Raw genomic sequence first — 72,089 nt, forward strand, 5'->3', positions numbered from 1 at the left:
GACTCTCCATCAATAAACCTGCCCATACTGCTATGCAACAATTAACACTGCCGGAAAACAAACGCGAAGTGGAACCGATTCACAAAGAATGCTTGCTTGAGGACGAAGAGTGAAATGGGCATTACAGTTGTCGGCAACAAGTAGCGTGAGTGAATGGAAGAAAGTTGTTTCAAAAAAGAAAACAAAAACACGCAGTACGTATGTCGACATTTGCATTGTCTGGCTGGTATTTTGAGTTCAGTAAAGTTACGAAGATAGGTGTGGGGTAAGAAATCAAATGAAATGCAACTAATCCGCAATGAGCCACCAGAGACACAGATCGCTTTACCAAAATACTCAGAACATTCCCGTGCACAAAATTTTGTCGGTAGAGTTCGAACCCATATCATTGTGCTTGAAGTACTCAATAATCTGTTTGTTAAGTTTATTTAATCAGTTTTGTGAAATCTATGATTACTTACATGCAATCAATATGCAGTTAAAGTACGTATACGATACGAATTCCCAATATATCAAGAAAATTATCATCAACAGAAGTGTCTCAGTTCATTAATATCTATTTTAATTTTTCTAAACATAGATATTTCCGAAGTTTTGATATATCGCTGCCGTCTGTACCCATAAATGTAACATGACAGCCAGCCATGAATAATAAACAGTAGTCTGTGAACACATCACACGTGACTGTGTATGGTTTCTCAAGATAGTGACATTGAAGTTCATTGTCCCGACAGTTGTTTTTGATTAAACTGAAGCATTTTACGGAGAGAAGATGCACGTGTACAAATGTGTCCAAAACTTCAGGACGCAAATAATCTTCACATCCTGTGTCATTGCCAAGTAACGTAGCTCGATGAAACTTGGACCATACGTAGAAACAACTGCTACAGTATACTACAGAAGGTAACTGAAAGAAATACACAGTCATACGAACAAAAATGAGACGTTTATCCAAATCCAATAATTACACTGACGCCACTGCGATTTATAATGGATCGCTGGACATTACAAAAGGCGTGACATAGTGTGATCACTACGGACGGCAATGCATGCCCTACAAAGTGCGCCCATTTTGTGGTCCAGCTGTTATGATGTGGGGAGACATAACGTTGCATTGGCGTACCGACTTTTAAATCGTCGAACAGGATATACTCACCTGTAGAAGTTGTTGTGACATTGAACTTCATCCTCATGTGCGTCTTTTCAGAGATGTATTCGGCTCTGACTTCGTTTTCACAGATGACAATACGCGACCGCATTGGACTGAACTCTTGTAACAAGGTGATTTTCGGTTGGTCTGCCCGTTCCCCCGACTGATATTCCATCGAGCATATGAGAGATGCGTTGAGAGGACGTATTGCAGTCCGTTCTCATGCACCAACGACGATCTGCAAGTTGTCAACTGCGCTGCTAGAGGAATGGAACGCCGTAATACAGTAACTCCTTATCAGTCCTGTAGCCAGCATCGAAGCTCATTGAAGGGTCCGTGGGATCACACACCCTATTAAGAACCATATCCTTCCTTTTGTAATGTCCAGGGGACGACCAGAAATCGCGTTGACTTCAGGGTAATTACGGTCTCTGAATAAAAGTTGCTTGGCAGTAACACATCTTGCGAAAACTGCTTTCATCCGTAAGATTTGCACACCAGTGTATTACTCATTCAAGTCCGCATACTACCTGAGATATTCTGCATCAAAATATTCGTTTTAAGATCTTGTATCGTCTCTGAAGTTCTAATTTTTAACATCTGGGATACTCTACACGAATATGATTAATAAGTCATCAGAAGAACCAAGATGGAACAATAAGAATGTAAGGAGGGGAAAGAAGTGGTAGGATTAAAAGTAATGTAAAGGAAGGATGTAATCTTTCTCCCTATGATTCATCCTGGATACCGGCCAAGGAATAAATTCGGAGTGGAAGTATATCAGTGACAAATGGTTCAAATGGTGCATGGGGGCTTTATTAAATTAAAAAAAATGCAAATATTTTTAGTAGCTGTAAGTCCGATTACGCAAGTCTCGTAAACGGCTGGCCCTGACTAGTTTTAGTACGCAATCTGACTGCTTAGAATGACAACAAAGAATGTAAGAAAATTTCTGTTAGCACAATTAATTAATTAAGTCCCCAGGAACTATAAAACCTACGAAACCAACAAGGCACAAGTGTAGCTGTTCTGTATGTGGTAGTATGACTCAACGCACATCTGGCACGGTTCTTCTTCAACAAGACAAGAATTTTTAAATACCAATTATACTGACGTGATAAAAGAAAATTAGAAATACTATAATTGCGCAAGAAAACCAGAATTACACTCTAATACAAGAACACACGTCAGATGCTTTGTTGACTGAACCTGTAATGACACATTATTCAGGTCACTGAAAGAATAAAAGAAAATACCTCCATATATATTGACGAAATGCACTCTGACCATTACAATATCTCCATTAGAACAACATCTGCTATCTCTCCCATCAAACCACTGCATAAAACATGGAACAACACTCTCCACTACCACATCTCGCTCTGACTTCACGACAAGCAGAGTCCACCACAACTTCTCGGCGAGAACTGCTTGCCGCTACGTCTCAATAATCACTGCCAGTGAAGGCGGCGGAACAATACTCTCTGGCGCGATCTTTGGCGCTGTGGCTCAGTGTAGCCACCTTTCAATGGCTCTGAGCACTATGGGACTTAACTTCTGAGGTCATCAGTCCCCTAGAACTTAGAACTACTTAAACCTAACTAACCTAAGGACATCACACACATCCATGCCCGAGGCAGGATTCGAACCTGCCACCGTAGCGGTCGCGCGGTTCCAGACTGAAGCGCCTAGAACCGCTCGGCCACTCCGGCCAGCATATCAGTGACAAGATTCATCGATGACATTCCTATCTTCAGTGGAAGTGAACAAGATAAGACTTGTATGGAATGAATAATCTAATGAGAGCAGAATCCATGCATATTATAAACAACGATGTATATATGTATGCACACTGGTAAGACCACGGCCCACCGCGACGTTGGATGCCGCCTGATGGCGCCAAGGGCAGGTGACTCGATAACAAAAGTATGTAAGCGGAGCAGACCCGGGCGTGGGATCACCTTAGCGAAGATATGGGCTGCAAATGAGGATATCCATGGAGATAAGCAACTTTGAAAAAGGGCAGATTATTATTACGCAGGACCTGTGAACGAGTATCTCAAAAACGGCGAAGCTGGTAGAATGTTCACGTGCTACTGTCGTGAGCATCACAGGGAGGACATACGACAGGAAATTATCATTAGCCTCTATGTGGTTAGACGTCCACGACTCTTCACAGAACGTGGGGTTCACAGGCTTGTCTCTCTGTGAAGTAGGATAGATGGTGATCTGTGGCATGTCTGCCGAAAGAGCACAACGCCGGCTGCATGCACAAGTGTTTCGGGGCACACCGTCATCGTACATTGTTAAACATGGAGCTCCGCAGCAGACCACCGCTAAGTGTTCACATGTTGACCAAACGACATTGTCAATGACAATTGCATTGGAAACGGGACCATCTGGATTCGACCGTCGATCAATGGAAACGTGTCGACTCTTCAGGCGAAGCACATTTTTGCTACGCCAGGTCGACGGTCGTCTCCACAAACGCCGTCATGAGGTAAACGGCCACGGATGCAGACTGGTGGGAGCAGTATTATGCTATGGCAGACATTCTCCTGAGCTTGCATGGGACCTGTGGTAGTAACCGAGGACTCGCAGACAGCTATGAACCACCTGCATCCGTGCTTCTCCTCTTCCCCGACGGCGATGTCATCTTTCAGCAGAATAATAGTCCATATCTCGGAGCCAGAGGAGACCCGCCACGTTAGCCGAGAGCGATAATGCGCTGCTTCGTGGACTCCGGTAGGCGCGCCGGCCCCGGATCGAATCCGCCCGGCAGATTAACGACGACAGTCGGTGCACTGGCCAGCCTGGATGTGGTTTTTAGGCGGTTTTCCACATCCCTCTAGGTGAATACTGGGCTGGTCCCCATGTCCCGCCTCAGTTACATGGCTCGCAGACACCTGAACATTTTCGCATTATTCCATGGATTACACTAGTCGCAGACAGTTGGGGTACACTAATTCCATCCCGGGGGGTACTCGGTGGTGGCAGGAAGGGCATCCGGCCACCCCTTAATCTAACGTTGCCAAACCCGATTAACCATGCCCACCCTGCGTCCCTGCGGGAATCAGGCACAAGTGAAAGAAGGAAAGAAGAAGAATCTCAGAGCCAGAAGTGTGCTACAGTTGTTTGAGGAGCATCATAGGAACTCACGATGATGTCTCAGTGACCAAATTCGCCTGATGTATATCCTATGGAACCCATCTAGGTCTCTAACGGGCGCCATCACCGCGTACGCAAATCGCCAGTCTGTTATTTACGCGAATTACATGACCTGTGAGTAGTCATCTAATGCCCCATACCTGTACAAACCTACCAACAAACTGTCGGATCCCTGATACGCAGAACCAGTTATATATTTCGCTCCAAAGGCGGACAAACTATTAAGTATGTGGTCATTATGTTTCCTCTCAGCAATGGATGTATGTAGGTATCTATTTATGTTCCAAATCTCCTCCTAAAACACTGGTCTGATATCAGCCAAACCATGGTACACATCAAACTGCCTGGAAATCAATGCTGTGGGGGTACCACCCACCGCTTTATCAAAGGGGCAGTGATGGAGGAAACCAGTGTACCCCACGACTTGCTAATACTCATACTTTAGTCATCCAGTACTTAAGAATGAGAGCAATAAGAGACTTGCAGCAGACTTTACACATAATTTCAAACTTTTACCAGACTTTTTATTGCTGATGCCACCAACAAAATGATGAAAAAAATTTATCACTTAGCACATTTTAGTTGTTCATATAGTGCCGCATGAAGCCAGACGCTTTAATTTATTTGCTTCTTTATCACTAACTGTATTCACGACACATTTTGCTGACAGTATTCACATACATCACTGAATGTACAAAAAAAATTATGTCACTGTACAATATATACTTTACTAGATACGAAGTAATAAACACTGAGATGCATGAAAAACTGTTGCATGATGCAAGACATTTAAATTTAATATTTCTTTACTACTATCTTCATTCATGACACATTTCGCAGATATAAGCCAGATATACCACTGGATGTACCAGTAAAATTACATCATTGTACAGCACACAGTTCAGGAGATACAAATCATAAACATTGAGCTGCATGAAAATCAAACTGCAGGGCGAAATTCGCTAGAGAACTGATGAAATATGTGTACAAATACGCAAAAAATATGTCAAATATTTGTGAAATATATGTGGTGTCACCGCCAGACACCACACTTGCTAGGTGGTAGCTTTTAAATCGGCCGCAGTCCGCTAGTATACGACGGACCCGCGTGTCGCCACGGTCAGTAATTGCAGACCGAGCGCCACCACACGGCAGGTCTAGAGAGACGTACTAGCACTCGCCCCAGTTGTACAGCCGACGTTGCTAGCCATGGTTCACTGAGAATTACGCTCTCATTTGCCGAGACGATAGTTAGCATAGCTACATTTGCTACGACATAGCAAGGCGCCATTACCAGTATAGATATTGAGATTCTATTAATGTATCATCAAGAGCGATGTTCTACAAATGTGGATTAAAGTTAAGTATTCCAGAAGCTACGTACTTTTCTTTATAGCATTCATTACGTATCCTGTTTCAGACCTCACGCCAGCCTGCGTGAGTTTAAGCGCATGCCTTTCGGCTTCCACTCATTGTGTCTAGGCTGTCTTGTCTAGACACAACATATTTGGCGACGAGGATCAAAAAGGATCTTGTTCTTTCTACTTGCTTTGCTCTCATTTACTTGTGTCATGGCTTCGCCACATTCTCCAGATGTACTGTCCGAATTTTATCGCTTGCAGAATCAACAGACGCAGGCCTTATTGGATGCCCTTGGACAGCTCGTCCAGGGTCCATGTGCAATGCAAAACGATGCGGCCGCCGCCGCTTCATTGCTACCGCAGCCACAACACGCAGTTGCACCACCTTTCCGTAATTTTCATGCGAAAGTGGAAAGCTGGACGGAGTGGTCACGCCAATTTGGATTCCATCTCGCCGCCTACAGAATTCAAGGTAACGAGCGGCAGCCTCACTTATTATCGTGTGTCGGCGTCCAGACGTACAGAGTGATAGTGAAATTGTTTCCCTGACGCGACGTAGCAACTCTGTCCTACGAAGATATTTTGTCTGCTTTAGATGCCTATTTCAAAGAATCAGTTAATGTGGTTGCAAAAAGGTATACATTCTTTTGTACAAAACGTGCGGCCGGTCAGACTAATCGGGAGTGGGTTGCAACTTTGCAAGGCCTTACTAGGGATTGTGCTTTTGAGTGTGAATGTGGACTCCCTTATTCAGATACTATGGTGCGTGATGCAATTGCGCAGAACGTTTCTGATGTTCGCATAAGGGAACAGATTTTGAAACTAGTCAATCCCTCCCTTCAACAAGTGATAGACATATTGGATCGGCAAGACACACTTGACTTTGCTCAGGAATCATTTGAAACTTCGCCAGCCGTGTGTCACGTTAACCGGCCCGCCGGGCGAGCTGCATGGAACAGTAAACAGCCCTCGCGCACATCCGCGCAGCCATGTGTGCCGCGCAAGCACGCAAATGCAGTGAAATCATGCCCGCGGTGTGCTACTAGACATTCGCGTGAGAATTGCTCGTCACGCCAAGCTATTTGCTTTTTCTGTAATAAAAAAGGACATGTTCAAAGTGTTTGCCAGAAAAAGCTTAGATCGGACACTCACAATCATTCCAGGCCCTTTGCTTCGCGCCGGAATCGAACCAAGAATACTTGGGCTCGTGAAACTTCGCCCATGGAAATTCATGTAGTTAATGCCACTCCATCCAGTGCTTCTCTCTCTAACAGTGACTGTGTTCGTCCCACGAAAAGTGTGCGTCAAAGTCGACGGAAATCACGTCAAGTCGCAAGTGATTCTGTACCAGTGTCAGTTCACGTTGCACGAGACAGTCGCTCTTGTCGTCAGCAGGACAATAAACTTTTTGTAGACTTGGAAATTAATGGCAACGTGATACCATTCCAGCTCGATACCGGAGCTGCAGTTTCATTGCTCAATACAGACATGTACAAACAACTGGGCTCACCTCCGTTGTGTGCCGCACATGTTAAGTTACATAGTTATTCCAGACAGCATATCCCTGTGTTAGGACAGTGCAGCCTTCTCGCAACATACAAGGGACAAACAAAACTTGTGTCATTTTACGTTCTTCATTCTTCTTCTGCGGTGAACTTGTTTGGTTTGGATTTATTTCAGTTGTTTAACTTGTCTATAGTCAATCAGGTCCTATCAGTGAACCAGACTTGCCTTCAGCCAGTGTTTCTCGTCTATGTGAAGATTTTGCAGACATTTTTTCACCGGGCCTCGGTTGCGCTAAGAACTATAAAGCACATTTGGAACTGAAAGTAAACGCGCACCAAAATTTTTCAGAGCGCACAATGTTCCCCACGCATTGCATGCTGAGGTCGCAAGAACATTAAAGGATTTAGAATCACAAGGTGTAATTGAACATGTGCAGGCTTCTCTCTGGGCCTCACCTTTAGTAATTTTGAAAAACCTTCCGGAAAATTGAGACTTTGTGTGGACTTCAAGGCAACAGTGAATCCACAACTGGTGACTGCAACTTTTCCTTTACCCCGCCCGGAAGATCTTTTTGACAAACTGTGCCCAGGTAAATATTTTTCGAAGTTGGACCTAGCAGATGCGTACTTGCAAATACCGGTGGACGAAGAATCCCAGCGCGTATTGGTGGTTAACACGCATCTTGGGTTGTATCGATTCCAAAGACTGTCATTCGGGTGTGCATCCGCCCCTGCATTGTTTCAGCAATATTTACAAACTGTTTGTGCGTCGGTCCCTACTGCAGCAAACTATCTGGACGATATTGTGATCTCCGGAAAGACAGAAGACGAACATGTAGACAATCTCCGAACATTATTTCAGGTCTTGAGACAAAATGGTCTTCGCTTGCGGAAGGACAAATGTGTGTTTTTTGCTCGTGATTTGCCATATCTGGGGCATGTACGCAATGCCCAAGGCATACATCCCAGTCCAGAGCACCTTCGTGCCATACAAGACTTGCCTTCACCGCAGAATTTGAAGCAGCTACAGAGTGTGCTGGGTAAAATAAATTATTACCATCGCTATATCCCCCATGCCTCTTCCATTTCAGCTCCGCTTCATCGCTTACGCCGTATAGGTGTTCCGTTCGTCTGGACGACTTAATGCGAACGCGCCTCTCGCCAGTTGAAATCGGCGTTGCTTTCTAATACTTGCCTTACGCCTTTCGATCCCCAGAAACCCCTTTTGTTGATGGTCGATGCATCGGATTTCGGGATCGGTGCTGTGCTTGCGCACAACGATGGCTCGCATGATCGCCCTATTGCCTTTGCGTCCAAATTGCTCTCGTCAGCGCAAAGAAATTATTCACAGATAGAGAAAGAAGCTTTGGCTCTGGTATTTGGTGTTACCAAGTTTCATGACTACTAGTATGGTCGTCACTTTACCATCATCACAGACCATAAACCCTTGACATCGCTTTTTCATCCGAACAAACCTGTACCTCCACGTACAGCGCAGAAATTCATTCGCTGGTCTCTTTTCCTCTCGCAGTACCGCTACGATATCTTGTATCGGTCCACTGCTAAGCACGGAAACGCCGATGCATTGTCCCGTTTGCTTGTTGCTGAGGATAGAGCATTCGATTCTTCCGAACTTGCTTGCATGTTCATTGATTCGGAAGCCGATGACGTGGTCGAATCGTTTCCGATTGATTTTCGTCGTGTAGCTACAGCCACAGCTGCTGACCCTGTCCTTGCTACCGTTTGCGTTTTGTTGCTACGCAATGGCCCTTGTCACAGTCACGGATCGAGGATCCGTTGGTTCACAGATTTTTTGCTCACAAGGAGAGACTTTTTGTACGATGTGGTGTTTTGCTGTTGCGTTCTGATAATGCTCAGTCCAGGGTCGTGGTCCCACGTTCGTTACAGTCCTCTGTCTTACAGCTTCTCCACCAAGGACATTGGGGTATAGTGAGAACGAAACAACTTGCTCGTCAGCACTGTACTTGGTTCGGAATCGATGCTGCGATAACGACTATGTGCTCTTCTTGCATGGCGTGTGCCAAACAACAATCCGCACCACCGCGGAATTTCTTTGCATGGCCAAAAGCCACTTCCCCTTGGCAATGCTTACACATCGATTTTGCTGGTCCATTCTGGAATGCTGGATGGTTGGTTGTGGTCGATTCATTCAGTAATTTTCCTTCTGTTGTCAGGATGTCTTCCACGACATCTTCTGCCACAATCCAAGTGTTATCCGCTATCTTTTGCATTGAAGGCCTTCCACAGACTATTGTTTCCGACAATGGCCCACAATTCATGTCCGCCGAATTTCAGTCATTCTGCAAGGCCAATGGTATCCAACATCTGACATCCGCGCCGTTTTCGCCTCGCTCAAACGGTGCCGCTGAACGTTTGGTCCGGACTTTCAAGTCGCAGATGTTGAAGTTGAAAGAGTTGCATTCTCGGGAGGACGCGTTATTGCTCTTCTTGTCTTCGTATCTCTCTCAGCCCCGCGATGGTCGCTCGCCGGCTGAGTTGTTGCACGGTCGTCCTCATCGAACCTTGATATCTTTGCTGCATCCGCCGCATCAGGTTCCTGTGCAGCGGCAGCCACCTGCTTTTGCTCCAGGCGACGTTGTATTCTATCGCCACTATCGAGGTTCACGGCGTTGGCTCGAAGGGCGCATTCTTCGCTGCCTCGGCCACGCGATGTATCTGGTTTTGGGGGCCTCTGGTGAGGTGCGTCGGCATCTCAATCAGCTGCGCCTCTGTCGTCGCCTGGGTTCTGCCGCTCCCCGTCTGCTTTCAGCGACGGTGCTGTCCGGTCAGCGCCCTGGGGACCCATCTACTGGCTCGCCTCATCCCCAGGTGTTACCGACGCTGCCTTCCATTTTCCCCCATGGCGACGCGCCACCGCCGCCGCCACCTGTGCTCCCGCCGGCGACGCCCGCTGTGGACGCGTCGCTGCAACCGCCGGGCGCCTCCCTGGGTCACGCGCCGCCGACCGCTTCCCGTGACCAGCTGTTCTCCGGCATGGAACTCTTGCCCGCTTCGGACCATCTGTCGTCTTCGCCAGTCGGGTGCTCCGACTCGATGGAGGTCGACCCTTCGGCCCCTCCTGACTCTCTACGGGCGCATACACCGCATGTTGGCGTGCACCCTGGTCTAGGTTTTCAGGCGTTTCCTAGCTACCCTCGGACCGAATGGCCGGGTGCGGGTGGCACAGCCTCGCCTGTTGTTAGGCTCCCCACCTCATCGCATACGCCAACATGGGGTCCTCCCTGCGGAAGCCTTGTAACACCACCGTTCGCCGATTTGCGGGGGAGGGATGTGGTGTCACTGCCAGACACCACACTTGCTAGGTGGTAGCTTTTAAATCGGCCGCGGTCCGCTAGTATACGACGGACCCGCGTGTCGCCATTGTCAGTAATTGCAGACCGAGCGCCACCACACGGCAGGTCTAGAGAGACGTACTAGCACTCGCCCCAGTTGTACAGCCGACGTTGCTAGCCATGGATCACTGAGAATTACGCTCTCATTTGCCGAGACGATAGTTAGCATAGCCTTCAGCTACATTTGCTACGACATAGCAAGGCGCCATTACCAGTATAGATATTGAGATTCTATTAATGTATCATCAAGAGCGATGTTCTACAAATGTGGATTAAAGTTAAGTATTCCAGAAGCTACGTACTTTTCTTTATAGCATTCATTACGTATCCTCTTTCAGACCTCACGCCAGCCTGCGTGAGTTTAAGCGCGTGCCTTTCGGCTTCCACTCATTGTGTCTAGGCTGTCTTGTCTAGACACAACAATATATATGACATGGGCAAACACAAGCAAAGTCTTGGATAAATGCTTAACCATATTTGGTACCTATATTAGTTATAATCTGGAAAGAAATGCCTCAGAGGTAAGAATCAGCAGCCTCGTATTAGGGTGAGCGTGATAGAGTGAGAGAGGAGGATGAAGGAGAATAGGGGTAGACAGGAGGACCTAGATACAGATAGGATGCAAGAAGGAGATGGACAGATAAAGGGGAGGGTGGATGGACAGAGAGAGGGAAGAGGAGGAGATGGACAGAGACCTCGGAGAGGAAGAGATAGGTAGGGAAAATGAGGGGGGGCGGGGAGGAAATGGACTAGTACAACGTTGGAATAAATACTTATCAGCGAAATGCTGGGTACACTGGTAGTGTAACGTATAACTCCCTGGCAGCAGCTTTGTGTTAATGCTGGTTGTGTTTTGTATGCTACAGTACCATTTCCAGGTAGCTGGGGAAGTGGACTTTGTTCAGCACTAAGGTGATGGATAGGTTCTTCCCTAATCCTCTTAAATGGGTAGTGCTTCGGACATACGAAGTCGGCTCAAGGCCGAGTGATTTTCCTGTGAAGGTCGATGTTCCACGTGCCCTTAGCTCCAGGATTTCACCCAGATGATGTCCCGCCCATTCACCACCAGCCACCAGTTCCGCCCACTGGAAGTCACATAAAAATTGTTAGCGTCATAGATATGTCAGTCGAAGACACTTCCTCCAACTATACAACTGTGTGTGTGTGTGTGTGTGTGTGTGTGTGTGTGTGTGTGTGTGTGTTTGTGTGTTTCTGTGGTTAGACTGTTATTAAATTCAGTAAAAAGTAAGAAATTGAAGTATATCAATACGATATGAATGTTTATTGTTACACAATTATAAATATGTTTCGCGAATTGAGACAACCAGCAATACAAAACAAAAAATTAATGTGACCTTATTTAACGTCAATAACGACAAATTTCCATTACGTAGCTCACTTATTATAATATGTTCTTTTAGGGAAACGGCAGAGCCAACATAAAGTGGGAAAACAATGCTCTTGGATGTGTTATGTTAGTAATAAGCCAAGGATGCAGACGATTTACTCGACTGTCTAAAACCAACATTATACACAAACAAATCGAATTCGTTTTGCTTATCTATCTACAATTAGCTTATGAAAATTAAAGAGTGTAAGAATGACAAAGTAGAACTGTCTAACGAAAACAAGGTATTTGTATATATGAGTTACTTCGTTACTATTTGCGGGTGTAATGGGTGAATTTTAAGTTGTAAATTCTTCCCATGTCTTCCCTGCACGTTATAAATGAGATTAATTTAGGGACTATAAAGAACTGTGGCTGTTGCTGTGTGATAAGTTAGTGTCCCATGTGCTGCTGCAAACATCTCAGGAAAATGGTCTCTTGCAATTTTTTGTGGCGTCTGTTGTCAACCAAGAGTTGTATGTAATTTTGTGAGTGTCATTGAAACCAGTTCCTTTTTTTCCCCTTTTCTTTGATAATGGTGAGGTGTATGTTCGTCTGAGTGCGGCCTTGCAGGAAATAAATGCTGTTGTATTTGATGGCTGTATTATTTCAAGCTATGCTAGTTCTTTTTCCATTCTTAAAACCCTTCAGCAGAACTACACAGTGAATAAAACATAAAAACAGCTTGGATCAATCCAGCAAGCATGCTAGTAATTTGACTGTCTTTCAGAAGTACAACCAAATTGGTGCTTGTTTCACATGTACTGTCTGATTTATGAGCTTAGGTTTCTACTACACTGTGGTTCCACTTTTTCTAAGTTCAAATTATTCTTTCAGGGTACGTTTTTCGGTTTTACCTGTGGGTGACTTTTCTCACACTGAAATCTGCTTCTTCATAAGATATTCACCTAAAAACTGAGTACTTTCAACTAAGGAAATCTGTGCTAAGATTTTTTCACCTACGTTTGCTGTAGAGGTAGCAGGGATAGCTGAGGCCAATTCAGCAGGTGCTTAGTAAGGTGTCTTGTAATTTTGTAGAAAAAGTTACCACCTAGCAAGATAGTAATTTGACATTCACTGCGAGAAGTATTAAAATTCTTCTCTGCCCTTCATAACTCTTAAGTGTATTGTAATTTTACAATTATGACCTGAAATCCATTTTTTACTAATTGAAAAAACTACTGAACTGTACATGTGTAGTTCACTGCAGTGTAACTAAAGAAAGATTTTCCTTTCTTTATTGTTTGTTGTATTATGTTAGCAAATGCCACTGTGTATTCTGTCGTTGGATATTCCACAACTTAAATATTAAATTAGTTTCAGTGACAAAGTGCCGATGGCGAGGTGTTAGGGGGATTTACGTGTGGTATAATTTTAAATTTCTCAAACATCTATGAACATTTCCATTCTTATGGACATATCATTTATGCAACTGAAAGTGAAGAATTAACACGAAAATAAAATCTGAAATATATTAATTTTTGTATAGACAGGCCTTAATATAGTCAACATACAATAAGGATTTAATGATGCATTATGTGTTCATTTTCCATTTAAAAAATTAAAAGTTAGCGTTAGTGTAAAATAAGGCAATTACCTCATACTGCTGGTACTGCTGTGGCCTCGTGGCAGCCAGTGTGTTAAATGTTAGATGTAAATTTTAATGTCACAGACATAACATTTCCACTTAACTTACAGTTAAGGATCGGAATGATGCACTTAAAAATGTTAAAATAATTGTACAGTGCAACGCTTATGAATAAATGAAGAACATAAAGATAACAGATTTAGTGGGAAACATTTAATTTCAGTAAAGAAAAAAGTAGGCTTCCTGAAGTTTCTACCGAGTGAGGTCACACAGTGCTTAGCACACTAGACTCGCGTTCAAATGCGCGTCCAGCCAGCCTGATTTGGGTTTTGCTTCAGGCAAATGCCGGGATGGTTCCTACAGAAGGGCATGACTGACTTCCTTCTGCATCCTTCCCTAATTGGATGGGACTGATGACTTCACTGTTTGGTCCCTTACCCCAAATCAATCAAACAACCAACCAGCCCAAGTTTCTGGGATAAGCTCTTGCCAGCTTTACTTGTAGCACCATTTCCTGGCCATACAGGTTCATTGCCATCTCAGTCAAGCAATTCAACTGAATTTTTTCACATTGATTCCTGGCAGTTTGTCAAATAAATTTGTGCAAATGTTCTCATTCAGATTCTAGTTTAATAATAACCCATTGTTCATTAAATGATGAAAATTTTTCACGACAGCAACAGGTAATGAAAGAATTTGAGTGTTTCTTCTTGAACACTCTGGTTTGCATTAAGTATGAACTGGAAGTGTATACCATTTCCAGACAATATTCTTATTTAAACTGTATATTTTGCGATGGTGTAGAGAGTGTGCATTTGAGTGTTGTAAGAGATCTGGTATTATCCAATGCATCTGTCTGTACCTGGCCAACACAGCTGGGATTTTGTACATGGTGCAAAAGCTGTGAGTTTGTCCAGCTATCACGTAGTAGCACTCGCCCTAGTTGTACAGCCGACGTTGCTAGCCATGGTTCACTGAGAATTACGCTCTCATTTGCCGAGACGATAGTTAGCATAGCCTTCAGCTCCATTTGCTACGACCTAGCAAGGCGCCATTGCCAGTATAGAGATTCTATTAATGTATCATCAAGAGCAATGTTCTACAAATGTGGATTAAAGTTAAGTATTCCAGAAGCTATGTACTTTTCTTTATAGCATTCATTACGTATCCTGTTTCAGACCTCATGCCAGTCTGCGTGACTTTAAGTGCATGCCTTTCGGCTTCCACTCATTGTGTCTAGGCTGTCGTGTCTAGACACAACAATATATATGACATGGGCACACACAAGCAAACCCTTGGATAAATGCTTAACCATATTTGGTACATATATTAGTTATAATCTGGAAAGAAATGCCTCAGAGGTAAGAATCAGCAGCCTCGTATTAGGGTGAGCGTGATAGAGTGAGAGAGGAGGATGAAGGAGAAGAGGGGTAGACAGGAGGACCTAGACACAGATAGGATGCAAGAAGGAGATGGACAGATAGAGGGGAGGGTGGATGGACACAGAGAGGGAAGAGGAGGAGATGGACAGAGACCTCGGAGAGGAAGAGATAGGTAGGGAAAATGAGGGGGGGGGGGAGGAGATGGACTAGTACAACGTTGGCATAAATACTTATCAGCGAAATGCTGGGTACACTGGTAGTGTAACGTATAACTCCCTGGCAGCAGCTTTGTGTTAATGCTGGTTGTGTTTTGTATGCTACAGTACCATATCCAGGTAGCTGGGGAAGTGGACTTTGTTCAGCACTAAGGTGATGGATAGGTTCTTCCCTAATCCTCTTAAATGGGTAGTGCTTCGGACATACGAAGTCGGCTCAAGGCCGAGTGATTTTCCTGTGAAGGTCGATGTTCCACGTGCCCTTAGCTCCAGGATTTCACCCAGATGATGTCCCGCCCATTCACCACCAGCCGCCAGTTCCGCCCACTGGAAGTCACATAAAAATTGTTAGCGTCATAGATATGTCAGTCGAAGACACTTCCTCCAACTATACAACTGAGTGTGTGTGTGTGTGTGAGTGTGTTTCCGTGGTTAGACTGTTATTAAATTCAGTAAAAAGTAAGAAATTGAAGTATATCAATACGATATGAATGTTTATTGTTACACAATTATAAATATGTTTCGCGAATTGAGACAACCAGCAATACAAAACAAAAAATTAATGTGACCTTATTTAACGTCAATAACGACAAATTTCCATTACGTAGCTCACTTATTATAATATGTTCTTTTAGGGAAACGGCAGAGCCAACATAAAGTGGGAAAACAATGCTCTTGGATGTGTTATGTTAGTAATAAGCCAAGGATGCAGACGATTTACTCGACTGTCTAAAACCAACATTATACACAAACAAATCGAATTCGTTTTGCTTATCTATCTACAATTAACTTATGAAAATTAAAGAGTGTAAGAATGACAAAGTAGAACTGTCTAACGAAAACAAGGTATTTGTATATATGAGTTACTTCGTTACTATTTGCGGGTGTAATGGGTGAATTTTAAGTTGTAAATTCTTTCCATGTCTTCCCTGCACGTTATAAATGAGATTAATTTAGGGACTATAAAGAACTGTGGCTGTTGCTGTGTGATAAGTTAGTGTCCCATGTGCTGTTGCAAACATCTCAGGAAAATGGTCTCTTGCAATTTTTTGTGGCGTCTGTTGTCAACCAAGAATTGTATGTAATTTTGTGAGTGTCATTGAAACCAGTTCCTTTTTTTCGCCTTTTCTTTGATAATGGTGAGGTGTATGTTCGTCTGAGTGCGGCCTTGCAGGAAATAAATGCTGTTGTATTTGATGGCTGTATTATTTCAAGCTATGCTAGTTCTTTTTCCATTCTTAAAACCCTTCAGCAGAACTACACAGTGAATAAAACATAAAAACAGCTTGGATCAATCCAGCAAGCATGCTAGTAATTTGACTGTCTTTCAGAAGTACAACCAAAACTGATGTTTGTTTCACATGTACTGTCTGATTTATGAGCTTAGGTTTCTACTACGCTGTGGTTCCACTTTTTCTAAGTTCAAATTATTCTTTCAGGGTACGTTTTTCGGTTTTACCTTTGGTTGACTTTTCTCACACTGAAATCTGCTTCTTCATAAGATATTCACCTAAAAACTGAGAACTTTCAACTAAGGAAATCTGTGCTAAGATTTTTTCACCTACGTTTGCTGTAGAGGTAGCAGGGATAGCTGTGGCCAATTCAGCAGGTGCTTAGTAAGGTGTCTTGTAATTTTATAGAAAAATTTACCACCTAGCAAGATAGTAATTTGACTCACTGCGAGAAGTATTAAAATTCTTCTCTGCCCTTCATAACTCTTAAGTGTATTGTAATTTTACAATTATGACCTGAAATCCATTTTTTACTAATTGAAAAAACTACTGAACTGTACATGTGTAGTTCACTGCAGTGTAACTAAAGAAAGATTTTCCTTTCTTTATTGTTTGTTGTATTATGTTAGCAAATGCCACTGTGTATTCTGTCGTTGGATATTCCACAACTTAAATATTAAATTAGTTTCAGTGACAAAGTGCCGATGGCGAGGTGTTAGGGGGATTTACGTGTGGTATAATTTTAAATTTCTCAAACATCTATGAACATTTCCATTCTTATGGACATAACATTTATGCAACTGAAAGTGAAGAATTAACACGAAAATAAAATCTGAAATATATTAATTTTTGTATAGACAGGCCTTAATATAGTCAACATACAATAAGGATTTAATGATGCATTATGTGTTCATTTTCCATTTAAAAAATTAAAAGTTAGCGTTAGTGTAAAATAAGGCAATTACCTCATACTGCTGGTACTGCTGTGGCCTCGTGGCAGCCAGTGTGTTAAATGTTAGATGTAAATTTTAATGTCACAGACATAACATTTCCACTTAACTTACAGTTGAGGATCGGAATGATGCACTTAAAAATGTTAAAATAATTGTACAGTGCAACGCTTATGAATAAATGAAGAACATAAAGGTAACAGATTTAGTGGGAAACATTTAATTTCAGTAAAGAAAAAAGTAGGCTTCCTGAAGTTTCTACCGAGTGAGGTCACACAGTGCTTAGCACACTAGACTCGCGTTCAAATGCGCGTCCAGCCAGCCTGATTTGGGTTTTGCTTCAGGCAAATGCCGGGATGGTTCCTACAGAAGGGCATGACTGACTTCCTTCTGCATCCTTCCCTAATTGGATGGGACTGATGACTTCATTGTTTGGTCCCTTACCCCAAATCAATCAAACAACCAACCAGCCCAAGTTTCTGGGATAAGCTCTTGCCAGCTTTACTTGTAGCACCATTTCCTGGCCATACAGGTTCATTGCCATCTCAGTCAAGCAATTCAACTGAATTTTTTCACATTGATTCCTGGCAGTTTGTCAAATAAATTTGTGCAAATGTTCTCATTCAGATTCTAGTTTAATAATAACCCATTGTTCATTAAATGATGAAAATTTTTCACGACAGCAACAGGTAATGAAAGAATTTGAGTGTTTCTTCTTGAACACTCTGGTTTGCATTAAGTATGAACTGGAAGTGTATACCATTTCCAGACAATATTCTTATTTAAACTGTATATTTTGCGATGGTGTAGAGAGTGTGCATTTGAGTGTTGTAAGAGATCTGGTATTACTCCAATGCATCTGTCTGTACCTGGCCAACACAGCTGGGATTTTGTACATGGTGCAAAAGCTGTGAGTTTGTCCAGCTATCACGTAGTAGCACTCGCCCTAGTTGTACAGCCGACGTTGCTAGCCATGGTTCACTGAGAATTACGCTCTCATTTGCCGAGACGATAGTTAGCATAGCCTTCAGCTCCATTTGCTACGACCTAGCAAGGCGCCATTGCCAGTATAGAGATTCTATTAATGTATCATCAAGAGCAATGTTCTACAAATGTGGATTAAAGTTAAGTATTCCAGAAGCTATGTACTTTTCTTTATAGCATTCATTACGTATCCTGTTTCAGACCTCATGCCAGTCTGCGTGACTTTAAGTGCATGCCTTTCGGCTTCCACTCATTGTGTCTAGGCTGTCGTGTCTAGACACAACAATATATATGACATGGGCACACACAAGCAAACCCTTGGATAAATGCTTAACCATATTTGGTACATATATTAGTTATAATCTGGAAAGAAATGCCTCAGAGGTAAGAATCAGCAGCCTCGTATTAGGGTGAGCATGATAGAGTGAGAGAGGAGGATGAAGGAGAAGAGGGGTAGACAGGAGGACCTAGACACAGATAGGATGCAAGAAGGAGATGGACAGATAGAGGGGAGGGTGGATGGACACAGAGAGGGAAGAGGAGGAGATGGACAGAGACCTCGGAGAGGAAGAGATAGGTAGGGAAAATGAGGGGGGGGGGGGAGGAGATGGACTAGTACAACGTTGGCATAAATACTTATCAGCGAAATGCTGGGTACACTGGTAGTGTAACGTATAACTCCCTGGCAGCAGCTTTGTGTTAATGCTGGTTGTGTTTTGTATGCTACAGTACCATATCCAGGTAGCTGGGGAAGTGGACTTTGTTCAGCACTAAGGTGATGGATAGGTTCTTCCCTAATCCTCTTAAATGGGTAGTGCTTCGGACATACGAAGTCGGCTCAAGGCCGAGTGATTTTCCTGTGAAGGTCGATGTTCCACGTGCCCTTAGCTCCAGGATTTCACCCAGATGATGTCCCGCCCATTCACCACCAGCCGCCAGTTCCGCCCACTGGAAGTCACATAAAAATTGTTAGCGTCATAGATATGTCAGTCGAAGACACTTCCTCCAACTATGCAACTGAGTGTGTGTGTGTGTGTGAGTGTGTTTCCGTGGTTAGACTGTTATTAAATTCAGTAAAAAGTAAGAAATTGAAGTATATCAATACGATATGAATGTTTATTGTTACACAATTATAAATATGTTTCGCGAATTGAGACAACCAGCAATACAAAACAAAAAATTAATGTGACCTTATTTAACGTCAATAACGACAAATTTCCATTACGTAGCTCACTTATTATAATATGTTCTTTTAGGGAAACGGCAGAGCCAACATAAAGTGGGAAAACAATGCTCTTGGATGTGTTATGTTAGTAATAAGCCAAGGATGCAGACGATTTACTCGACTGTCTAAAACCAACATTATACACAAACAAATCGAATTCGTTTTGCTTATCTATCTACAATTAACTTATGAAAATTAAAGAGTGTAAGAATGACAAAGTAGAACTGTCTAACGAAAACAAGGTATTTGTATATATGAGTTACTTCGTTACTATTTGCGGGTGTAATGGGTGAATTTTAAGTTGTAAATTCTTTCCATGTCTTCCCTGCACGTTATAAATGAGATTAATTTAGGGACTATAAAGAACTGTGGCTGTTGCTGTGTGATAAGTTAGTGTCCCATGTGCTGTTGCAAACATCTCAGGAAAATGGTCTCTTGCAATTTTTTGTGGCGTCTGTTGTCAACCAAGAATTGTATGTAATTTTGTGAGTGTCATTGAAACCAGTTCCTTTTTTTCGCCTTTTCTTTGATAATGGTGAGGTGTATGTTCGTCTGAGTGCGGCCTTGCAGGAAATAAATGCTGTTGTATTTGATGGCTGTATTATTTCAAGCTATGCTAGTTCTTTTTCCATTCTTAAAACCCTTCAGCAGAACTACACAGTGAATAAAACATAAAAACAGCTTGGATCAATCCAGCAAGCATGCTAGTAATTTGACTGTCTTTCAGAAGTACAACCAAAACTGATGTTTGTTTCACATGTACTGTCTGATTTATGAGCTTAGGTTTCTACTACGCTGTGGTTCCACTTTTTCTAAGTTCAAATTATTCTTTCAGGGTACGTTTTTCGGTTTTACCTTTGGTTGACTTTTCTCACACTGAAATCTGCTTCTTCATAAGATATTCACCTAAAAACTGAGAACTTTCAACTAAGGAAATCTGTGCTAAGATTTTTTCACCTACGTTTGCTGTAGAGGTAGCAGGGATAGCTGAGGCCAATTCAGCAGGTGCTTAGTAAGGTGTCTTGTAATTTTATAGAAAAATTTACCACCTAGCAAGATAGTAATTTGACTCACTGCGAGAAGTATTAAAATTCTTCTCTGCCCTTCATAACTCTTAAGTGTATTGTAATTTTACAATTATGACCTGAAATCCATTTTTTACTAATTGAAAAAACTACTGAACTGTACATGTGTAGTTCACTGCAGTGTAACTAAAGAAAGATTTTCCTTTCTTTATTGTTTGTTGTATTATGTTAGCAAATGCCACTGTGTATTCTGTCGTTGGATATTCCACAACTTAAATATTAAATTAGTTTCAGTGACAAAGTGCCGATGGCGAGGTGTTAGGGGGATTTACGTGTGGTATAATTTTAAATTTCTCAAACATCTATGAACATTTCCATTCTTATGGACATAACATTTATGCAACTGAAAGTGAAGAATTAACACGAAAATAAAATCTGAAATATATTAATTTTTGTATAGACAGGCCTTAATATAGTCAACATACAATAAGGATTTAATGATGCATTATGTGTTCATTTTCCATTTAAAAAATTAAAAGTTAGCGTTAGTGTAAAATAAGGCAATTACCTCATACTGCTGGTACTGCTGTGGCCTCGTGGCAGCCAGTGTGTTAAATGTTAGATGTAAATTTTAATGTCACAGACATAACATTTCCACTTAACTTACAGTTGAGGATCGGAATGATGCACTTAAAAATGTTAAAATAATTGTACAGTGCAACGCTTATGAATAAATGAAGAACATAAAGGTAACAGATTTAGTGGGAAACATTTAATTTCAGTAAAGAAAAAAGTAGGCTTCCTGAAGTTTCTACCGAGTGAGGTCACACAGTGCTTAGCACACTAGACTCGCGTTCAAATGCGCGTCCAGCCAGCCTGATTTGGGTTTTGCTTCAGGCAAATGCCGGGATGGTTCCTACAGAAGGGCATGACTGACTTCCTTCTGCATCCTTCCCTAATTGGATGGGACTGATGACTTCACTGTTTGGTCCCTTACCCCAAATCAATCAAACAACCAACCAGCCCAAGTTTCTGGGATAAGCTTTTGCCAGCTTTACTTGTAGCACCATTTCCTGGCCATACAGGTGCATTGCCATCTCAGTCAAGCAATTCAACTGAATTTTTTCACATTGATTCCTGGCAGTTTGTCAAATAAATTTGTGCAAATGTTCTCATTCAGATTCTAGTTTAATAATAGCCCATTGTTCATTAAATGATGAAAATTTTTCACGACAGCAACAGGTAATGAAAGAATTTGAGTGTTTCTTCTTGAACACTCTGGTATGCATTAAGTATGAACTGGAAGTGTATACCATTTCCAGAAAATATTCTTATTTAAACTGTATATTTTGCGATGGTGTAGAGAGTGTGCATTTGAGTGTTGTAAGAGATCTGGTATTACTCCAATGCATCTGTCTGTACCTGGCCAACACAGCTGGGATTTTGTACATGGTGCAAAAGCTGTGAGTTTGTCCAGCTATCACACACTGTTGAACATCATGCTTTGGTTCCATCAGAGAATATTTCCACAACTTTAAGATTTTCTTCCTTACGTATTTTCTCTGATTAAAAGCATGAACACCTAGTTTCTCATCTTGCAGATAATCACATACTAGGAACTAGGGTAATGAAACTGGACTGGTAGCTTTGTAAGCCACTGCTGTGTAAATAGTGATTTTCTCATTACTTCACTGTGATTTCCTCATCTCATCCTGATGAACAATAAAAATCTCACTGAAATTAATCTGGGGGAATTGTGATGATTCCTTCACAATTCACTGAATGGAGCATACACATTGATGGGTTTTCACCAGCACACTGGTGGACAAACAGAATCAGGGTCTGCTGTACCTGTCAGCAGTCACTGTATGATATATAAAATTATCGGATTATATGAATTAAATGAACTATTGTATTCTTTTGTTTATAAAATGTAAAGAGGTGTTTCCAAATATTGTATGAAATGTTTTGAAAATCACTAAATAATTTACCAAAACAATGAAATAGCAAAGTAACATTTTGCACCAACGTAAAGTACCAAAAGTCATGATTTTTATTCCCTTTGAGTAAATCTTCTTCAGTCCATTTTCAGCAAAAGTATAAATTGTCTCTCATTATGGTTCAAAATATTGCACAGTTTCAGAAATTTTACATTATGACTTCTGAATTGATGTGCAGGTAGACAAAATCTATTGTATTTCTAAATTCTGCTTTTTGATCTGACTTTTCACGGAATTGCATCTGTAAATTAACACGTAAAGCACATGAATGGGTTGCTATATCAATTATTTATTTAAGAATTGATGAATAGACAGTTATTGATTGTACTGATAAAAATGAAAGTGAAAGACACCACACACTCTTACATGTTATTCTATTAAAGGAAACCAAGGGATAACAAACTGAATTTAACAGAGGTTCCATTGCACCCTTGGCCATCTTGATTGTTGACTGGTATCTGGTCTAGAGTACAGGGAGGAAAGAGTGAGTAGAAACTGCAGAAAGTGAGGCAGTGTATGAAGCCCAGCAAATTTATTTTTCTGTAACAGAAGTCCCAGTGCTGTGCAGTGATTAGAATCATAATAACAATCTTTTTTTTTTAGATTTGTTAATTTGTTTCCAAATTTTGCAGACTTGTTACTTTATGCAGAGATGTCATATACATCTTAAGATTTTTAGTTTTTCATCTCTAACGATGATCATTGACTGTGTAATTAGGCTGTTTCTATGTTGGCAGCGCTGTGTAGCGCTTTGCATAGGATCTCTGACTGCGCTTCATTTGTAAGAGACTCTGTGGCTGCTTGGACTCGTTGTTAGAAGTTAATCGCCATTGGTGTTGGGCAGTTGGAAGTTAGCCGCCAGCAGTGATGGAAGTACAATCGGGCAGTTGGAGGTGAACAGCCAGCAGTGATGGATGTTAAATGTGAGAAGTTAGCATTGATGGAGGGTGGAGGACTGAAGTGTTAGCGTAGGCTAATGATCTGGAAGTATCTGACTTGGAAACTGAAAATTATTCATGATTATATATCTTTGTACTGGTTGTCACATTATTAAGGTAAAAAATACATTATTTGGTTCGCAACAAAATCTTTCCTTTGCTAACCACATGCCTATTAGTAGCTACTGGCTTTAGTAGTTAGAATCTTTTATTTAGCTGGCAGTGCTGATGCTCACTGTATTGCAGTAGTTCGCCTAATTAAGATTTTTGTCAGGTAAGAGCTTAATGAAATGTTTAGGTTATTGTTGTGATATCTTTTTAGTCAGGGTCAGACTTTTGAATTAATTATTTGAAGTCAGTGTGTAATTTTTTTGAGCAGTCAGATCACGTTGTACCAGAATATTGTGGGTCAGTGTTGACATGATAAGAAAAAGTAAAGTGGAAGTAGGTTCAGTACGTTCAGTTTTACTCAGCCATTTCAGAATCAAATATCATAGAGGTTTCATCTTCTCAGTCATTCAGCAATTTAAGCACGGATACACATATTTGAATAAAGAAGTTTCAAATACAGAAATGTGAACGAGATCAGATGTTTCAATTGAAACTGTTTGTCTTTTGTGTTGTATGAGTGTTTATCATATTCCTCACAGAATTGACCAACTATCCACTTCCGACCCACATGAACTAGAATATTCCTCTGGAAGTTAATTGAGTTGTGTGAACATTTGCTTTGATGGAAGCTACCACTTTTGGAACAACTGCTGACTTTCAAGGTATTAATGATTTATTGGAAGGTGCTGTAGAGTGATATACGAGTAAATCCACAAGTGGACACATAAGAGAGGAATACACTCTTCCTCTGATTTGTACATTGCAACTGGGAGTTAACAATGTCTTCTACAGACTGATAACTTTACAGGGTGGCTACTAATTTATGACATTACCTCGTTTTAAACGTGTGTGAGATCAAATGTGTGTTGAAAGTTTATTGTGACACAATAAAAACACCATCCTGGAATTTGAATATGAGTGGGAAATCTATGTGAACCACATATTGTAATTTGTCATGACTACATGTTTCACAATTTATCCGAATGTTATTGTAGCTAACAGACACAAACATTACAAGTACTGCCACTTCCCTTCAAAGGGTTTCTTCATGATGTTCCAAGTGCCAAAAAAGTGTAGCTAATTAGTGCAAAGTAAAAGGTTTGTATGCTGCAGCACATATTACAGTATTTGCTGTCAGTAAACGTTTTGAGAATAGCTGAATGTTTGGTAATCCAGATTGCATTAACTGCCACCTAGGCCATATAGACAGGCTCTTGTGTAGCACTTCCATTCCTTCATATGTAATGAGATCACTCTGGGGATAAATATTTGGAAGGTAAATGTTTAAGTCTTTATAGCAGTATACTTCTGGTTCAAGATTACAGACATCTCATAATTCATGAGTACGCTATGAACAAAAGCTTTCACATCAATTTCATTTATTTTTCTATGACTACACCTTGTGTTATGCCAATCATATAAAATTGACTGACAAAAGGAAATGGTTATAAAATATTTGTTGCCCAGAATAACAGTACTAACCCAAATAATGGTGTCTTAGCGATTCATGTTTTTTATACAGAACAAAATCACAAAGCTATTACAGTAGAACCCCTCTAATCCGACCCTGGATGGTCCGTCACTCCGGTTAGTCTGACCATGCTCAGGTTCGCGAGACTGCGCCTACTTGTCACTGACTGGACACCTGTCGGGCCATTATTGTGGCGTCTATCGCTGTGCATATTGTTATACTGTACGTTATTGTGCAGTTTTATCCTTTGTTGGGAATAAAAAATATCGTTGTTTGCTTTATTCTGTGTTCTCAACAGTACTTATTACTGTAGATTCATTGTGTGTACAATTGTCTGTTTTTCAACATGTCTGGATTCAAACGTAAACACGTAACTCTTTCACTAAATGAAAAATTAGCAGTGCCACAAAGACTGGACGAAGGAGAGTCGCTCCAAAAAATTGCAAAGGAACTGAATGTAGGTGTTACAACAATTGGATTGGAGGAAAAATCGGAAAGACATTGAATCCTATACAATTACGACTGATTGTGAAAACACTCTGAAGAATCGCAAAACATTAAAAAAGCCTAAACTTGAACTGCTTGATAACGCATTGTGGATGTGGTTTTGTCAAGAAAGAAGGAAAGGAACTCCAATATCTGGGCCAATTCTCAAAGAAAAAGCGATAGTTTTGCACAAAAAACTGGAAGCCGAAAGTAAACTTGCTGCCAGTGAAGGCTGGATTGATCGTTGGAAAACTCGTCATGGTGTCCGATTTGTATGTATTTCCGGTGAAAAACTATCTGCCGATGCCGCAGCTGCTAAGGAGTTTTCTGTTAAGTTTCACGAAATTGTAGAAGAAATGAACTGTTACCCTGCCAAGCATATAACATCGACGAGGCAGGGCTGAACTTTAAAATGTTGCCAACAAAAGCGCTCGCAGCTTAAAATGAATCCGTGGTAGGAACGAAATTTACAAAAGATAGAATAACAGTCATTCCTTGTATCAACGCAGATGGTACCCACTAGCTCCCCTTGTTCGTCATTGGCAAATCTAAGAAGCCAAGGGCATTCAAAAATATAAACTTATCTTCCTTGCCGGTTTATTACTGCAATCAAAAATCTGCTTGGATGGACTGCAACCTTTTTAAATCCTGGTTTTTCGACGAGTTTGTGCCATCGGTCGAAAAAGACTTGAAGCAAAAAAATCTGCCTGTTCGTGCTCTACTGCTGTAGGATAACGCACCATCACATCCATCTGAGGAAGATTTGGTGAAAGGGGACATAAAAGCTCTCTTTCTGTCTCCTAATGTGACCTCACTCATCCAACCAATGGTTCAGGGCGTTATCGAATGGTTAAAAAGGCGATATCGCAGAAAGTATATCAGCTCACTCTTGGAAAATTCTGAAGGAGGCCGTAACTTATTTGAGGCGATGAAATTCCTGAACATCAAAGATGCTATCTACACAATCGCTGCAGCACAGGATGAACTGAAACCTGACACATTACGGAAATTGTGGCGTAAACTTTGGCCACAAGTTATGACTGAAAATGAGCACACCGAAGATGAGAAAAACAGCAACGCACTGGAAATCGTTAAAGATCTACAAATCTGGAGCCGAACGTCCCTGCCAATGAAGTTGAAGAGTGGATCAACGAAAGTGACAAAGACTGTGACACTTTTGAAAAGCTCAATGACGACCAGATTGTTGCCGCTGTTAGCCAGGAAACTGTGAATGAGGACTCGGACGGCGAAGAAGAACCCCTCACCCGGATTTCACACAACGATGCAAAAAACGGTTTTGACATCGCCCTTCAATACATCGAGCAGAATCCAACTTCAACTCCAATGGACGTTTTGTGGATAAAAAATGGAGGGACACTACAGCTAAATCTAGAATAACATCTGACTTTTTTTCTAAGTACTTTATTTTCGTAAAAAAATGCATACAGTATAATCATTTCTTAGTTTATACATACAGTAGTTTATTTCCTTGTAAAAAATTTCTTTTTATATGCAGTGCTATAAATATTTTTTAGTTTACAGTATATATCGTTTGTACATTATTAAGTACACTACGGTATTGTAATCTGTTTGTCGTTTTTCTTTTAAAACCAATACATATTACATTGTGTGTAGACGTCTTTTAGTCAATACATTGTTTAACACTAAGTAAAAAACATCTTTTTATATTACTGTAGACGTCTTTTAATTCTTAAATCGTTTAATTTTTTGTACTAAATGTCTTTTTATATTTTTTGCAATAAATATGACATTTTTCGGGTAATCCGACCTTTTTTTCGTTCCGACCAAGGTCCCGGTCCCGAAGGTGACGGATAAGAGGGGTTCTACTACATTATTACAGAATTAATGATATGCATCCAAGAGATCTTTCACACATGGCAACATGTCTACATCTGTGTAATTTTAAGATGTACAGTGTAAGTTTTATGTGAGAATTCATAACATTACAGTTCAATGTGAATAGCTTACCAAGGGAATAACAAAACAATAGTAAAGTGTTGACAGATTCACCATATAACGAAACAAGGTTGGCTACTTTTATTTCACCAAAACAAAATTAAATTGAAGTTTCATTGGCTCCACCTCAAATATCCAGCACAGTGACTAATTTGCAAATATGTGAAATGAGCAAGGTAATAAATAAAACGAATTCTGTAATAACATACTTTTACTGACTCAGCAAAATTCCTGTAACTACTTAACACATCAGAATAAAACAGATGTGGGAACAATTTGTAGGTGACATATAATTGGATACCTGTCAGTTGGCTTCGGTAGTGTGATATGCTCAAGAGTTATGATGAAGTTTAATGGTTACCAATGATTCCACTCTGTTTACTCTGTTACAGATGATTGTAAGAAATTCAGTGCCTACTACAATGAAACAAACTCTGAATACTTCCAAGGGATAAAAGAGTGTGTCCCAGCTTCATTTAAAATTTAAATCTTTCTCGAATGTTTTGAAATAAATTAAAACCCCAATTAAATAATTACTGCTGTTTCAGTGAGTCAAATAACATTATTGGCTCACTTTCCAAAAATATAGTGAGACTGGTGAGGTTTAAACAATGAATCGAATAGTAGCACATACATTTCTCCTTTCTACTTAAAAAATTGTCTTCCCTAGCGAATTCTACGTCTTCTGATTTCACACATAATTCATGTATGGACGGGAAAGAATCCATGCAGCACTTTTTAGAACAAGATTCAAATCCACACACAGTACACTTCAACCTTTCCTGTTGCACTTTCCCATGAATGTTTTGTTGGTGGTGCTGTCAACTACCTCAGGTAAAATCGTTGCGGCGTAAGTAGCACTGGTCGGTAGACGAACGTTCGTTATTTGTAACAGCAGGTGTCGGTTCGCTGTGGAAATATGCCGCTTCAGAGGCTTGCGGTAGTTGCAACGTAGGAACTAAAGCAGTAAAACAGTGTTACACGACGAAACAAAGACAGTAAAAGTTACAAAGAAAACGCTGGAAAACGCAAATACTGCTGCAATGTACAAGTAGAAGAGATAAAACACTGCTAAAATGTTCATGGAAAAGCGTTGAAAGACACAAATACTGCCAAGACACACATACTGCAAAGCAGTAAAACACTGCTCACTACCGTAACGTGCAAACAAACGCAATAAACCATGTGGGTCAACTAAAAAATGCGATAAAGGCCAGAGACTATGCACTCTATGGGAAGACCCCAAGAACGGATTTGGGTGCCCTTAGAGTCTGTGGAGGGGATGTATAGGCGGGACTTTTTCCGGTCCTTGTTCCTTGCTGTGGAGGAGGATGAATAGGCGGGATCTGTTCCGGGTGAAATAATGCCGCTAACGATTCCTCGGTGTCCTTCAGCGTCCGCTGCAGGGAAACTTCTAACAGTCCTGGCAGGAGGCGACAGCTTCCGTAATCGCTAGAAGCGGGAGCAGGAAAAGAACGATGAAAGTGCCTACATCTGCTCCTCATTGATTGACTCGAAAGCCTCAACGTTAAACAATTCCTTGTAGCGCTTTGGAGCTCGCGAAAAGGCGTCAGCACTGATGAAGTGTGTAAGTCGTGTATCATCCGCGGTGCAATTGGTGTTCCCGCAGTGTACGAATTCCGAAATCGAGAGAAGGTGATCCATCGTCATCAACCGAGAGATTTCTGACGTTAAGGAAAACTGAGGGATTCCGAAAATGCGTTTCCATGAGCGGGCGTCGATTTTGGGTTGAACGATTCCTTTTCCTAGGCGGCTGTTGCTGCTTAGCGAATGAGCAGACACTCAATAGCCAGAGACCCAAATTAGATCGTAGAGCAAGCTAGCTGGACGATGATGTTTAGTGAACGAGATGCGCTTTGTGAGATTTTCGTTGAATCCTGTAAATCATATTCGATTCCATGGAAATTTGAGTTTGGTGTTTTTGTATGACTATTTCTCCATTGACGATGAACTGGTTTCCCTGTTTTCTTATTGTGGAGACTGTCGATGGAAGTGTTTAACAACCTCGTGAATATTTTAGTCTAGTGGCCGAACTCTGAATCTTTCTGAAAATAGTTGAGGCGCTCATGGCTTCAATTATTGAATTCAGTGAATGGAGAAATTTTGTCTCACGGTTCGAGGCGAAGCTGGAGATTTTTAATAGGACTGACTTTATACGTCTGTCTATAAGTCCATCTTTACACAAGATGTTTGAGGGACTTCTGTTGTTCAGTATAAAACGTGAAATTAGAAACACCTTCAGCGGTCTACATTTGGAATATAATTTATTTATGCGACTCTCTTCCTGTCCCCTGACCGATGTGAAATTGAATTCCTGCTACACGTCGGTCAGAGGTCCTGAAGAAGGTTTAGTGAAACGCTGAAACTGGTCTCATAAAAAAATTACATTCAAAATGTAAACGGGTAAAGGTGTTTTTTATTTATACCTTTGATTCCATATGTGTGGCAGTGCGAAGAATCGATACGGTGGCCACCAATTAAAGCTGCCTTTAGTGTATGGATTCTGACAACAGCTGCGACTAGGATACAGCGCAACGCAATGGAGACTCCTGAAGTACGAAAGAAAGGATCGTTTCAAGAACGAGGACTAGAAGTAAACCAAAGAAAGAGGACAGTAATGAGCAATATGAGAAATAAGAGTAGCCATAAACTCTACACCAAAATTGAGGCCCACCTAATCAATGAAGTGAACGAATTCTGCTATCTTGGAAATAAAATAATGCATGGTGAACTAAGAAAGGAAGACAAAAGAAACAGTATAATACAGACAAAGAAGGCACTGCTCGCTAATAAATCTGCCCATATCGAATTTAGGATTGATTTGAGGAAGAAATTTTTGACACTGTACTCCTCAAGCACATCGCTATGCATGCGACAGCACGTGTACCTAATATGCTCCAAAGCCCTTCGCATAAAAACGAGAGTTCCATTGGTGATAAATACGTAGGTGCAAGTGTTGGATAGTCCTAGAGCTAGGGACCATTTCTCCACCGAACAGAAGTATCGTCTTAGGGTCACTATTCTACAGTACAGGGTCAAAATATGATTATTACACACTTCCTCCTGATTATGCAAATGGAACGAATCGGATGGTTTCTTTTGCATTTGATGTGGTACGGTGAGCCTAATGACAGTTACGGAGGCACCGTTAGTTCATGGCAATTTCTCGGAAAATCGCACAAATAGCGCTGTTTTTACTATATTTTCGCCGTCACCAGCGGACGAAAACTCAACTGGGGATCCCAAGATACCTATGCACAGCAAATGGCCCCAATGTTTGCGATATGTTCCTAAGACCGCGATTTCCAATAAACCTTGACAATTTTTTGATATCTTTATCCATTTCCGAGACACGGTGGTTCAAAATCATCCTCCCTGTACACGTACAATACACACGTAAAATCCGGTGCGAGGCGATAATGTAGTTATGAAGTGACGTAACACGGAACAGTGCATGGGGGCTTAATTATATTTTAGTGCAAATAATTTTACTGTCTGTCCGGTTACGCAGTCTCGTAACCGTTTGGCCCTGACTGGTATTTGTACGCAATCTGACTGCATAGAATAACAACAAAAATGAAAGAAGACTTCCGTTAACACAATTAATTAATTAAGTCCCCAGCAACTATAAAAGCTACGAAACAACAAAACACAAGTGTAGCTGTTCTGTGTGTGGAAGTGTGATTCAACGTACACATCTGGCACGGTACTTCCTCAATAAGACTAGATATTTTAAATACCACTTAGACTGAATTAATTAAATAAGACTGAAATACTATTATTGCTCATAGAAACCACAAATACAGTCTAATACAAGAACATGAGCCAGATCCTTTGTTGACTGAACCTGTGACCAAGAGACATTATTGTTTAAGACAATGAAATAAATAAAAAAAGGAATTTTTTTACCTTCATATATATTGACGAAAAGCACATTACAGCATCCCTAATCCAACAACATCTGGTGTCTAGCCCATCAAAACAATATGTCAACATCTGAACAAGTACTCTCCATGACGAATTCACGACAAGCACTGCCTACCACTGCTTCTGAACAACTACTCTCCACGACGACTTCACGACAAGAACTGCCAGTGGAGGCGGGTGAATAATACTCTTTGGCGCAATCTCTGGCGCTGTGGCTCAGTGTAGCCAACTTTCATATGCCCCTCCTCCACGGGCTAGAATTTGATGGTATTTTTGCCAGAATTGGTGGTGAAAATACCACCAAATTCGTCCAAAAAATACAGACAAAAATTTAAAAAGTAATATTAATAAGTAAATATCACATAACTAAATAAATTTTGGCTTTGCACTGACCCATCAATAACCTAATACGTAAAATACAGTAAGGAATACAAATGCTTGCATACATATGATTTTACATAATAGTTTACATAAGTATTATTCAATCAATTGCACCATAAATGACGAACAGGTGCAGGTAAGAATCTCATAACATTTCATAAACAGTAAACATAAAAAAAATCAGTATTTTCAAATATTCACATAAAACCCTTTCCATAATTCAATAAACAAGTAGAACTCCTCAGAGTAGTTGACAGTTCCAACAGTAGCACCCAGCAATGATCAACAGGTGCAAATAGCAGTCTCATAACATTTCATCAGCAGTATTTAAACAGCTTCAACAGTGGCACCCAGCAATGTCGAACAGGTGCAGACACCAACAAGTGACATCATTTCAGTAAAAGCAGTTCATCAGTGGCACCCAGTAATGTTGAACAGGTGCAGACACCAACAAGTGACATTATTTCATTAGAAGCAGTCCATTAGTGGCACCCAGCAATATTGAGCAGGTGCAGACACCAACAAGTGACATCATTTCAGTAAAAGCAGCTCATCAGTGGCACCCAGTAATGTTGAACCGGTGCATACACCAACAAGTGACATTATTTCAGTAGAAGCAGTCCATCAGTGGCACCCAGTAATGTTGAACAGGTGCAGACACCAACAAGTGACATCATTTCAGTAGAAGCAGTTCCATCAGTGGCACCCAGTAATGTTGAACAGGTGCAGACTCCAACAAGTGACATTATTTCAGTAGAAGCAGTTCATCAGTGGCACCCAGTAATGTTGAGCAGGTGCAAGTAACAGTCCATAATATTCACTATCACCAATTAGACAGTTCATCCAAGTTCATCAGCAGAAATTAAACATCTCCTAGTGGCACCCATCATGTTGAACAAGTGCAGGGAACAGTCCATAATATTCACTATCACTAATTAGACAGTTCATCAGAGTTTATCAGCAGAAATTAAACATCTGCTAGTGGCACCCATCATGTTGAACAAGTGCAGGTAACAGTCCATAATATTCACTATCACTAATCAGACAGTTCATCAGAGTTTATCAGCAAAAATTAAACATTTCCAAGTGGCACCCACCAATGTTAATACGTGTAAGCACGAACAACAGTTTGAATGCACACACGATTGCATTTACAAAATTATTATCAATGCTCATAGACTAAACATACAAATTATAATAAACACACAAATGATATCAGATAATTGTCATATTAAATATTACAAATACACAAATATCAATAAACCTATAATATTTATGGGTGTCAGTGCAAGCCACAACAAACAAGTAAAATAATATTTAGGAGATAGGTCAGTACCAATTATTTCGGATTAGGAAGGGGAAACACACAAAACACACTCACTCGTCTTTCATCCACATTTAAGTACTACTGTGTAATTGAATAGTGTTAACTGTGTAAATGCAATTCTGTCAAAATTTGATGTTCAACATGTGTATCAAGTAGTAGTGGTAACAATGCATAACAGTCAATAACAGTTAGTCAACGTCATAGTCATCATGTCAATACCAATGTTAGCCAAGTCAGATCAAAATGTACAGTTGCTTAACAACTGTCTGTGTGCCAAGATATGCAAATACTTCCTCTCTCCAAAAAAAAGTATATACTGCTTATTGATTTAACAAAGTGTGTGTGTAGACAATCTTCTTTCCACTTGAGTGTTCTAGTCTGCCATCTTCATCCTCCTTGTTCCATATAGACCAACAAAAAAAAAAAAAAAAAATGCTCCTCACTTACTTCATCTCTTATCCACCAAAACTCCAATAATCATCATCATCACATAATCTTAATACTTCAGTAATACCTCTTATGTCGATACATATAAACCTTATCATCAATATCAATTTCCATAACAACTCTTTCCTCTAGTCAGTCTCCTCGAACAATTATAGATAAAATCCTAGTGCAAACTTCAATTCATCATCCCATACAGTCCGAAGACACAATGTCCACACACAACCTCTGTGTAATCCATCTGACCCAAATCTTCTACTCATTATTAATTATAAAATACATTTTGGTTACCTTGTCCATCATTAAATAAAAGAAATGCATGCATGACCTCTAACAGCCTTTAGTTAGAATAACTTTCAGTAAGTAAGTATGAGTACGGAGTGTGAATGATCGTAATATTTCACAGTGTGTACACCACTTCAAGAATCATGGCAAAACAGAAGCAAACATGTGGAGTATTTCTTGTGTCAAGTGTCATTTGCTATTTCAATTGCTCACGAAGAATGCAGTGTAATAACTGTCACTGGTCTAAACCTAGTGTTGGTATGTCATATCATTAGCTTCCTTCCTATTAGCATCAATTTATACAGCTTCCATAAAACCTCCAGCTCATGTGACTTCAATGAAGTTTCTTGTACCAATGTCGTTCGTAGAATTATAGCAGTTCATTTTCTTATCTTAAAATATAAGGCACTAAGCGTAAACAAAACATGCAATAGCGAGTAAATATACCAGTAGAGAACAGAATGTTAACAAGTGAATGCAGTACAATCCCTACAACAAGGCTCTGCCTAGCGAACAATCTATAATTAATACCATAGTGTGACCTAAACTCCATGTTCGTACACTGCATATCAGCATTTCTATATACCAAGTTAAAGAGTAGTTATGACAACAAACAGAAATGTATAAATATGCAATCCATACACAAAGCAGCAAATATGTATCTTACATAATAAACAGGTCATTAGCATCATATCAGCATAAGCAAATAAATGTTCATATGTAATCTTACTAAGTAAACATGAAGGCGCAAGCAGATAAATCACAAAGTATAACTTACATACATAACCATATGAGCACAATTAATCAGGTAACAATTATAATTTAAATAAATAAGCACAGCAGGCACATAATTTTAAAAAAATATGACATCAGTGAAAAAGCATAGCAGCCAAGCGATGCATGATATACATAATTAACAACCCTGTTCATTAATCAATCATTGTCAAAATCAGTTAACACAAAGTATAAATCACGTAATCGAGAGCAGCAAATAACGTCTTAAGTACGTACCTAAGGGAAAATATGTTACCTGGAAAATAAACTCAATTAATAGTTACCTTTTTAGTTTATTAGTTTCTTCTTCGAAATTACATTCTTCCTGAAGATATCTCGATAGCAAGTCCTCTTAACGTCAGACACACACAGAATTTACCTGAAGTTCTTAAATATTTTATACAACCGTATCCTGAAAAATACTGAACGTTAATAACATAATTTATCAAGTCACTATAGCTTTATACTGAATTGAATCAGAGAAATTAGACTGTGTATTTGTTTACGGCTGTCAGTGCATTCGCACTGAGCGCTCGATCAGCTGGAGGTACGCGTGACGTAGGAAGTAATTGTTTGCGGTCAACGACTGCCTTGTGCGGCGCGCACGCTTGACTGTTGATTTGAGTATGTGCCGCCGCCAAAACACAGCGCGGTATCCTTGTATTTTCTGCATGTTTACGTATAACTGTTGGTTTCTCGAAAGTATGTCATTCCACAAAAATTTTAACGTTCGATATGTGATGTATTCCCTTAGAGCGCCGAAATTTGAGAGTTTCTACTTCGACAGTGTTATCATGAATGATTTTGCAAACCCTATATGGACCATTATAAAGCAGAAAAAATTTGCGACACAAGCCTTTTCCTTTGTGAGACAAACGATGAGACTTAATTTGACCAACTGACAAGGTTTTTAAACGACCAGGACGTTTAGCTGATTTCTCTCTTCTAGCAGCCGCAGATGCAATATTTTGCAGAGCCAGGTTCACAACTTCAGAATGCCGCAGTTTCCGTGTAGGCGGAAAAGGAACGATTTCAGAAATGCGATTTGTCGGTGCTTTATTTTTTAATATCAGTATAGGCGGTAAAGAAGTTGAATCATTAGGGAGTTCATTCAGAATGTTTTGAAAAATATGAAGATTCTGATCCCAAGTTCTGTGATTCTGATGACAATAAAGTCGACACAATTTATTGATTTCCTTCATCCATCTCTCTGAGACGTTAGATTGAGGGTGAAAAAGTGAAATGAAAATTGGTTTAATCTTACGACGCCGTAGAGTACGAAGCCATATTTTAGAGCGAAACTGTGATCCATTATCTGATGTAACCTTATCAACATGACCCACTTCTTTAAGAAAATGTTTTATGAAAGCATTAGATACTGAACGAGCTGTTGCTTTGCGTAAAGGTGTAAAACACACATATTTTGATGTCAATTCCACTGCTACCAAAATGTACGCAAAACCATTAGTAGAACGAACCACTGGACCGAACAAATCGACTGCAGCCATCTCCTTTAATTTCGCTGGAATGATAGGAAACAACAGTGCTCTGTGAGAAATAGTTGGCGGCTTAGCCTTTTGACATAATTTGCATTTGGCAAGAACAGATCGAATACGTTTTTCCATATTACTGAAGTAGCAATTTTCTCGTAATTTATGAAAGCATTTTCTGGGACCAAAGTGTGCCTAACTGAAATGTGTGTACCAAATCAATTTATTGACCCACTCATCAGGAATACAAACTAACCAAACAGAGTTGTCGACCGATTTTCGTTTAAAAAGAATATCATTGCGAACTAAATAATACTGTCTGATCGCTACGCTTTCCTTTCTCCTCCACTTCTCCTTAATGTCCTTCCAGATTGGATCCTTATTTTGCTCCTTAGCGATGTCCTGGAGCGAAGACGAAATAAAATTCTCAAACGCAACACCTTGAATATACATCAAACAATAACTGTTTTCTTTCAAATCCTCTTCAGCACTTTGTTTCAAACCCATAGGTGCACGTGATAAAGCATCAGCAATAATATTTGAAGATCCCTGTATGTAAACAATACTGAAATGGAATTCCTGTAGATACAGCGCCCATCGTGACATTCTTCCATGAGTTAGTATTGTTGACATAAGAAATTCCAGAGCTCGATGATTGGAGTAAACCTTAGTATGTCTGCCATACAAAAATATGCGAAATTTTGTGAAAGCCCATACAACAGCCAAAGCCTCAAGTTCCGTAATCGAATAATTCTTTTCTGATTTAGAGAGAACACGACTTCCTAATGCAATAGTTTTCTGTACTTCAACGCCGTTTTCTTCTATCTCTTGAAATAAATGTGCACCTAGGCCTTTGTATGATTAGTCCGTCGCCAAACAAAAATCTGTAGATAAATCCGGATGTGAAAGAAGTGGAGCAGCAACTAAAGCATCACGAAGTTGTTCAAATTCTGACTGAGCTTCCTCATCCCAACACCAATTAGAATTCTTTCCAGACAGTTCACATAAACGAGGTGTGGCCAAATTGTCCAATCTAACAAAGCGTCTAAGAAAATTACAGACACCAAGAAAACTACGAACATCACGTTTTGTAGTAGGAACAGCATAATTACGAATAGCGTCTAGTTTGTATGGATCAGGAAGAATACCGTCTGTAGAAATAATATGACCAAGAAATTTCACCTGAGAACGACCAAATTCAGATTTTTTCAAGTTCACTGTAATGCCAACTCTTGCAAAAATACGTAATAATGAATCCAAAATTTTGTTATGCTCACTCCAAGAACGTTTAGCAATAAGAATATCGTCAACATATGAAGTAATGTTGTCCCGAAGATAAACAGGTAAAATTTCGTTTAAACTACGAATGAATGCTGCAGAAGATATAGTAAGTCCAAACGGTAATTTCCGAAATTGGTAACAGTTACCAAAGGCTAAAAAGGCAGTGTATTTTCTACAATCAGGGTGGAGATCTATTTGCCAAAAACTTGCGCGCATATCAATCGTGGATAAAACTTTAAGTCCATGGAAATGTTGAAGAAGTTCATCTAAATTTTGTGGACGGTCAGTTTCAGGAATGATGATATTATTTATCTGTCTGGAATCCAGAACCAAACGAATTGACCCATCCTTTTTAAGAACGACGTGTAATGGGCTGGTATAAGGACTGACTGCTGGCTCAATAATGCCTTGATCTAACATGTACTGAAGTTCACTCTTAACCTTGTCTCTGTAAGCCAAAGGAATAGCGTACGTTTTCCCCCGAAATGGTATGTGTTCTTTTACTTTAAATAAATATTGTAAGCCTTGTATAGTCCCTGTGTGTTGACTAAATACTGTAGATGTGAAGTCAAAATTTGGTGCAGCTCTTCTCTTGCAACGTCATCCGGCACTTCAGCTTTCTTAATCTTTTCATTAATTAATTCTTCGCTATTAATTATATCATTCATCCCGTCTCTGTATCTATTGTCATTGTCATGAATGAACACATTGTCGTCATAATGCTCAGCGAAAACATCAGAAGTAAGAAACCTTAAACATTTTGTGTCTGATACAGATTTTGTTAAACACTCGAAAAATTTCAAACTTTTCGGCATTCCGGCAACAGTCAGATTCACACTTCTTTCTTTAAAGTTCAAAATTGCTTTATGTACGTTAAGAAACTCCATACCTAATATAATTTGTGTGTTGAGTAATGGAACAATAATAAAATTAGCAGAAAATTCGTATCCTTCACAAATGAAATTGCAGTTGGTCTGTTGTTTGACTTCCACACTTTTTCCAGAAATAGTGCCTCGAATTGTAGTTTTAGAAACAGGTAACACAGGACAAGCAATAGTTCTTACACATATACGAAAAACTGATTAACTAATGACATTCAATGGGCTCCCAGAATCTAAAACTGCAGTGAACTTATTCTTACCCACACATACTTCAATAACAGGATGTAAAAATGCGTCTACATTATTTTCCTTTTCGTCTAGCAAATTGTCTCTCATGTCTTCCAGGCGTACGTAGTGTAAAGTAGTAGCGTCATTACTTTCTGAACCGTCTATATTGCTTCCAGAAGCCGAAGCTACAAGTCATTGTCGATTGTTCGCGTCACGTCTTTGATTATTCCCGTCATTTCGCGGATCAATTTCTACTATTTGCACTTGTGTCTCTGAATTTCTGTCACGCGGAGGATGCCAATTAGGTCCCTCCTGTCTGTTACATGTAAATTCTTGGTTGTGTCTATTATTAAAATTTCTGTTTTCCTGGCTATCTGCACGACTACTTTTTGTGTAATTTCGACTGTCACTTCTGAAATTATTGTTATATCTACTACCCTGGTTATTTCTGTAGTAAGAGTTCCTATTATTTTATGAATAATTTCTGTCTTGATGATACCGATTACCGTTTCCGTTTGATTGATCATTCCGGTAGGAGTTTCCGCTATTATAACTGTCTGTGTAATATATGTTAGAACGTCTGTTATTGTCATAAGGCTGATATCTATTGTCCTGTCTGTTACGTCTGTCATTTTCAAAAGTACCGCTATAACGTCCGTTCCGATCACTATCCCTTTTCTCTGAAAATCTATTGTAATTACTGTTACTGAAAAAATTACAAGAAGTCCCGTCGTCGTTGTCATACTCAAGTTCTTGTAGCAACGTCTTAAAAGTCTCAATGTCGTCTTTACATCTTCCGGCTAAAGCAATTTGTCTTATGGATTGTGGCAGCTTAGTTAAACAAATGCGAATTAATTCAGTCGGGCTATAAGGGTTGGAAAGGAACTGATTCTTTCGAATCATGTCTTCAAAATATTCCGCTGGCGTGCGGAACTCAGACTGTTTGAAATTACGCTGCATAATAAGACTATGTTTGACTCTGTCTTGCGTGTTTTCGGACCAGTATGCCGATAGAAATGCATGATAAAAGTCATTTAGATTATTACAGTCTCTAATAAGTGCGCGCATGCGCGTCGCCGGTTCGTTTTCTAAATATCCACACATAAATTCCAATTTGTGACTTAGTGGCCAATTTGGTGGAAGTGCGTACATAAATTGATCTAACCATGAACATGGATGTATGTCATTCTTAGAATTGCGAAAGATCTTAAACTTCCGAACAGTTAAGAAGTGTTTATAGTCAAAGTTTTCTCCTCGTGGCGACAAAGACCTACCGCGTCTGTCCCAGTCCGAATGTCGATTATTGTCAAGTTCGCGCGCCTGGCGCTCTCTTGTTGCTTCTCGTAAATGAAATAAATTACTTTCTTCAAACCCCTCTGCTATCTGTGATTCTAAATTTCTTCTGCTGTCTTTTCCTACGATTTCGCCTTCAATATGTTTGACTTGCTTTCGTAATGCCTCAAATTCCCTTTTAACGTGATCATTAAATTTTCCCTGATTTTCAACATGCTTATTTATGTTCTGATACTCTTTGGTTTCTGAAAATGGCAATGGAGCTGTATCATCTGAATCTCTGTCCCCATTTAAACTAAGACTTGTCAATTTATCTGTAACTCCTCAACTCTTTCCGATAAGTCACCAATTTGTTCTTTCTGTTTATTTACGTCTTCCGTAAGTGTCGCGACTCGAGTTTCAGTATTAACACACTTAGTAGTTAACTGTTCATACTGTTGTGTTAAGTTATTTAATCTGTCATTTGGTACTGATTCCTCGATTCTCTCAAATATTTCTTCCTTATCGTGTGCACGTTGTAAATTTAACTCTGAAATTTTTTGTACTATTACGCGATCTCTTTCTTCCTGTTCTCTATCCTGTTCCTTTTGTCTAATCTCTACTGCAATTAATCTATTATTGTGAGAGTTCAAAATCGGTTGTACTTCTTCTCTAATTTCTTTCTTTAATTCATCTTTCATGTTTTTGAAACATGTCCCTATTCGTGAATCTAACCGTGTTTCCATTGTTTTTAATTCAGATCCTAACTGTGATCCCAGTGAGTCTAACCGTGTTTCCATTGTTCCCATATCAGTTTCTAATAGTGTTGCCAAAGTTCCCATCTCTGTTTTAATTGTTCCTATTTGTGATCCCACTGTTTTTAATTCAGATCGTAACTGTGATCCCTGCGAGCTTAACCGTGTTTCCATTTGTGAGTCTAGCCGAGATCCCAAATTTAATATTGCACTCAACTGCTCCGTGTTAACTTGTTCGAAATTCTTTTCGCCCCTAACATTTCCCATAAAACTAACTTCCTTCGACATAGCCGTAAAGCTATCTGAGTTCGATACTATTCCAGAATCTTCTGTCGTTAATCTCGAATTCTGAAAATTTTTTGATTGTGAAAAGTTTTTAACTGGTTCCGGACTATTTTCCCGACTCACTAAATTGTTTTCTACTTCATTATTCATCATGCCGTTCTCCTGTGTTGGCGAGTTCGCCATGTCAACAATTTCGTCATTCTGCCTATCCATCATTTTTGCCTTTTTCATCGATCGCGTAATCATTTAAAAACTGTACAAAACTCGTCCCTATACAAAAATTACACACAATGAGACTTTATCTCCAACAATACCATTCACACGAAATGCTTCCCGACAAACACGTCTATCGAACAATTAAAACCTTCACAATTGCACAAAATTGTCAGACCTGTATACAAGACATCAAAAATTAAATTCTGCAAAAATACCATTAAAAGAAAGACAAGACAACTACAAATGTTCAATTACCAAATGTACACATGCAATATAGACTACAATTACTAAACTACAAATTACTTCAACAATACTACTGTCTACTATTTTTACTATCAGAAGATTTCCAAGGGACGATCCGAAGCAGCGGTCGCCACGTGCATGGGGGCTTAATTATATTTAAGTGCAAATAATTTTACTGTCTGTCCGGTTACGCAGTCTCGTAACCGGTTGGCCCTGACTGGTATTTGTACGCAATCTGACTGCACAGAATAACAACAAAAATGAAAGAAGACTTCCGTTAACACAATTAATTAATTAAGTCCCCAGCAACTATAAAAGCTACGAAACAACAAAACACAAGTGTAGAAGTTCTGTGTGTGGAAGTGTGATTCAACGTACACATCTGGCACGGTACTTCCTCAATAAGACAAGATATTTTAAATACCATTTAGACTGAATTAATTAAATAAGACTGAAATACTATAATTGCACATAGAAACCACAAATACAGTCTAATACAAGAACATGAGACAGATGCTTTGTTGACTGAACCTGTGACCAAGAGGCATTATTGTTTAAGACAATGAAATAAATAAAAAAAGGAATTTTTTTTACCTTCATATATATTGACGAAAAGCACATTACAGCATCCCTAATCCAACAACATCTGGTGTCTAGCCCATCAAAACAATATGTCAACATCTGAACAAGCACTCTCCATGACGACTTCACGACAAGCACTGCCTACCACCGCTTCTGAACAACTATTCTCCACGACGACTTCACGACAAGAACTGCCAGTGGAGGCAGGTGAATAATACTCTTTGGCGCAATCTCTGGCGCTGTGGCTCAGTGTAGCCACCTTTCAACAGTATTCCATAAAGTGTCTTTGTTCTCATCTGGGACCATTCAAATCTTTTTTGCACATAAAATTCGGTCTGAAGTGTAAAATGAGTTACACAATATTCCAGTTTCACTTATGTAAACTATCTAAAGTTTACTGACCAATAAATTTCTTTTCATATTAATTACATGCCTTGCTGCAGAAGGGGACCAGCGGGAAAATTATCCTATCTGAGCATAAAAAACGCGAACATATGCATATTTATTTAAATGATTCTGAAATGTGGGGCAGCAGCTCTATGTTGCCAAAAATTCTGGCACGCGAACATATTCGACTTTTTTTATGTTTTTTATGTTGAGAGAGAAGAAGGCAGTGACAGTGGCAAAGAAACGGAAAAGTCATGCATACCGGAAGGTAGAAGACCGTGGTTGTGTTACAGGAAGAACGAAAAAGACAATGACAGTGCAAGAGAAAGCGAGGGACACAGCAGCAGTGGAACATAGTTGGCAGTGACAGAAAAGTGTCAGGAAAACACTGACGGAGACAGTACCAGTTGTGGACGAATAAAGAGAAAGAGAAAGTGGAAGAGATAATGAAAGAGAGTGTATGTGACAACGACAATGAGGAAGAGACAGATAGAGACAACGAGAGGAAACAGCAGTACTTGAAATGGAGGAATGAAATATTAGAAGTAAGAGAGACAGAAGGAAGGAGGCAGTAACAGTGAAAGGAAACTGTAGTAGTTGGACAGAACGAAGAGGACTGTGGCTATGACACAGGAGACAATGAGACACAGACACATAGTGATAATGACAATGAGTTGGGCTGAATAAGTGAGTGAGAAAGGGTAACTGGGAGTGGATGGATATGATCCACTTACAGCGATGGATTAGTGGGTGTGAGTGAGTTACAGTTAGAGGAGCTTCTGGGAGTTTGACGTGAATTATATGTTAAAAAAGCACGAATATGGTCACATGCCAAAATTTTTGGGAAAATTCTTAAAGGTAATGAGGAAGGTAGAATGAGGCAGCTGATACCCCACTTTTCTGTCAGCCTTTTAAATAAATAGAAACGTATTCCATTTTTTTGTACTCCGATAGGAGCATTTTTCCACTGTTGATATTATGGAAGTGAATGATGGACTATGCGAGAACCGGGAAGAAAGAGGAGCTAGTCATTTTAAATATGGTGTTATAAGAAGGAGGAACAACAAGTGGACAAATAAGAGATGAGGAGTTTCTCCGTATATGCGGCGAGCAATAATTGTAATAAGGAGGGAGAAGATAACAGAACGTATGTTAAGACAACAGAGATTAATTTCGACGGTACTAAGGGATGCTGTAGAGTGTAGAAACTGTAGAGTAAGACATAAGTTGGGATGTATCCAGCAAATAATTGAGGATGTAAGCGCTACACTGAAGAGGTTGGCACAGAAGATAAAATCGTAGTGGGCCGCAGCAAACCAGCCATGAACCTGGTTAACCCTCCCCCACACATATACAAAAAACTGTATACAACCAAAACTAATTTCATTATCAGTGGCTTCAAGTAAAAGTTACACTTTGAATAGCATCAAAACCAAGTGCTTTATAAAACCACTTGTAAAGCAAGTGAATTTCTCTGACAACTTTTTATGCAGCTAAACTTTAAAACACTGACACTTGTAAAATGGAGGCAAACCAGAAAACATTAGAGATTTTAATATATTCCATAATTAGTGCCTCCCTTAATATCAATGAAATTAATAATCTGACTACTCACTTCTAAATACTTGTATTTTTTGCATTCAGAGCTATTCATTGTTAAATAACACAGATGATTATCAGTTTTTCACACACAAGATACTCAGATGTTAGTCATTATGAGGAGAGGACCCTGATAGGTACCATGAAAGGAAACAATTCATGGTTCTAACACAAAGTTTAGTATTATTTGCATTATTATCGCAAACCGTCCACAGCTCGTGGTCAGGGGGTAGTGTTCTCGCTTCCCGAGCGTAGGGTCCCGGATTCGATTCCTGGCGGGCTCAGGGATTTTCACATGCCTCGAGATGATTGGGTGTTGTTGTGTCGTCTTCATCATCATCATTCATCCCCATTACCGTCGAAGGAAGGCAATGGCAAACCACCTCCGCTAAGACCTTGCCTAGTACAGCGGTGCGGGTCTCCCGTGCCATCCCCTACACTCTGTCAAGGAGTATGGGACTTCATCATCATCATTGCAGATTAATTCACACAAATACTCTGGTTCATACTCTTGTACAGTTCTAACCTCTTGGATCCGATGAAGTGGTGGCGCAATAGTGGTGGTGAGCACGTGACGGCTACCTGGTCTCTCCCTTGGCAGTAATATGCTCTATTAAATTGTTCTTAGCGTCGTGAATACCATTTTTAGAGTCATTTCCAATGCGAGAGCGCCATTTTACAATCGCAGTTACATCCGAGGCCATTCCATCTCCAATTAGATACTGGATGCCTCGAGCCGGCCGAGGTGGTCGAGTGGTTCTACGTGCTGCAGTCTGGAACCGCGCGACCGCTACGCTCGCAGGTTGTCATCCTACCTCAGGCATGGGTGTGTGTGATGTCCTTAGGTTAGTTAGGTTTAAGTAGTTCTAAGTTCTATGGGACTGATGACCTCAGAAGTTAAGTCCCATAGTGCTCAGAGCCATTTGAACTGGATGCCTCGCTCGACACCTGCGTTGTTCACTCATCGGCTGCTGTCTACTGACTCTTTACTGTACTCTCTCGCTTGCCACCTAGAATGAGCGCCAGTTCCACCTTTCGGCGCGTTGCAGAGGGGAAGTACAATGAAATTTTCATAATACAATGCAAGTTCCTAATTATGAACCAGTTTTTTACATTATTATTTCCTTTACATAAACATTTTAGAATATCTCATTATTTAAATACACAATTACAATTCTACAAAACATATTTCGTATAACTCTATTTCCTTACAGTAAATCAATGATGCTAAGCATTAAAGAGAAAACACCTTACGATTTGAAACGTCCTCTTTGAAAAATTATAGAGGACTGTGCTTAAACTGAACCACAATATTTTTAGCGCAACGCAATCCGACTTTCAAAAATCCCTACAAAAGAATGGCCCTGACTAACATTAACCTATACCTTTCACAAATCACTTACCTCACCAAAAATCTTCGTTACTCGAACTACTGCAATACAGTGAGCGCCACTACTGCCAGCTAAATAAAAGATTCAAACTACGGAAGGCACTAACTACTGATAGGCATAGTTAGCAAAAGAAAGATTTTGATAGAGAACAAACAATGTATTTACCTTAATAGTCATCATATATATAGCAGTTCATGACATCCATTCTGTACTCAAAAATCCGCCATCTCATTTCCCACATTCACCACTGCTGGCGGCTCACCTCCAACTGCACAACGCTATGCGCTGTTCACATCAAGCTGCCCAACACTACAATGGCAGACAACAATGCAAACTAGCCACAGACTGCACACAGCACAGCCAGTGATTTTCATACAGAGCGCTACGTAACGTTGCCGATAAGAAAACCTAAACAGCCTACTTACATAGCCCCCATACTCCCCACAAAAAATTTTACAAATTGTTTTGAGCAGTGGCCAATACAGATTTGAAAAATTTTTTCACAATTGCAATAACAAAGAAATCAAATGCACACACTTATTGATACAATGTTGGTCAAAAGCTAAAATTTTCTCACAGTCCATAAAGACAGTCCTGATCGTTTATCACAGTGTTTTTCTTATAGTCTGAGCAGTAAAAGAAAATGCACACGGAAGTAGTGGATTTCCATGCCGTCTTGAAGAAGTAGTGTTGTCCTTCCAACAGAAAGACAGTGCTGACTCTTGACATGCAGACAGGTAATGGGCCACAACAGAGCAAACCCACCGCAGAGTCAGTCAAAGTTTTGAAGAATATTGGTACGTAGGTCATCACAGAATACAGCGAGCGCCACTACTGCCAGCTAAATAAAATATTCAAACTACGGAAGGCACTAACTACTGATAGGCATAGTTAGCAAAAGAAAGATTTTGATAGAGAACAAACAATGTATTTACCTTAATAGTCATCATATATATAGCAGTTCATGACATCCATTCTGTACTCAAAAATCCGCCATCTCATTTCCCACATCCACCACTGCTGGCGGCTCACCTCCAACTGCGCAACGCTACGTGCTGTTCACATCAAGCTACCCAACACTACAATGGCAGACAACAATGCAAACTAGCCACAGACTGCACACAGCACAGCCAGTGATTTTCATACAGGCGCTACGTGGCGTTACCAATAAGAAAACCTAAACAGCCCACTTACAAATTCACATCATTAATTACACTGAACAACTACTCCCTATGGTGTTACATACCGTCTCCCCAACTGTAAGTTGAAAGACTTGGGCCACTTTGAACAAACACGAATAATAGTTCACCAGATGACGTGTTCCTTTGTACAGAACACTGGTCGAATCTCTCATGAGAAGCTCATAATGCCACCACAAAGCACAGTCTTCTCCAATGTAGGAAGAGGAATTCAGTAGGAACCTCACACAGGATGGTCTCCAGCAAGGTGCGTATATAGACTGCGCCTCGCCCCCCCTCTCCCTTATCAGATCGGAGCGCGCTGGGTGGTGGCTGGCGCCCGGGGCCTGCCGCCTTTGTGTGGCCACGCACTGTTCCTCGCGCTTGTCGTACAACAATGGCGTCTTGTCTGCCGAGGACCCTGGGGCGTCTCTTGACTCCGGTAATCAAGTCACAACCCCGAGGGCAGCGCGGGTTAGCGCCTTCCTTGCGCTAGCGCCCGTGCGTGCGCGCCCGGGCTAGGGATAACCCAACTTCACCCCACCCACAGGGGAGGCCTAAGTAATTACAGCCAATTTCCATTACCCCGACGACGCTCTTCGCACTTGTTCTCCAGTAAGCTACCTAGCTGCTTGGCGTTAGGCTTTGGCAGCGAGCCCTGTTCCAGTATGTACCAGCTCTTCGTAGAAACGTATTCGAGCAAACCGTTACCATAGTACGCTTCTCCCTCATTAAGAAAATTAATATATCTACATTAACACATATTAAATATTAAGCACATAAGCAGTTCAAAGAATTACATGCAAGCATTAGGCAGTATCCACTTTTTACGACTACAGCATAATTTCAAAACCTAAGAGCTGTAACAGTTTCGTTTATGATGTTCTCTACTAGCACTTCGTACTCCCATTCCATTATTGGTTAAATACGAAATTAATGAGAATTTACGGTATTTTGAAACGGCTGCAATAAATACAAAATACCGGACACCATATTATAACGAGACTGTTGATTTACTAATCTTAGATAAGATCCAAAATGTTATGGAACGTTTAGAAAATCGCAAAAGCTGTGATCCAGATGGAACTTACTAAGTGTGGAGGGACGCTGCGACAACTAAACCTATTTTATTTATTTAATGAATGCTGGCGAATTTGTAAAATCTCCGATGATTGCAAAAGAAGTAATTTTCTTTTCTTTTGAAAAGAGCCAAAGACACGCATGCGACAGTTACAGAGGTATAAGCCTCACAGAGGTAGTTTACAAAGATTGCTAAAAAATAATAAACAATCGCTTGAAAGTAGTAACAGGCGCATGTTTGGGAGAACAGCACAGTGCGTTTACGAAAGGATGCTCGTGCTCTGATAATATTTTTACCATGAAGGGAATTTTAGAAAAACGAAGAGAACTCGGTTTAGAAAGACATATTGCTTTCAGTGACTTCGGGAAAAGGCTTTGAATGGATCGTTAGAAACAAGCTGTGAGCAACAAAAAACAAGCGAGGATATCCCATGCATCTTATGCAGGTAATCAGAAGCTTTATGAAGACACCATAAGAATCATAAATACAAAGAACAGATAAAATAGTAATAAATCAAGCTATCAGACAGGGATGTAGTATGTCACCGACTGTAACATCTTTACTGAAGTCCTCATATGAAACTGGGAGAAGGCAGTTCATGACGGCTGTGTTTGCAGGTAATGTAACTATGTTATAAAATAGTGCCGCAGGCTGAAAACACTCTGTGTACAACTTATATGAGTTGGGAACAAAACATACAATCTAAAACTATCTGCTGCCAAAAAAAAAAGGTATGACCCACTACCGAAAATTCCCAATTCGATCTAAAATTGAAGTCGAAAGCGAGATATTTGGGCAAGTCTCCAGTTATTTAGGCTGTGACGTAAGTCTGTGTCCAGACACAGACAATGACACAGAAAATGTCGACACGTTTGTACAACTGTAAAATAAGCTATGAAATGAACATAGAAAATCCACAAAACTGAAACTAAATAAAACAGTGGCAGTGCATTTGCTACTTTCTGGCAGCGAACCGTGTATTGGAAGAAAAAGAAACAAAAATAGCATACACTCAGCAGGAATGAAATTTTTAAGAACTATCGGGGGTTACTTAAGTGGGGGGGGGCACATAAAAAACGATGTCATTTGGGCAGAACCGGGTCTTTATAATTCAAATACACGCAAGAATGGAGACAACACCTCAAGTGAATGGATGAAAAAGGCACTGCAGTTGGAAACTAGAAAGTATAAGCCCTCACAAAGAAGAGGTGCAGGACGGCTGAAAAAGAGATGGTGTTGGAACAAACATACTGCCTAAGCTTTCGACCTTGAAGAAGAAGATTATTGTTTGCGTTAGTATTGATGCTGTTATTGTTGTTGTTGTTTTCAGTCCATGGATTTGTTTGATGCAGAGCGCCATGCTTGTATGCATTGTTAATACCAACACCATACTTTTCGCAGAGGAAGCGATTATCTATAATTAAGTACTGTCTGCAAAGTGCCGTACAAATTTTCAGTTGTATTTTGGTAAGTCTGCATGTGAGTACAAAGATTGGCAACTTGTTTTAAATGTTCATAAATGTAAATCTGTGAACATCGCGAAACGAGAAAACGTAGCACCATATGACTACAGTACTAACGAGTGACATCTGTTATCGGCCAACTCATACAAACATTTGGATATAACAATTTGTCGGGGTACGAAACAGAACATTCACACAGGCTCGGTCGGGTGAAAGACCTCACCTCCGTGGTAGGATATTATGGAAAGTCACTACGTCTCCGTAGAAGATTGCTTGCGAAACACTCGTTGTGTCCACCCTAGGATATTGTTCAAGTGTAGTGGACCCCTACCAAACAGAGCAACTGAAGGATATTGAAGGAATACAAAGAGCAGGGGCTTGGTTGACTGGCGGGAGAATGTTATGAAAACACTGTAAAATCTGAACTAACAGAGACTTAAAGATAGAAGCGAAACATCCAGAGAAAGCGTACTTCAAATAATTAATCTATGAGTATACTACAACCCCCAAGGCATCAGCCCCGTATGGAGCTAGAGGACAAGATTAGATTAATAGATTAATTACAGAGCGCATAGAGGCGTTTAAGCGATCATCTGGACTGCCCCATGGAAGTGTGGTGGGTCCGCTGTTGTTTTCTATCTACATAAATGATCTTTTGGATAGGGTGGATAGCAATGTGCGGCTGTCTGCTGATGATGCTGTGGTGTGCGGGAAGGTGTCGTCGTTGAGTGACTGTAGGAGGATACAAGATCACTTGGACAGGATTTGTGATTGGTGTAAAGAATGGCAGCTAACTCTAAATATAGATAAATGTAAATTAATGCAGATGAATAGGAAAAAGAATCCCGTAATGTTTGAATATTGCACTAGTAGTGTAGTGCTTGACACATTCACGTCGATTAAATATTTGGGCGTAACATTGCAGAGCGATATGAAGTGGGACAAGCAAGTAATGGCAGTTGTGGGGAAGGCGGATAGTCGTCTTCGGTTCATTGGTAGAATTTTGGGAAGATGTGGTTCATCTGTAAAGGAGACCGCTTATAAAACATTAATACGACCTGTTCTTGAGTACTGTTCGAGCGTTTGGGATCCCTACCAGGTCGGATTGAGGAAGGACATAGAAGCAATTCAGAGGCGGGCTGCTAGGTTTGTTACTGGTAGGTTTGATCATCACGGGAGTGTTACGGAAATGCTTCAGCAACTCGGGTGGGAGTCTCTGGAGGAAAGGAGGCGTCCTTTTCGTGAATCGCTACTGACGAAATTTAGAGAACCAGCATTTGAGGCTGACTGCAGTACAATTTTACTGCCGCAACTTATATTTCGCGGAAAGACCACAAAGATAAAATAAGAGAGACTAGGGCTCGTACAGAGGCATATAGGCAGTCATTTTTCCCTCGTTGTGTTTGGGAGTGGAACAGGGAGAGAAGATGCTAGTTGTGGTACGAGGTACCCTCCGCCACGCACCGTATGGTGGATTGTGTAGAATGTATGTAGATGTAGATTCTTCCTGTGTTCCATACGAAAGGAAATAGCTCTAATAACCAAAAAGTGGGAAGTACTCTCCACCATGCTTTTCACAGTGGTTTGCAGTGTATGGATGCAGTGCATCCTGTACAAGCCCTTTTCATGTGTCCCTACCCACGGTAATCTACATCAACCTGAACTGGGGTACTGTATGTAGCTTGGTCTCCCTATAGAATTTTAACCCCACACACTTCCCTCCAGTACTGTTCTTTGATGTTTCAGGTTGTGTACCACCAACCATCCCTCTAAGGTTGTGCCATAAATTTATTTTCTCCCCAATTCGATTCAGCACCTTATTCGTTAGTTTTCGTACATACCGATGTAAAGTTCAGTGTTCTTCTGCAGAACCACAAGTCAATAGCTTCCATTAACGACCCAGCACAAATGTGTTCCAACTGATTTGCATGATACAAGAGACAAGCGAAATACCCTGCGATATTTAGGAAGAATGTAATAAATCTAATTACCAAAAAGGAAGTTCTGGAGGTGTCAGTATTATCGAACCATCACTTTACTAAGTCATGGCTGTTTTTTCCTCACACGAATTATTTACAGAAGAACGAAAAGACTGGTAGATTTCTACCATGGGAAGATCAATCAGTTCTGTTTGTGGAGAAATGGAGGAATATGCGAGGCAATATTGGCCTTATGGCTTGCATTAGAAGCTATGTTGAGAAAAAGTAAACCTACATTTATGTTTAGAGAATGATTTTGGCAATGTTTATGTAACACACTCTTCGAAATTTTGAAGGTAACAGGGATAAAAACAGGCAGAGAAGGCTATTTACACTTTGTACAGAAATCGGACTGCAGTTATAACAGATGAAAGACGTGAAACCGAGGCAATAATTGAGAAGAAAATGAGACAGGGTAGCAATCTAAACCCCATGTTATTCAGAATGTACAATGAGCAAACAGTAAAGTAAACGTAGAAGAAATTCGTTGATCACGTATAATGCATTAATGAAGGTGAAATGTGGATAGCACTAAAGAATTTTTATTCTTGCAGGGTAGAGCGAAACCAAATACTGAAACGTCTGTATATTTTTAGTTTCGTAAAATGTATACCGCTGCAAGAGGACACAATAAGTTTAATTTCAACTGAAAACCTAGACAGCACTATCTTGCGGTCATATTGCCCCATAATGACGCCAAGATAATTTTTTATAGAAACTGTTTAAGAAGTACTTGGATTGTGTGTCCAATCAGATGTTTCTATAAAGACAGAATATCATAAATAAAAAGCCATGCAGGGTAGCTGTGCGGTTATCTATTCGGTTATCTATTCGACATATAAAAAAATAGTGAAAACGATGATAAATATTAGTTATTTATATAATATTCTATGATGTAATTAGACATATAAATGTGTATCATACAAAGACAATGATAATTGTAAATTCCTTTTATGATCTGCGTTTGTCTTCCTTTGTTTTTACCTTTTGTTGGTTGGCCTTTGTAGGTAGCGGACGCATATCAAACTCAGGTCTGCTAAGAAATTCTAATTATTTGTTAATTATTACTTGAAAATAGAGTGCATTATTATTATAAATATGAGTGAATAATTATTTGTAACTTTAATTCCTCTTTCAGTAAGCATTATCTGTGTTAATTATTTCTTTCCGCTGCAACGAGCGCAGCCATTGATGATAGCGATTTGTATCGCGTTTTTGTCTGTGTTTCCCTTAGAAACAAATCAAATGTTTGCTTGAAGAAGTCTAAATAGTGCACAATACGAAGGTACAGTTTATAGAGTTTAATAAGGATTTCAAATACTTACTTATTTGCTCTAATAATAGGAAGTCTCTATCAATTGTCTGCCGCCATCTTAACAATTATCTCAGCGGCAAACTCAAATTACGCAACTCTGCAGACATAAATGCTGAACGTAAAAATAAACGTGCACCGGTGGTTCCGAACTCATTTTAATGAAAATAATTCGAATCAGATTGGTTCTTTAAAAACATTGCTCGTAGCACGATCGCTATAACAAACTTTTCTAGCTGATGTATGGAGCCGAAATTAATTACGCACGAGTTGCGAAGAATATTATTTCAGGTAACATACGTCAGTGTTGTGCGCTGCTGATATTCGGGGGTTTTAATGATCATTTTGCTGAAGATAACTGTTTCCATCATAATCCATAGTTGTATATAATCTGCTGTATGAACTGTGATTTAGTGACACACAACTTACAGACAACACTTTAACACGACGTTAACTTGGAGTTCTTTAGCAACGTGACCAAATCTTTAGCCGGGAGACAAATTATTTAGTAATTACTCAATGTAATAAAATAAGATTATCATTTTCATTTACAAATTAGTTAAATACCAAACCACTGAATAACACAGCAAACGCCACATAGCGTGTAAGCCTAGGGACCTTAGCGGTTTGGTCCCACAGGAACGTACCACAAATTTCCAAAATTTCGTAAATAAATATACATAGAAAGATTAATGAATTAAATGTTTACAGTTTTCTTGTTATCAGGGTGTAGAAGACTGCGAGCTGGGAAAACCCGAAAATATGATCACTTTGACGCATATGTTTTAAATAAGCGGTTCACTGTGCTCCACCTTTCCTCTGATTGTCATTTTTAGCTGCCGCAGTCTAGATGATGGCTGCCTCATTACTATTCAAATTTTATTTTAATTCATTTGTGAAAACTCGCCAATAGACATAACTTTGTGTAGGGAATGTGTCTGTTGTTAAATGAGATGAGTTTTCAGTCTCGCTGAACTTTTATTTTCAGTTTGGTTGGTTGGTTGGTTGGTTTGGGGAAGGAGACCAGACAGCGTGGTCATCGGTCTCATCGGATTAGGGAAGGATGGGGAAGGAAGTCGGCCGTGCCCTTTCAGAGGAACCATCCCGGCATTTGCCTGGAGTGATTTAGGGAAATCACGGAAAACCTAAATCAGGATGGCCGGACGCGGGATTGAACCGTCGTCCTCCCGAATGCGAGTCCAGTGTCTAACCACTGCGCCACCCCGCTCGGTTTTTCAGTTTGTTTTTACAGTTTGCAGTGGAACAAAAATGTTAGATTTTTGTTCTCTGTTCCTGTGAGCTGCAAGCTTCCAATATGAGACTACAGCAAATATTTGGTTTTTAATGAAATTTCAAGTACTTTCTGATATATTACGTTAGTAGGTTTCATTTCCAGAACCAATAATATATTAGAAATTTAATTAGCTTCATAAAATTTCATTTTATTTGAAGAGCATTTTATTTTGCGTAGACCCGTAAAGGATACGTTAGACGTCGTTATTTCATGAGTTTGCTGCGTCCGATCAATAAGGTTGGTACTCATTCCATATTGCGTTAAACTGAGAAATTACTTATTATGAAGCCTTTTTTGTAGCGGGTCGGTCCAATCTATTTTTCGGAGGGTTCTCTCGAAGAAAAATGGTAGCGACCAAAGTATGCAACACAAACACTGCATTCACCCTTTATGTGTGTATGTCACTGCCAAACCACTCCTTCCACAGTGGAGGCTCCAACGGAAAAGTTTCACTGAATGAAACAGCAGTAAGTCATACAAACAATATTTTGTGGAGAAAGCAGTTATGTTGCCACCTTTCTTGTACCTACCATCATCAGCATCAGTTACGCTGTTGTGTTAACCCCAAATATGAAAATGTAAGCTTGTAATATTGGGAGAATTAAATATCACAAAACTAGCTTCTTCTGCAGTTTTCCAATCACTGTGTCATGTAATCATTTGCTGCAGAAACTCAAGTTACACTTTCAGAACAAATAAATATAAACTTTGTGATCAAAAGTATCCGGACACCCTAAAAACATACGTTTTTCACATTAGGTGCATTGTGGTGCCACCTACTGCCAGGTACACCATGTCAGCGACCTGAGTAGTCATTAGACATCGTGAGAGAGCAGAATGGGGCGCTCCGCGGAACTCAAGGACTTAGAGCGTGGTCAGGTGATTGGGTGTCACTTGTGTCGTACGTCTGTACACGAGATTTCCACACTCATAAACATCCCTAGGTCACTGTTTCAGATGTGATAATGAAGTGAGAACGTGAAGGGACAAGTACAGCACAAAAGCGTACAGGCCGACCTCGTCTGTTGACTGACAGAGACCGTCGACATTTGAGAGGGTCCTAATGTGTAATAGGCAGACATCTATCCAGATCATCACACAGGAATTCCAAACTGCATCAGCATCCACTGCACACTGCAAGTACTATGACAGTTAGGCGGGAGGTGAGAAGACTTGGATTTCATGGTCGAGCGGCTGCTCAGAAGCCACACATCACGCCAGTAAACGCCAAACGACGCCTTATTTCGTGTAAGGTGCGTTAACATTGGATTGAGCAGTGAAAAAACGTTGTGTGGAGTGACGAATCACGGTACACAATGTGGCGATCCGATGGCAGGACATGGGTATGGCGAATTCCCGGTGAACGTCATCTGCCAACGAGTCTAGTGTCAAGAGTAAAATTTGGAGGCGGTGGTGTTATGGTGTGGTCGTGTTTTTCATGAAGGGGGCCTGCACCCATTGTTGTTTTGCGTGGCACTATCACAGCACAGGCCTACATTAATGGTTTAAGCCCCTTCTTGCTTCCCACTGTTGAAGAGCAATTCGGTTATAGCGATTGCATCTTTCAAGACGATTGAGCACCTGTTCATAATGTACGGCCTAAGGCGGAGTAGTTACACGACAATAACATCCCTGTAATGGACTGGCCTACATAGGGTCCTGACCTGAATCCTATAAAACACCTTTGGGATGCTTTGGAACCCCGACTTCGTGCCGGGCCTCACCGACCGACATCGATACTGAAAGAGGTCCATGACTAAGGAATTCATTGCTGGTGCACTCGAGCAAATGTAATTTCGATGAATTGCTCACGCGCTGCCTGCGATATGTAAGCTATAAGAGAATCTCAAGACCAGAGAACAGTGTTGGCTGCAGTAAGAGCAGCGTCAGTAGGAGTAAGTAGTAGCTGGCAGTCGTGTGTATGGAGTTGGCTGGGCTGGTCGTGGGGAGCGATGGCGGTGCCTGAGCGATGTAATATAAGGTAAAAGCAGGCGCGCGCATATGAAGTTACAACAAAATTTGTACTATTCTTATATCAAGTCCCATGTAACTGTTACAAAAAAAATTTAATAATAATCCTTTTTTATAAAATTAACTCTTGGACAATCATTCATCTTAATTTAAAGAATTTACTAATTTCTGCTATCCATGGTCATCCCGATTAACGTAAGGAAAAATCAGTTGTTTCTTTTTATTCATGACAAATCTAGCGGCCAGCATTGCACTGGGCTGTGCCAGAAAAATTTCTTATAGGAGCAGATATAGGTGCGTTATACGGCGACTTCATTGAGGTAAGAATTTTCAAATTATTCAGTTGATCTTTCAGGGCCACGACGCATCACTGCTGACGTCCAAATTTACCAGTTTAGATTCACAGTCAGTTAATTATTGAAAGGTTACATATGAGTCACATTTTTATTGAGAGGTTAGTCACGTTATTATTGAGAGGTTACTGAATAATAAACTGTTGGGAGGTTACGCTAAATGTGAATGATATACATATTTCCACTGTTGAGAGGTTGCACTTGTCGACAACCGGCCAGGATCGTATTTTTTGTGAATTTCTGACAAATAGTCATCTTTCCACCGGCTTGGCCTGTAACGCAGAAACTAAAATTTATTTGCAGTTTTTGACCTCAGGGGATTCATTGCACTTCGATGAATATGTGCCGTAGCGTGCACTGGGCCCCGAGCCGTAGTAGTGCTATTTCTTCTTTAGTTTTCTGCACTGCTGCCTACTCTTTTATTATCCTTTATATATATCAAAACAACTCTTCAACTATCGATCTATCTAGGATTAAGAATGAGTAAAGAAAACCTGATACGACAAGTTTTACCTGAATGTGACAGTTATTATTATACGCTCCAGAAATGACAACCACCAGAACTTTAATACCAGACAAAAGTTTAATCATCAGTAACGTCAAAATTATCAGCAGTCGCAGACACATTTTGGCAACAATAGAACAATAATTGAATATGTTTGTTCATCATTTGGATTAAAATAATTAATGGTGGTCGGCACGCACTGATTATCTGCAATTGAAAGATCATCATAATGTCACTGAATGTCGCTAGTATTATCAGCCAAATTATTTAAGTTGGCTTTTTCACTCATTACGCATAGCGATGTACTGTTAGCAGTTTTTCGTGGCACTTCACAACTCAAAGGTAGGCACATAATCAAAGACAAAACAAAACGGAACAAATACAATAACAACAAAGAGCAATAAATTTCCGATGATCTGTGATGTGTTTTCTGCCACCGACAGTTCTAACACCGTTTTAGGCGTACACATTTTTCAGGAAATTGACGAAGACGGTACTACAGTAATTAAAACCATCGCTTTTGCATGTCGCATTCTGTCACCAGCTGAACGCAGTTATTCTGTTACAGAACTTGAAACATTTTGTTTTGTTGGGTATTTACCAGATTTAGGCACTTTCTTTATGGAAGACATACTACCGTTTACACAGGTCATAGAGCTATACAGTTTTTACTTTCCGCTAAATTTATAAACGACAGGTTAAGCAGATGGAAACTTTATTTACAGGAATTTAATTTTTCAATTGTTCACATTCCCGGTACACAAAATATTGTAGCAGACGCACTATCCCGTTCTCTCAGCAACAATCAACAAGACATCGCAACCAACTTCTGCCAAGCAAATTTTAGCATCATGTATATTCAACAAGTTGCATTTGAAAATTTCATATCGTCGTCATTACGAGACATAGCACAAGAGCATAGCAAAGACAACGTGTGGAAAAAAATTAAACACCTTTGGCAAGATAGGAATAACGTTACCAGTAGAAGCCATTATACTGTACGCAATAAAATGCTGTTCCGCCGCTCTCACCCTGACAGCAGCAACTGGTTATTATGCATTCCTGACGAGCTTGTTAACAAATTAATTTGGTACACTCATCTAAGTTACACACATTATGGAGCCAGAAAATGTTTTCTTATACTGAGACAGTACTGTTATTTTGCCAACATGGAGAAACATATTCGACGAGTATTAGCGTCATGTAAAATCTGCCAGAAAGCTAAATCAGACGCGACTTCACATATTCCTCTGTTACATCTCACTGTTCCGATTAAATTGAGACACATGGCTGCTGTAGACATTTTTGGTCCGATTCCCAGAACAAATAGAGGTTTTTGCTACATCTTTGTCGCCGTTGAACCAACTTCGAAATTGGTTACCTTCACTCCGTTACGCAAAGCTACTACTAAATCTGTTTCGAATGCATTTGTAAAACATTTTTTATTTCATGTAGGGCATGTACTGAAAGTAATTTCCGACAATGGACTACAATTTCGATCTGCGATATGGACACGTATGTTACGAGCTAGAAACCTTTCTCCGATCTATATATCCAGGTATCACGCTTCTTCGAACCCTTCTGAACGACTAATGAAAGAAATTGTTAAACTGTGTAGAATATACTGCCATAAAAGACATATTGATTCGGACACACACATACTCTCATTCCAGGATGTAATTAACTCCATACCAAATGAATCTACTACGCTATCTCCGACTGTTATATTGATAAATGTTGAACCAACCAACAAAATTAAAGAATTAGTATCTTTTCCTACATCTCATCGACTACGCCACCATGAAATTGCGCTCAACAATATCAAACGTGCCGCAGAGCGCCGGAGAAGACAGCAAAAATAGATTTGTACGCGCCGTGACTTTCACATAGGACAGAAGATAGTACGCACACATTATTTATCCAACAGAGGAAAGAATAGATGCAGTAAACTTGAGCGTCTATACGCAGGTCGATATAGAATTCGCAGCATTCCTCACCCCCAATGTAGTACATGTCGAAACTTTCAGAACCAGAAAAATCAAGGGCAATCACCATATTTCCAATATTAAAATCCTTTATTGAATGAACATACTTCATGATTTATCATACTGTAATGCCATTTCCTGATATTTATATGACCACTTATGCAATTATATCTATGTGACTACTTACTTATGATGATCGTATTTTTTTCGTGGCAAGTGCTTGACAAGGTAAGGTTAGCAGGTCGCTTTTCATGTCGTTAAACATCAGACCGTGCCTATTTTCCAGATAAACTTACATACTATGTGACCACTTACGCAATTATATCTATGTGACTACTTACTGATGATGTAAAATGGTTAAGACTTACACAGTGCATGTGCACTTTATTTCATTTCTCAACATGTTTAAATTCTTGTAAAATGCGAAGGACTTATACAATGAGTGTGCACTCTATTTCATTTCTTAGTATGTTCTGTGTACATATTCTCTGACTGTAGACTTAGTAGGCTAAATAGATCATAGAAAAATTTCTTGCTCATGGCAAGTCCAATTGACTCACCATCGCTGCCAAATTTTTGCCTCCCCAGTGGAGGGTTATGTAAGAGGTCGATGACTAAGGAATTTATTGCTGCTGCACTCGAGCAGATGTAATTTCGATGGATTGCTCACGCGCTGCCTGCGATATGTAAGCAATAAGAGAATCTCAGACCAGAGAGCAGTGTTGGCTGTAGTAAGAGCAGTGTCAGTAGGAGTAAGTAGTAGCTTGCAGTCGTGTGTATGGAGTTGGCTGAGCTGGTCGTGGGGAGCGATGGCGGTGCCTGAGCGATGTAATATAACGTAAAAGCAGCCGCACGCATATGACGTTACAACAAAATTTGTACTATTCTTATATCAAGTCCCATGTAACTGCTACAAAAAAATTTAATAATAATCCTTTTTTATAAAATTAACTCTTTGACAATCATTCATCTGAATTTAAAGAATTTACTAATTTCTGCAATCCATGGTCATCCCGATTAACGTAAGGAAAAATCAGTTGTTTCTTTTTATACATGACAAATCTAGCGGCCAGCATTGCACTAGGCTGTGCCAGAAAAATTTCTTATACGAGGGCTGTTCAGAAAGTAAGCTCCGATTGATCGCGAAATGGAAACGACTATGATAATCCGATAAAGTTTTGCACAGATGTGTTGGGCAGTGTCTCTAGTATGACCCTAGATAGCATCACGTCACTCCTCTCATTTCTGAGCTCACAGTGATCGCGTAAAGTTGGCTAGAGAATAGTGTCTCCCGCCAAGTACGAGGACCTGGTGAGAAATTTCGCCTGAAGCTATACAGCCAACATTACATAACTGTCGTGCAGTTTCTTCTACAAGGCAATATTCTCAGCCGCATTCTGAAGGGGCAATGAAGATGCTCCTGCATCGTTTTCAATTGGAAATGTTTGACTACCCACAATACAGCCCGTAATTGACTCCCCCTGCGTTTCATTTCTGCTCACATGAACCGCTGGCTATGAATACAACATTTTGGCACAGAAAACGAGCTGTAGGCGAGCGTAGAGAATTGGCGGAAAGCACTGGCGGCTGACTTTTATGATGAGGGTATTGGAAAGTTGGTACAACGCTACGACAAATGTCTTAGTCAGAACGGCAACTACGTAGAGAAGTAGCTGGATGGTGTAGCTAACTGTTAAAAATAAAACATTTCTAATTTTCACTGTGGTTCCCATTTCGCGATCAATCGGAGCTTACTTTCTGAACAGCCCTCGTAGGAGCAGATATATGCGCGTTATCCGGCGTCTTCATTGAGGTAAGAATTTTCAAATTATTCAGTATGATCTTTCAGGGCCACCACGCAGCACTGCTGACGTCCAAATTTACCAGTTTAGATTCAAAGTCAGTTAATTATTGAAAGGTTACATATGAGTCACATTTTTATTGAGAGATTAGTCACGTTATTATTGCGAGGTTATGGAATAATAAACTGTTGGGAGGTGCGCTAAACGTGAATGATATACATATTTTTACTGTTGGGAGGTTACAATACCTCTCCTTAGTATAGCACTCCTTGAAGAATGGGCTGCCATTCCCCAAGAAATATTCCAGCACCTGACTGAACGTACGCCTGCAAGAGTGGAAGCTGTCGTCGAGGCTAAGGTTGGGCCAACACCATACTGAATTCCAGCATTACCGATGGAGGGCGCCACGGACTTGTAAGTGACTTTCAGCCAGGTGTTCGGATACGTTTGATCACATGGTATACCTGGCGTTAATCACACGGCGTATTTCACAGTTGGTGGTATTCTCAATCGAAGGAGACATTTCAGATACAAACAAATGTAAACACAGCGAGTGACTCTGTAATGACGTCTGTGGCTTCCCAACAGAATGCGGTATAAAGCGGTCATCCGACAAAAGCCAATAGCGGCACTGCAGCGGCGGAATTTCGAAACGGTACTTGCCTCGTCCCGTAGTACAGCAACACATATTAAGCTTAAAAAATCTTTGTAAAAATAATTTTCCAGTAAATGAAAGAAGTGACTAACAGGTAATTCACTCTTCAATACCAATGCCTTACCTATGAGGCATTTAGTATGCTATTGTGAGTTATTTTATACGCTTGCATACATCTCTCTCCTTGTACATCTTCAAACCACAAACTCTTTGGAGATTTTTTATAGCCCTGCGGTTACAAGAATGCTTTGTAGTATCATTGGACAAAAATTGATATTACTATCCACAAATACTACGAATGAGTATGTGTATTGCACAATTGTTTGTTTAATCTGTGTTAAACCTGAAAATGAGCGGTGATAAAGCGTCAGATATTCATTATTATCAAATTTATCCTACTGTGCTGATGGCTACTGAGCCATGCGCTCTGGCACTGGTGTCTCTCTGGTTATCGAAGGTCGTCCGTGGTTTAGTCTTCCGATCAGAGACGCTTGACTGAGGACCTTTGTCTGGAAGACCATTTAAATGCGCGCGGCGTGTCGGTTGCTCTCGAATCCAAGTTTGCTTCCGCGGTGGTTCGAGGATACTCCGCGAGGCGATGGGTAGAGCGAGAGAGCGAAGGGACGGTGCAGTGAGGGGCGCGTTGTCCGCTGTGATTGAGCGGAGCCGGCCTGGTCGCTGAGGAAGTGTTCGACGAGAGTTCTGCACTCGAGCCTGAGGGGCCAATTTGCGTTAGTGTTCGTAAACAGCGGTGACTGTCCTTAGTTTGGTGACTTAACGGCTGTTCAAGTGTATCCCATAGCCTGGTTGCAGTAGAAGTAAGGGTGCAGTTACGCTGTTATATACTGCACACCGGATCGCACTACTGAGCGTATATGTCATGAAACATTCGGTTGGTCGAAGTGATTTGATATTAGTAATTTGCCCCCGTTGTACTGTTCAACTTTCTGTCGCCCGTTAAGCAATGTCTTAACTTCAGGTGGCTGTAATTTAGTACAGTGTGCATATTTAAAGAACTATCGGGTGATGTTGTTGTTCTACCGTACCTGAAATATTTGGTGCTTTAAAGGAAGTTCATTTTACTGAACCATTACTTAAAGATTATCTCAGTGGATTATCACTGAAGTGTTTATAATTCTAGTACGATTAAATGGTCAGACCCTGTTGCTTCTCGTAAACCGAGGAGGTGTTTGAGAACTAGCTGTTGACTTACTGAGTGCGTGTGAAATGTTAGTAACTGGCTTAGACTGTTTGCACTGCTGTTGATCCATAATTGTTTAATAAAGTCAAGTGCTCTTGTTTCCATTGGTCAAATGCTTACTTTTTACTTGAGGTGTCTTGAAGCCGTTCAAATTGTTGGTTTGTTAAGTTACTATGAGAGGGAGCGATTGGCTTAATTCACAGACGGCTAAACTAAACGGATAAAATTAAATGGGATTATGGCGTTAAAGTCCAAGAGATAATTCTAATACTTGTATTAGCTTTTCATTGCAAATTTTCTGTGCATGTGTGCATGTTTCTTGCCGTTATTAAACATCTTAATTAAGCGCTGTTACTTCTTGCCTATGCCTGGTGCTTACAGCTTTATGTTACACCTATCATAATTTACTCTAACCAGAAGCGCCAAGACTGGGACTATTGTAAAGAGAAAGTCCAGCAGGTGCGCTGAAAGTTCTGCCATTTGTAAAACTAATACCAATATTGTAGAGCATAACCCCCCCCCCCCCTCCCCATGATTACTGTTGTTTCTCTCTGTTGGAGTCAGTGGAATTGCATGGATTGTATCTGTTGTTTAATTGATTGTCTTGAGTGATTTTTCTAGTAGCCGTTTGTGAAATTATGAGTTGTAATTATTTTTTTAAGGACAAAAGGTCATATTTGAATTTTCTTGGAATTGGCTCTACATACCATTTTTTGTCAATATTATTTTACTGTCAGCAACCAGAGTTGTAAAGTTAATAAGGTTCTTTAGTGCTGTTTATCAGGGTTTAACGTTTTTTGAACTGATAATCTGTGTCCAAGTGTTTATTTAAAGTTTTGAATAGACTAACAATAAATCTTTTTCTAAGGTATGTTTGCAAAATGGCTTGGAAGCTTACTACTCCCCTCCCGCTCCTACTATTTCAGCCATTACACAACTACACACACACATACACAAACAAATGTTTTAGATAAGCTAAATCATTATGGTTTGAGTGGGGCAGTGCACAAATGATTTAATTCATACTTAACTGGAAGAATGCAGAAAGTTTAAATAAGAGGTTCATGTAATGTTAAAACAACAGCTGATTCCTCAAACTGGGGGGCTATCAAGTACGGGGTCCCACAGGGTTCGGTCATAGGTGCTTTACTGTTCTTGATATACATTAATGACGTACCATTTCACATTGATGAACATGCAAAGTTAGTTCTTTTTGCTGATGATACAAGTGTAGTAATAACATCCAAAAACCAAGAACTAAGTGATGTAATTGTAAATGATGTTTTTCACAAAATTATTAAGTGGTTCTCAGCAAACGGAATCTCTTTAAATTTTGATAAAACACAGTATATACAGTTCCGTACAGTAATTGGCACAACTCCAGTAATAAATATAGACTTTGAACAGAAGTCTGTAGCTAAGGAAGAATTTTCAAAATTTTTAGGTGTGTCCATTGATGAGAGGTTAAACTGGAAGCAACACGTTGATGGTCTGCTGAAACGTCTGAGTTAAGCTACGTATGCTATTAGGGTTATTGCAAATTTTGGTGATAATAATCTCAGTAAATTAGCTTACTATGCCTACTTTCATTCATTGCTTTCATATGGCATCATATTCTGGGGTATTTCATCGTTGAGTAGAAGAGTATTCATTGCTAAAAAACGTGTAATCAGAATAATTGCTGGAGCCCACCCACAGTCATCCTGCAGACATCTATTTAAGGATCTAGGGATCCTCACAGTAACCTCACAGTATATATATTCACTTATGAAATTTGTTGTTAATAATCCAACCCAGTTCAAAAGTAATAGCAGTGTGCATAGCTATAACACCAGGAGAAAGGATGATCTTCACTATGCAGGGTTAAATCTGACTTTGGCACAGAAAGGGGTAAATTATGCTGCCACAAAAGTCTTTGGTCATCTACCAAACAGCATCAAAAGCCTGACAGATAGCCAACTAACATTTAAAAGTAAATTAAAAGAATTTCTAGACGACAACTCCTTCTACTCATTGGCTGAATTTTTAGATATAAATTAAGGGGAAAAAAGAAATAACAACTTAAACATTAGTGTCATGCAATATTTTGTGTAATGTAATATCTTGTACAGACATCTTTTATTAACCTGACACGTTGCACATCATTTCGAAGTGTCGTATTCATGATCTATGGAACAAGTATTAATCTAATCTAATCTAATCTGTACATAGCTTGTAAATTGACGCGTCCCACACCATATCGATTGAAATTGTACGTATGGAATATGGAGTTAGCTAGAAATGAGCAGCTGTCAAAATATTATGCGTTTCAAAGAGTCTGGGCTATTAAAAGATTCCTTACAAAATCATCCCTCTTCCGACTGATTCGATGCCGTCTTCCATCCGTGAGTTGTATATCATATCCTGTCTCTGCTCCTGGCTTCAATTATTTTAACATTTCCTTATTTCATGCCTTTCTGTACACCTAATTTTCAACATTATCGTATACCATAGCATATCAGATGTGACAATCTCTTCTTCTCTGTAAATTCCCTGTTTCACGTTTGACTTTCGTGTGCTTCTCTCCTTCTCACATAGTCATATACTCCTGACATACAAATGCAGGAACTGCTTGTCGATTCATTACCAATATTCCATACCTGTATCGCTGTTTTGGTGATGAAAGCTATGTTTGCTGGTGAAAACCTATTTCTAATATCTTACTGTTTTAGGTTTTCTCGTATATCCTTTCTTACAAAAATAAGATAATGTTTTCACTTCTTTCAGTGTTTCGACATTCTCAATTTGGATGTTAGACAAGTCACTATTCCTCTTTATGCTGCGGAATATTACAATCGTTCAGCTTTGTCTATTCTTAACCCACATTCTGTTCAAATACGCCAGTCGTTATATGCCATTGACCTATGTCTTCCACACTTGCGGCTAGATTAGCAGAGCCCTTTATGAACGTTAGTACTGAACGTTATCTGTAGTGTTTGCTCCCCTTGTGGTTTTTAATTCTTTCTCCCATTTCTCCAACTGCTTTTTCAACTTACAAATTAAAGAGCAATGAAGATATTGTACAGCCATGACATACACCCTTCCGAACACGGACTTACCTGTGCGATCTTCCACTTTTATTACCTCTGCTTGGCTTTTCGTGTAGGTTTAAAGTTGCCTGTTAAACAGACCTTTTCAGTTTTCAGTTATATTATTCATTTATCTCACGAACCCGTTATTGCTGAAGGCGCGAAGGATTAGCTAAGCGGTCTAAAGCGCTGTAGTCATTGACTGTGCAGCTGGTTAGGTTAGTGTGTAAGCTTAGGGACTAATGACCTTAGCAGTTAAGTCCCATTAGATTTCACACAGATTTGAACATTCGTATTGCTGAAGTATTGCAGCGATGGTATTCTGTTCCAAAAAACGACTACAAGCAGCTTGTGGGAAGTCAAGTGTTCGGTTTCCGGTTCAGCACGTCAAACAAATCGCTACCCACTGAGCGTGGAACTCTGGAATGAGGTTTGAATAATCCTGCCGTATGCTGGGTTGAATGCAGGCGATTGCTGTGTTTGCTGTTTGGTGAGGCAGTTTATAATACTGGGGTTATACGTGGACATTGCTTATGTGTATAATTACCTCGTTAACCATTTGCGAGGTATCTGCATTCCTTGATCAAATTTTCACTGACTGAAGTTGCGAATTAGCTATGAATGCCGGAGTGAAATAACGGTCCGCGTGCCAATGCTAATTCCTTGTCTTACGAGGCCAGTAGCTACGAAGATTGGTACAGGATCCGAGTTTAGACATTTAACCTGAAGAATAGTACAGTCAACTGAGTCATCCTTGGACGTCAGTACGACCATGCAAAATTATACCTCACCACATAATAACACGTGTACCACCAAAACGATCATGTCCGACAACTGTGGACACCCTTCATTTCGCAAGAGGTAGGAACACGTAATGCATCCAGGTACCGCCAACTCTTTGAACGCGGACCACGCACCAGTCGAAGTTATTGTGAAACGTCCCCTTAGAAAAATTGTACATTACTGTGCTTAAACTGACACACAATATTTTTAGCGCAACGCAATCTGACTTTCAGAAATCCCTACAAAAGAATGGCCCTGACTAACATTAACCTATACCTTTCACAAATCACTTACCTCACAAAAATCTTCATTACTCGAACTACTGCAATACAGCGAGCGCCACTACTGCCAGCTAAATAAAAGATTCAAACTACGGAAGGCACTAACTACTGATAGGCATAGTTAGCAAATGAAAGATTTTAATAGAGAACAAACAATGTATTTGCCTTAATAGTCATAATATACATAGCAATTCATAATATCCAGTATTACAAATTTCAAAACTCCGCCATCTCTCTCCCCACATCCACCACTGCTGGCGGCTCACCTCCAACTGCGCAACGCTACGCGCTGTTCACATCCAGCTGCCGCTGCCCAACACTACAATGGGAGACAACAATGCAAACTAGCCACAGACTGCACACAGAACAGCCAGTGATTTTCATACAGAGCGCCACGTGGCGTTACTGATAAGAAAACATAAACAGCCTACTTACAATTGTAACACTGTACTCCTTCCTCGCGTGCGTCTTTTGTGGTACATTTGGTCCTGATTTCATTTTTGTGGATGATAGCGTGCCATAGCATCGAACAGCGCAGGTAGAGGAGCTCTTGGAACTAGAGTATATTCGGCGGCCTAGCCTGCCCATTCGCCCAACTTCAATCTCATAGAGAACACGTGATATGTGATGGGAAAACGTATTGCAGCGCGTCCACATTCACCAACGACCATTCAGCAGTTATCAGTCGCGCTGGCAGAAGAATGGAATGTCCAACCCCAGGAACTCCTTATCAACATTGTCACCAGCATAGGAGCACGTTGCAGGGCATGCACTGCTTACATGGTGATGACACCCTATGAAGAACCATGTCCGCCTCCTGCAACGTCCAGCGAACCATCATGAATAGCGGTGACTTTGTGTAATGGTTTCTTTCATTAAAATGTCATTTCTGTTCGTCCAATAGCATATTTCTGTCAGTCATATTCTGTGCTATATTGTAGCAATTCTTTCTATGTATTGTTCAAGATTCATCGGCCTGTTTTACTTGGCACTGACACATAACGCAGAAGTTACTTTCATCCTTAAATTTTGTTCTCCACATATTACACTATTCATTTGATTTTTGAATAAATATCACTTGGAACTTAAATATTTTCTATCATTTCAACTTCCCTGGTCACTTATCTGATATTTAAATGTATTGGAATGACCGTCATTCTGCACCGTAACATGAAGATGTGTTGCGAAACGCAACCTTTATCTCCGCTAACTGATGCTTTTGATAATTTTCGTCTAGTATTTCATATCGTAAACAGTACCTCCTATTCTAAGCATTGCGTATTCCCGTTCTGTGCATCCATTTTACAGCAAATGACGGAGGATATGGAACTTGGAAAGAGACTTACGTTATTTTACTGAAGTGTTCACGTTCAGTACTTCATATTAGACTGTTAAAATCCCAAACCAGTGGTTGCATCCCAACTACATTGCGGCTGACTAAGAGACACGTTTACAGTTGTTGAAATATTAGAGGCGATTTTTCCTGTTCACTTGTGTTCTATTTACTGAAGCTTTTCCTGCTGTTTCACGATTGCGCCATTAATGTAAGTATATTCTGCTCAGTTAGCTTTCATTAGTCACTGTGCATTCATGCATAATTCATTACTTAATCCCTTGGGTCATAACCTTTTCCAATAACAGAGTATATTGGATTTTACTTGTACTAGTATACCGAATTAAAACACTGCAGACCGCCTACAAGATCACTCGTCTGCCTGTCTACTTTGGTTCCCCTCTATCAGGATTACGATCATCGCAGTCCATACTCTGTAGGTTTGTAACCAAGATCCTCCCTCTCCGGTAATATGATGATAATTCTTTTCTTGAAATACATCGCCAGCTATAGAGTTTCGACACAGGCTGAAATAACCTCCTAGTTCCTACCCCTCCCTCAGTTTCAGTCCCTGCAAAGGTTAGCATCCGTTTCTGCTATATTGGTTCACCTCAGATCATTGGTATTTTGTCAGCAATCTGACAACATTACTGGATCCTTCCCTTAATTTACCTCGTTTGTAAATGTTTTTGGACAGTTCTGTTTTGTACAGACATTTGATGTACAGCTGTCATCGACAACACTCTTTTTTACACCTAACAGAGGTTTGAAAACTACACCTTATTCTTTCCTGAAGCTTAATCTTCCTGTACTCCAGATTGATATATCATACAGTCACCTCTTTTCAATGTCTTTACATATATCACCTAGCCATTGTTATGTAGCCTGTCAGCACTTACCGTTAACCTCATTCATAAGCTACCCACGCAGCTGACTGTGTAGTTGTGTTATACCACATCTTGAGCAATCTTACACTTAAATGTGTAAGGTGTCAGGCAAATCCAACACCTCCCATGAAAACCCTGACATGATAAGCAAATCCGGCAGTATGTCACACAGCTCCGAATAAATACTGACATTAAATTAACCAAAGTAATACGATCAACGAGTGAGCAAATGGAATACCACAGACTAACACAAGAACACCTAAATGAATGTCATACTTTCCCACCGTGAAACAGACGCAGTTCCGAGGGAAGAAACGAGAACAGAAGCCGAGAGCAGAACCGTGTTAAGCTAGAAGGCCCTACGATAAGGGACGGACACCCACGCGCCACCCAACCACCAGGACCACCCCCCAGCCCATGTTAAAAGATAGAGCCCTCCAGAAGAACAGTATAGATCTTACGATAACACTAAAAGGGCCACACCAGCCGCAAGTTTTAGCGTGAGACTTTTTCGCGTCTCTGTTACGTTGCAAACGTTAAAAACATTGCCCCACCACGAAAAGTATAACTTTTCTGATTGGATAGACAGAATTTTTGTAGGTGGAGCTTAAGGTTAACATTCAGACCCTGATTGGTCAGATGAAAACACAGCCAGATAGTTTTTTTAAACCAACTTACGGTAAATTGTAGTAAGGAGAAGTTAGGAGAGAGTTGCTTCCGAGACGGCGAGGTGCATGGAGCTGTGCCACCCGCCGCCCCCTGACGAACAGCGACAAGGTAATGAACGCTCGCGATGCCGCATTTTTGAGCGCATAAGGCTCCACTCAGAACTGCAGAAGTCTCATCTGTTACATCCCCTTTTTACATAATACTAATGTCGATCGTCAATTAAATCTCGTGGTATTCACATTTGCTACATGAAGTTAAAATCTGAAACGTGATGATTTTTCTGTTATATAATGATTGAGAAGCCACATCAGCCACTGTAATTTACGACAAGTTAGGTAAGTAATTAAAGATAATTGAGGGTCACTGTAGACCATTTTGATAGTTTTCTCTTTTATGAAACTTAACTTATATCTGGATTATAGATGTGATATGGCATAGGTCATCCTTCGATCCATTGTAGAACTCGGAAATCCACTCAGGGAATATTCGTTCACATTTTTGTTGAACGCAGTTGGTTTTTATCACGCTGTATTAAAATATTTCCTTTTATCAATAGAGCAATTTATAAACAATGTTTTGTGAGTAGAATAAAATTTCCAATGGTAAACTTAACTGCTTTTTCGACATTATTCTACCAGCTAACTAAAAATAGGAAAGCCATGAACCCCTTCCACTAAATATAGTTAGTATCAAATTTTTTTTTTACAGGGAGTGGAGTGGAGCTGATGCTGAAATCATTAAGTATTTGATTATATCATCGCTAGTCTCACTGAACTCTTCTGACCTCTACATGTCATGTGTGGTCTGGTGTCTCCTTACCAGCAACAGGTCCCAGGTTCCAACTAGTCAATTCCCTAAAAAACACGCTCAGAGCGTCGTTGCGCTAAAGTGGTAGGGGGACATGACTTAGAACAAACAGACACCACGCAGAATGTTAGAGAATGGCGACCCTGCCAGGATGGTAAAATACCACGATTGAAGGTCGACCACATGCCTAACTAGGTCAGAAAAATATCTTGTTGAAAAATTTTTGTAATAAAATTTTTTTCCTAAAGTTATAAATAGTCGAAAACAGTAGCAGCAGCGACAGATAGTAAGAAAGTATTCAATAGAACGTGAGACATTCTAGCAGAGACGGTAGCATAATTAAGTTATGAACTTTAATATTGTTAGAATTAAGTTTTCTCTCTAATGCAAGCGCACAGGTGGCGGATATATCGTTGACAAGTTGGTTCTGACCCAACAAGTACGTGAATGGATTGTCAAGTCGTGGGTGCAAAAAGTTTATGAAACGCGTGATATCGTATGAGCGCATGTTGACGCGAAATAGGGCGACTGAATTGCTTTTAAAACAGAAAATAAAGGATTCGGAAAGATTAGCAATTGCAGATCGAAACCTTGACCGAATTGAGGTAGAGACCAAGCATGAAGATAGACAGAGAATAGAGGACAGTACAACAGACGATGCAATATCGCGAGAAATAGGACAGATAACGTACCATAAAGAGGATAATGTACGTCAAGGCATAGAAAACGTAAGTCAACATACGACAGAGGAGCAGGAAAGTAGAAAGACAGTCGATGAGGATTCTAAGTTGCGTCTTGAAGACGTAGAACCCATAGTACAAGTAATCAGAGCTCCCTCGCCACAGAGTACAAGGAATTCGAGCAGAAACGTGTCACCGCACAGTTCAATGCAATCGGTTGCAAAACAACACTTGGGCGAAAACACAGAGCTTAGGACGTCGGAAGAAAACGCAATAGGACCCACCAATCTGGCAGAATTATTACAATTAATGACGGAAACCATAACAAAGAAAAATAAAGAAATTGCGAACCAAATTAAAATTCAGAAAGCAGAAACGACGAAACAAAATGCAGAAACCACGATAAAATGCGTGAGATTAAAGAACAAAACAATAAAATTCAGTTAAACCTAAGTCATATTGAAGACGAGGCAAAAGAATCTCGAGAAGTGATAGGAAACTTAGTAACAGGTCACAATCAATTGAGAACAGACATTAACAAGGTACAAGCGGACGTACAAACATTGCGTAATGACAGGGAGAGATTAAAACATTACGTAACAACACCCAGGGAGAAGTCAAGAAACTAGAGAAACAGATAAACGTAATTACTAGATAAGCAGCAGGTACAGCGCGTGAAATTGTTGAAAACAGTGTGTTACGCAAACTATCACCAAAGCAGCGCTGAAAAGATATGATAACCGCATAGTCAAAATAGAAGCGCAAACGAAGCAACAATTTCAGAAATTGCGAACAGAGTTGTTGCAAACTATTGAAGAGTGTAGTGAACAGTATCGAACAAGCACTGAGTCTGCAACCACATCCGTATCTGTAACAGCACCGGAAAAACAAGCAATTAACGAAGATATTACGCGTTTGCGATTCCAATCACAGGCGGAAAGTAACATACGTGAAATCAGACAGCCTGCACGGCAACAAACACGTTTCGAAATTCTTGATGAACAAACGGCACCACAAACACATGCGGAACCACAAATGTATGTTTCAAGACAGTTTGGATCGTGCAATGAAGCAGCAAGGTAGCCAGACAAGATACCGAACCAATACGTGACAATGGAAAGCCAGGTCGCGAAGAGTACAGTGCAATGCATTCAGCTACACGTTCAATACCGATGGAAGAAAATTATTGCGTACCACTCCAATGATACTACGCAAGGGTAGGCGAAAGTTACAGTGGACAATATCCAATGGATCTACCACAACCGGAAAGAACGACGGGAGAAATGATCAGAAACAAAAGTGGCGAAGAATCGCGAATTTTATATGGAACTATGACGAAGTATGACAACGATCATTTCCTCACAGTCAGAGAATTTCAACACTTTCGAGAAGGAAACTCATTACATCCACGAACTTTTATTGATCAATTCCGAGTAGGATTACCAGAACACTGGACGCTAGCACACAAATTAGACTTTATATGTGCACACATGTCAGGAGCAGT

This window comes from Schistocerca cancellata, chromosome 7, assembly GCF_023864275.1.
Source record: "Schistocerca cancellata isolate TAMUIC-IGC-003103 chromosome 7, iqSchCanc2.1, whole genome shotgun sequence".
In the NCBI taxonomy this organism is placed as follows: Eukaryota; Metazoa; Arthropoda; class Insecta; order Orthoptera; family Acrididae; genus Schistocerca; species Schistocerca cancellata.